The 72,089-nt window shown below is 40.5% G+C and overlaps 1 protein-coding gene across 2 annotated transcripts; it reads right to left on the bottom strand.

Moving 5' to 3' along the window:
* Positions 1–43,283: 43,283 nt before the first annotated feature.
* Positions 43,284–67,742, bottom strand: TNFSF4 (TNF superfamily member 4). 2 transcript variants are annotated; one of them, XM_055419621.2, is made up of 3 exons: positions 67,457–67,742; positions 48,196–48,244; positions 43,284–45,949 (listed from the first exon to the last, which is right to left on the bottom strand). In XM_055419621.2, exons 1-3 carry the CDS (start codon positions 67,604–67,606, stop codon positions 45,600–45,602), a joined length of 549 nt encoding a protein of 182 aa, XP_055275596.1. In that variant the 5' UTR covers positions 67,607–67,742; the 3' UTR covers positions 43,284–45,599. The 2 variants fall into 2 exon arrangements, with proteins under 2 accessions (XP_055275596.1, XP_055275598.1); XM_055419623.2 differs by lacking the exon at positions 67,457–67,742 and adding an exon at positions 65,675–65,954.
* Positions 67,743–72,089: the final 4,347 nt, after the last annotated feature.

Here is a 72,089-nt window from a genome sequence, read left to right as displayed (position 1 = left end):
TGGTGCTCAGCTTTCTTTATAGTCCAACTCTCATATCCATACATGACCACCGGGAAAACCATAGCCTTGACTAGACGGACCTTTGTTGACAAAGTAATGTCTCTGCTTTTTAATATACTGTCTAGGTTGGTCATAACTTTCCTTCCAAGGAGTAAGCGTCTTAATTTCATGGCTGCACTCACCACCTGCAGTGATTTTGGAGCCCAGAAAAATAAAGTCAGCCACTATTTCCACTGTTTCCCCATCTATCTGCAATGAAGTGATGGGACCGGAAGCCACATTAGGAAAACACTATTGAAAATCTTTCTAAATCAATTATTTTTGCCTCTTTGTTATAATTCTTATAAAATATCTTGATACAGAAGAAATTAAAAATTTATTGAACCATTAATAATATATGTCTTTCTGGTCAAATGAAATGACAAGTGTAAAGATATTTTGACAATTAAAATATCACCTGAGGGCCTTAGTTTAATAGTTTAAAATTAAAATAAAATTTTACACTGAAATAGAAAAATCTGGATAAATTCGGGCTTCTAAGTAGATATTCAGAGAAGGCAATGGCAAGCCACTCCAGTACTCTTGCCTAGAAAATCACATGGACAGAGGAGCCTGGTGGACTGCAGTCCATGGGGTTGCTACTAGTTGGACTCGACTGAGCGACTTCACTTTCACTTTTCACTTTCACACATTGGAGAAGGAAATGGCAACCCACTCCAGTGTTCTTGCCTGGAGAATCCCAGGGATGGCAGAGCCTTGTCGGCTGCCGTCTATGGGGTCGCACAGAGTCGGACACGACTGAAGCGACTTAGCAGCAGCAGCAGCAGCAAGTAGATACTAGCAAAGGAACTTACCTAGTCTATTAGTGATTTTTCAGAAACACCTGGTTAACAGAACCATGTTCTCTGAGATGATGAGCTTGGGATTTCATGACTCCCCCCCTACAACCTGTCACATTTTTGTGACACACCTATCTCTCTTTTTTAATAACTTTATTGATATATAATTCACATATCATAAAATCCACTCATTTAAAGTACGCAGCTTTGTGGTCTTTTGTATAGTACAGAACTGTGCAAACACCACCAAAATCTCATTTCATGCCATCTTCATCTTACTACACAATATACACAATACATACAATGGGATTCCCTTGTGGCTCAGGTGGTGAAGAATCCGCCTGCAATGTGGGAGACCTGGGTTTGACCCCTGGGTTGGGAAGATCCCCTGGAGAAGAGAAAGGCTACTCACTCCAGTAGCCTGGCCTGGAGAATTCAGGTCACAAAGTGTCAGACATGACTAGGCAACTTTCACTTTTGGAGAAGGAAATGGCAAACCATTCCAGTATTCTTGCCTGGAAAAATCCCATGGACAAAGGAGCCTAAGGGGCTATAGTCCACAGGGTCACAAGAGTTGGACATGACTTGGTGACTAAACCACACAATATAAGCAGAGCTATTTAAAATAGAGCTGGAGGAGCCATTCCAGAAGACCTGCATTGTACATCCTGTTTTCTGAAACTCTGAACTAGGCCAGAGCACCAATGTTCCAAGAATCAGCAAGAACAGGAATATCCTTGAAAGGACTGATAAAAATGAACTTTTACTTAGTGCCTTTCACCTGATCAATCAATAAAGTACAAATCTTCTTTTACCAAATAAGACTTCACTTTGATTAATTACCTCATCTTGTACCAGTTAACTTTTTTAAAACACCATAATTTTTTAAAAATAAATAAAATAAAAAATAAAATTTACAAACTTAAAAAACCTTATCTTCCTCTCTTTTCCCCATAAAAACTCTGATCCCCTATCCTGTAATCAGAATACCATTTGGGTTTTTATCTAAATCTATGTACCTCGAATTGCAATTCTTTGATCCCAAATAAATACTTTACCTCTTGAACTGTATTCTGGTTTTTTATAGGGAGACATCACATAAATGGTATCATACAGTATTTGGTCTTTTGTGATTAGCTCTTTTATTTAATGCTTATTCAAGATTCTTCCACTTTACAGCATATATCAATACTTCATTTCTTTTTCTGGCTAAATATATTACACTATGGATATACCACATTTGTTTATCCATTCATCAGTTGAAGAACATTTGAGTTGTTTCCACTTTTTGGCTGTTATGAGCATTCGTGAATGCATTTTTGTGAGGACACGTCTTCCTTCTTCATTTCTCTTGGGTATATATCTAAGAATAAAATGGCTGGGCTGTATTGTAACTCTGATTAATAATATGAGGAACGATCAAATTGTTTTCCAAAGTAGGTACACCATTTTACATTCCTGTTAGCAAAACATTTGCTATTATTTGTCTTTTTTAATTTCACCATCCTAGTGGGTATGGCTTCCCTGGTGGCTCAGACAGTAAAAGTGTCTGCTTACCATGTAGGAGACCCGGGTTCAATCCCTGGGCTCGGAAGATCTCTGGAGAAGGAAATGGCAACCCACTCTAGTATTCTTGCCTGGAATATCCCATGGATGGAGGAGCCTGGTAGGCTACGGTCCCTGGGGTCGCAAAGAGTCGGACATGACTGAGCAACTTCACAGTACAGTGAATATGAAGTGATTATATAGTTTTGATTGACATTTACCTAATGACTACTGATGTCAAGCATCTTTTCATATTTTTGTTGGTTATTAGTATATTATTATTGAAGAAATATCTATCCAAATCCTGTGCTCTTTTATAATTGGCTTCCCTTTTCATTAGGGAGTTTATTTCTCTTTTTATTATTGAGTTGTAAGCTTTATTAAAAATATATTCTGGATACAAATCCTTTAGCAGAGATATAATTTATATTTTCTTTCAGTCTGTGGGTTGTCCTCATTCTCTCAATCATATCCTTTGAAGTAAATGTTTTTAATTTTAACAAAATCCCATATATCCTCTTTTTCTTGTTATTTATGGTTTTTGGTGTCATATCTAAGAAAATGTTGTCTAACACAAGTTCACAAAATTACTCCTAAGTTTTCTTATACAAACTTTATAGTTTTAGCTCATATTTAAGTCTATGATCCATTCTGAGTTCATTTTTTATAACAATGTGAGGCAGAGATCAAGCTTTACACTATTCCATGTGAATATTCAGGTGTCCCAGAACCATTTGTTGAAAAGATTATATTTTCCCACTGAATTATTTTGGCACCCTTCTTAAAGAAAAAATCACCGATCACAAACATAAGAGTTAATATCTGACTCTCAATTATAATAAATCAATATTTCTATTCTTATGCCAGTACCATACCATCTTGATTACTGTAACTTTGAAGTAAGTTTTGAAGTAGTGAAGTATGACTTTTCCAATTTTGTTCTTTTTTAACAAGATTCTTTTGGCAATATCCTATCCCTTTCATTTCCGTAAAATGTTCACATCACCTTGCCAATTTCTACAATGAGGAATCTGGGATTTTGATAGGGATTGTAATGAATCTGTGGATCAACGCAAATGATCAATGCAAATGATGGTCTCCATTGTTATACTGCCATTGTAACACTATTAATTCTTCCAATATATAAACATAGGACGTCTTTCCATTTATCTAAATTTTTAGTTTTTTCAACAATGTTTTGTAGTTTTCAATGCACAGGTCTTGTACTTCTTGTTACATTTATTCCTGTGCTCCTTTTGGTACATTTATTCCTAAGTGTTTTACTCTATGTGATGTCTTCTTGATGGATTGATGATTTTACTCTAAAATGTCCTTTTTTCAGTAACAAATTTTGTCTTAAAATCTTGTTTGTCTGATATTGTATAGCCATCCCGGCTCTCTTTTAGTTTTTCTTTGCATATTATTTTCCATTTTTTAACTTTCAAACCTATTTGATTTGAATCTAAAACATATTTCTTATAGACAATACATAAATGAATTACGTTTTCTTAAATATTCTGTCAACCTATGCCTTTTGATTGAAGTGTTTAATCTACTTATCATAATTACTGATAAGGTAGGATTTATGTCTGCCATTTTGCTATCTATATTTTATATGTTTTATGTCTTTCTGTTCCTCTTTTCCTCTGTAACTGCCTTCTTTTGTGTTAAATACATACCTTCTACTATAGCAGTTTGAGTCTCCTATTGTTTCTGTGATTGTATTTTTAAGTTATTTTAATAGTGGGTGTCATAGGGATTAAAATTAGCATTCTAATTTAAAACAATCTGTGCTTGCTTCAGCAGCACATAAACTAATTTACGACAACCTAGATCAAGCTAATACTAACTTTATTTCACTGGTATTTTGCTCCAAAATACCTCTGCTCCTTTTCCCTTTCTTTATGCTTATTTATTTCCCTTTCTTTATTCTTTCTTTTATACAAATTATATATTTACACATTCCACACTTGATGTTAGCCAAAAGACCAAGAAGTGATATATTTACACATTACAAAAAAAATAGTTTTATACTTATTTCTTTATGTGGTTGTCTTTTAAATAAAAGAAAAAATTATAAAAACAAAAAATATGTTTATATAGTCTTTTATATTTAGCTATGTATTTACCTTTTCCAGTGCCCTTTATTTCTTTGTGTGGGTTTGAGTTACAATCTAGTGTTCTTTTATTTCTGCCTGAAGGGCTTCCCTTAGTATTTATTAAATAACTCTGCTAGTGACAAATTGTCTCAGAGTTTGTTTATCTGGGAATATCCTATTTCTCCTTCATTTTTGAAGAACAATTTTGCTGGATATAGAATTCTTCATTGACAGTCTATTTCTTCAGTACTTTGAATATATCATCTTACCTCATCTTCTGGTCTCCATGGCTTCTATTGAGGATTCCTTGTATGTTATGAGTCACTTCTCTTGCTGCTTTCAAGATTCTCTTTGTCTTTGGCTTTCTAAAGTTTCGTTATGATGTGTCTCTGTGTAGATCATTTAGAGTTTATCTTACAGTTCATTGAGCTTCTAAGATGTGTAGATTGATGATTTTCATCAAATTTGGGAAGTTTGGGGCCATTATTTCTTCAAATATTCTTTTGGTCCCTTTATCTCATCTCTCCTTCTGAGATATTCATTTTGCGTATGTTCATATGCTTGATTGTATCCCTGTGGATGTAGTCTCTCTGAGGTGCTGTTTATTTCTTCTTCATTCTTTTTGTTGTTGTTCCTAAGACTGGATAATTTCAACTCACCTATCTTCAAGTTGACTTATTCTTTCTTTGGTAAGTTCAAATTTATTTTTTTTAGCACCTCTAGTAAACACTTCTTATTTTGAGGACTGTACATCTCAACTCCAGAATGTCTACTGAGTTTTGTTTTCTTAGCTCTCACTTTATTGATATTCTCTAATTAGTAAGATGTTCCCTTGATATCTCTAATTTTCTTGAAAAGATCTCGTTTTTCCTATTCTGTTGTTTTCCTCTATTTCTTTGCATTGATCACTGAGGAAGGCTTTCTTATCTCTCCTTGCTATTCTTTGGAACTCTGCATTCAGATCCTTATATCTCTCCTTTTCTCCTTTGCTTTTCTCTTCTTTTCTTTTCACAGCTATTTGCAAGTCCTCCTCAGACAGCCATTTTGCTTTTTTGCATTTATTTTCCATGGGGATGGTCTTGGTCCCTTTTGAACTGTGGTGCTGGAGAAGACTCTTGAAAGAGTCCCTTGGACTGCAAAGAGATCCAACCAGTCCATTCTAAAGGAGACCAATCCTGGGTGTTCATTGGAAGGACTGATGCTAAAACTGAAACTGATGCTAAAGCTGAAACTCCAATACTATGGCCACCTCATTCCACCTCAATGGAAAAGAGTCTGATGCTAGGAGGGATTGGGGGTGGGAGGAGACGGGGTCGACAGAGAATGAGATGGCTGGATGGCATCACCGACGCGATGGACATGAGTTTGAGTGAACTCCGGGAGTTGGTGATTGACAGGGAGGCCTGGCGTGCTGTGATTCATGGGGTCGCAAAGAGTCGGACACGACTGAGCAACTGAACTGAATTAGTAAGATATCATTGTCATGCTTTCTTTTAATTATTTTGTTATTTTAACATGTTTATAATGGTTGATTTAAAGTCACTGGCTACCAAGTACACCAATACTTCCCTTTCAGGGACATGTTCCTTGGCTTCCTTTCTTTTCCTGTATACGTACCATATTTTATTGTTCTGTGCATGTCTCATAAATTCTGAAACTGGAGACTTTAGATAGTATATTGAATAATATAGCAACTATGGTATCAGATCACCCTCCCCAAAGTTTCTTATTGTTGCTAGTATTTTGAAATATGTGGCCAATGAGTTCTCTCCTAGGCTTTAAAATTTTTGTTTTTACTTTTAATCTGGATTCCTAGGAGTCACCCTTGAGTTAGCATTGTTTAGTGGCCAACCTATGATCTATCAGAGATTTTCTTAAATGCTTTGTCTACATGTCTTTCACCTTTGGCCAAAGGGATCTGTGTGTGAAGGCATGCCTTCAAAATTCAGACAGTTTATGAAGCAGTCTTAGATTTCACTTCCTGCTTGTGCAGAATGTAAATGTAAGACAAATATGAACTAGAATAGCAGGAGTCTTCTCCTTTCCCAGGCCAAGTCCTGCACACACACATTGTCCTCTAGATTCTCAGAAGTATGGAGCTTTTTGAATTCCTTAGTTCCAGTTACCTAGCTCCAGGACTTCCTGTAAGAATTTTGGTCATACTCTTTTCTTGTCTCCACTGAAATCATAGCCTTAGACCAACAGCTATGATGTTGCCAGCAAATTACTAGCAGGTAACATCCTGGGGATAGAGCTTATATTTGTTGCTGAGCTAGCTCTGAGCTAAAACAGCCCAACACCCTAGGAATGAAAATTTTCCAGGTAACTTCAAATACAGACAAAATATTGATGGTACTATATAGATGGGTCTTTTAATCAAATTCCAGAAATAGTCATTCCTCTCCATTGGCTGCAAGACTGGTGGCTTTTCATGACTATCCCTCTACCTGGTTGGAGAAGAAAGGGGAATAGGAATAGTTCATGTTAAAATGACATAGCTACTGCTTCCTTACAGAAGTTTAGTTTCTCTCCTGTGGACAATTTTCAGTTTGTTTTATGGTTTTGGTTAATTTCTAAAGTTATGAAATGATTTTAGTTGTTTTGCCAGGATCTTCTATTTTTGTGAGTAGAGAGTTTCACCAACTATCTCACTCTGCCATTCCAGAACGCTTTTCTATTTTGTTACTTTTTTATCCTGGTTGTGCCCTTGTATTTAGAATCATATGTGAGAGTGTTAAAACAGTGTCCCCTTGTGCTTTATCAAGAGACAGACCCGGCCAACTGAGAGTTTAGAGTTTCTTTGCAAATTATAGTTTCTCCCATATATGGAAATACTCCTTCTTCTATTAAGAAAGAAGAAGGATATTATATAAGAGAAATCTGTGCCAGGAAGTAGTAGATCAATTGCCCCTTCTGTCCTGGTAGATGATGGTAAAGAAAAGTGAGTTAAGTACTATAGAGAGATCTTTCATTTCTTCATTTCTCCCACTCAAGATAAACCCCAAGGAAAGGGCCCAGTGGAAAGATCCAGATGCATATGCCTGAAGATCCTGAAGAGTGCCCAGAAAGATTGTCTTAAAGAATCTTTCATTTTTTCCCCCAAGGCCTGTACTTGGTACTCAAACATGTGACTTGATATTAAGGTACTAATTGGAGCAGCATACTGGCTAAGACCCAGGGTCTGAATGAAGTGACTGCCACACCCAAAATATCATATAAATGCCCTAGACTGTGGATTCTAGTCACAGATGCTTGCATATCCTCCAAAAGATCAGACATAACAAGTTATACCTGAAAGACTGAGTGACTGCCCCTTGACAGGACCCAGAAGAGACCAGTAAGATTCTACAGAATTCTGTATGATTTCCAGTCATTTGTCTTCTGTGTTACCCTGAGGTTGCCCTTGGGGAGGGGGGGGCCAGTGGGGAAGGAAGGGAGGCAGGAGTAGAGATTAGGAGAGGAAATTTGAAAAGTATTTATCCAAAAGAGACTCAGTCGTTGAAAATACACTGTTCAAACTAGTATAGCCTATGATGCAAGAAATAGGAAGCTGAAAGTGTTTGCCTTCCCCTCCTGATGGAATGTGAGGAGACTATAAAGAAGATCAGTCATGTATTAGAAAATAAAGAAGCTAAGTTTCTTTATACATCTAAGAACTAGTACAAGTTCACTTGTGATCCGATTGCATCTCTTTACTTTTTCTCAGTCACACAGAAGTATGAGACTCTCTCTCCCTTACAGTTGAACACAGCTCAGCTATTCCCTCTTGTTCTCCTCTTCTTTCTCTCTTCCTCTCGGGGACACCCAATGGAAGTGCGACGGCTATGGTCAACTTGACAGAAGCAAATTTCTGTGCTTGTTCTCACCACTCGGAAAATCCATGTAAGGTCATATGACCATTAAGATGGAGAACTCCTATGCTTAGGTTCCTCTACCTTGAATGTCTTCTACATCCTCCCCTTCTCAGTATGACTGACTACCTGTCCTGAATAAATTAGCTTGAACATCTGTCTCCTACCCTCCCTCCTGAGTCACACAGCAGTTCTCTGGGCTCTCACAGCATCCTACCCATCTCCATCTCCCTCCTGCCAACAATATTGCATGTGTTCACTTACTTTTCTCCTTTCCCTACTGGACTATGAGCTCCTGAATGCCTGTTCTGTGTTTTTATTTGCCTTTTCTCAGAATCTAATCTAGTCACGGGAAAACAGAAGGTATTAACTCTGGCACTGAGCATTTATTACTTTTGATTTTCTGTCTCAAATTTTACTACTCTGTACTTTTTATTCAAATTATTAAATACCTACGATAGGTCTAGGACTAAATAAAACCCAACCCTTAAAGTTGAGGTGCTTATAATTCTGTGTGGCAGATAAATAAGTGAAATACAATGTGTTGAGTATTTTAAGGGGAAAAAACTGTTGTCAGGCAGAATAAACAAAGCCCTTAGATTTCTATATGAAGTCTACCTTGATCTCTCTAATTTTCATGAGAGAACAAGGCAGACTTCATATAGAAGAATATGTTTTATTTGCATCTCAAAGAATGAGTCAAATCCTGTAAGAAAATTACAAGTGACATGGCAGGGGTAGGAGGGGGATGGTCACTGACAGTATGTGCAAAGCAAGGAGATGCAAGTTCATATGTTTAACATTTATTATTCCATCTAAAAGTAGAAAAGATGGATATAGGTTGACTAAAGTATTACCTATATTTACTGAGTGGAATGTGGGAGATATCTGAATTACAACCCTATGTTCTAGACCTGAGCTTTCAGCACCAACTTAATTTCTAAGTAAAACCACAGATAATTAATCACTGCATTTAGATTGGCAATGGTTTTCATTTATCTATGCCATCATAAAGTAGGAAAGGATTTTCAGTGTCATCTCTTCTAGTTTTCCTGACAATGTGGAATCTTCCTGGAATATCCATGTCAGGAGTTCAACCAACAGTCTGGCTCATATTCTAGTGATGTTTCCTCTCAAGTAAAATGCTAAAGAGGACAGGTACGGCTTGATCCTAAATGTCTTCTTTACTCAAAACCTTAATCTGTATGAAGATTATATCAGAAGCATATTGGATTTCCTAACACCCGTGGTCATGTATGGATGTGACAGTTGGACTATGAAGAAAGCTGATCGCCGAAGAACTGATGCTTTTGAACTGTGGTGCTGGAGAAGACTCTTGTTGGAGAGTCCCTTGGACTGTAAGGAGATCCAACCAGTCCATTCTAAAGGAGATCACTCCTGGGTGTTCATTCGAAGGACTGATGCTAAAGCTGAAACTCCAATACTTTGGCCACCTCATGCGACGAGTTGACTCACTGGAAAAGAGTCTGATGCTAGGAGGGATTGGGGGTGGGAGGAGAAGGGGACGACAGAGAATGAGATGGCTGGATGGCATCACCGACTCGATGGACATGAGTTTGAGAACTCTGGGAGTTGGTGATAGACAGGGAGGCCTGGCGTGCCGTGATTCATGGGGTCGTAAAGAGTCGGACACGACTGAGTGACTGAACTGAACTGAACACTTGCTCTGTTTGAGGAAATGAATAATAAGGCATGGAGAAATTATGATTTTCAGTGTGTGAAACTCTTGAAGACTTATGTACACTACATCAGAACAATATCATGCTTTCTTTCTCTCTTTGACTGTTTATCAGGTTGAGTAAATCTCTCTTATAGGCTTTGATATCGGTCAATAAATATTCATTAAGCATCTATAATGAGATATTAACTATAAATTTAGAACATGCTGCTGCTGCTAAGTCACTTCAGTTGTGTCCGACTCTGTATGACCCCATAGACGGAAGTCCACCAGGCTCCCCCGTCCCTGGGATTCTCCAGGCAAGAACACTGGAGTGGGTTGCCATTTCCTTCTCCAATGTGTGAAAGTGAAAAGTGAAAGTGAAGTCACTCAGTTGTGTCCGACCCTTAGCGACCCCACGGACTGCAGCCTACCAGGCTCCTCCGTCCATGGGATTTTCCAGGCAAGAGTACTGGAGTGGCTTGCCATTGCCTTCTCCGATAAATTTAGAACATAGACAATAGCAATAGAGAGTACAGACATCAAAAAGTACCTGAACAGATAATGATATCTACAGTGAAAGCAAAATGATACAAACAATACAAGAAGAACACCATAAATGTAACTTTACAAAATACGTAATAGTTTATTTGAGATGCTTTAGGTGACTAGAGGGCTTCCCTTGTGGCTCAGATACTTTGGCCACCGGATGAGAAGAACTGACTCACTGGAAAAGGCCCTGATGCTGGGAAAGATTGAAGGCAGGAGGAGAAGGGGACAATAGAGAATGAGATGGTTAGATGGCATCACCTACACGATGGACATGAGTTTCAGTAGGCTCCGGGAGTTGGTGATGGACAGGGAGGCCTGGCGTGCTGTGATTCATGGGGTCGTAAAGAGTCGGACACGACTGAGCGACTGAAATGAACTGAGGTGACTAGATGCCAAATGAATGCTAAGAAAATAGGTGCTTTAAAGATCAGAGACAAAAGAAGTTCTCAGAGGTCTGTATGAGGTCAAGGGAATATCCCAGAAGTGAGGTGGGGTGTGGAGATTATGGCTTGAGCTGAGAACAGGTGAATAGGTGGGGTGAGTGGTTATCTTTGGGGAGAGGAAATGGATCATGATTAGGAAAGGGCGTGAAAAGGATTTCTGGTTAGCCAGCAAAGTTCTGGTTTTTTAATTAAGTGGTAAATTACATGGGTTTTCATTTGTTATATGAAGTTTTCTGTATGTGTTAGGTACCACAATAATATAGTTTAGAGAAGAGACTGATGTATGGGAAAGGCTCTACTAATTAAAAATAAAGTGCTCCCAAAGCCTCCACCATGACACTGGGAGGTCAAAGATGAGTAACACCTAGTCATGATTCTCAGGAAGCTCCCACCCCATCCCAGGAAGGAACAGTGGTGACTGGAGATGAGTCCAGAAAGGTAGTTTGGAAGAAATTCATGGACACTTTGTACAATGCTAAGGCACTTCAACTTTCTCCAATAAGTAACAAAGAACCAACAAATAGTTTAAAGCAGATTTATGTGATGAGATTTTCATTTTAGAAAGCAAATTCTGGTCATATCATAACATATGGGTTGGGGAAATGAGGTAAAACCCAGGGCCAGAATCTCTGATAAAGCCTTATACTGTTTTAACTTTCTCAGGTACATGTTTTCCTTCCCTAAGAGCTTTGAACTTCTGAACAGTTGTGACACAATCTTATGTTTTCCAAAATAGTATATACAATCCCAGCTGCTTTAATCCTTTTTGTTAGAGGAGAAAGATAGAAGTATTAGTTGAATAAATGAATGGACCAATGAATTATCTTGATATCTTAAGCCTCCTAAAACCTACTGAAAGTATAAAAGTGTTAGTTGCTCGGTCATCTCTGACTCTTTGTGACCCCCATGGACTGTAGCCCACCAGGCTCCTCTGTCCACGGAATTCTCCAGGCAAGAATACTGAAGTAGATAGCCATTCCCTTCTCCAGGGGATTGAACCCAGAGATTGAATCCAGGTCTCTCACACTGCAGGCAGATTCTTTATCATCTGAGCCACCAGGGAAGCCCAAATTGAGTTGTATCCAATTTTATCAACATCATCCAGCCAACCCCTAAATTTTCTCCTGATTGCACTTATCCCATCTCTACCTCCTTAAATCCCCTTCACCACACCAGGAAAATTTAAAGAGATACTTATAGCAAATAAGCCCCCAACTGGTATGTTGTTGTTCAGTCACTAAGTTGTGTCTGACTCTTTGCTCCTCTGTCTGTGGAATTCCAAAGCAAGAATACTGGAGTGGGTAGCCATTCCCTTCTCCAGGGGACCATCCTGACCCAGGGATCGAACCTGAGTCTCCTGCATGGCAGGCAGATTCTTTATCATCTGAGCCACCAGGGAAGCCCCCTACTTGGTATATATCTCTATAAAAATTTATATCATATGTATTAATCTATTTAAATATACACATATTTAATACATTTAAAATACATTTATACTTACAAATATATTTAAACCTAAGTTTAAAGGAGCCTATAGCTCTAAGATTTTCTTGTAAGCATTTGTGGGTGATTGTTTACAAGCTTGCATTTAAGAGTCACTGCCCAAAACGAAGATTTCAGGAAATATTTATGGGGAAAAATAAGGTCAAAGGACCCACAATCATACCACTGGGGTCAACAGTTCCTCAACTTAATAACACTTGCATCATGTCTGCAGGAGAATACAAGAATATGAGCTATTTTTAGAATTTTGTTTCTCATGTTCTGACAAAAACCCTTCCCTTTTCTCTCTTTTTTTCCAAGTCAATGGTTTTGAGTGGAAAACACCCTAGAGCAGTAAGAGGAGGAAGGAAGCTCCAGACACTGTCAGTGATGAGAATAAGAGTTCCAGTTTTTACAGGAATCTTGGGTGACTTTGTGCATGTGTATGCATGTGTTTTTTGATGATAGAATAGCAAAGAGAGAGGGTGGAGTGCAGAAGGCTTTACCCTTCTCTTTTAATTCTCAACACACCCAGGAGAGGGGAAAACTTCAGGGAGGATATAAGAAAACATGGGAGGTCAGATATAAGCTGAGGCCCAATACAAAAATCTATATAAGACCCCCTGGCCTTAAACCAACAAGAAAGTAAAGGTCAGCCAGTGGTCAGGTTTGAATGTCTCTATTCACCTCAGACAGTGGACTTTATGATGGAAATCACCAGGCCTTTATTCAGAAAGAAGAGAAGGATAGCCTATGGGGAGAAAATCTTTCTAAGCAGATGTCTACTCCTAATAGTCTCAAGTCCAGATGTGAAAAAATAAGTTGAGACTCACGAACCACATGCTACATACTTGAAAGTTCAGTCAAAGTAGAGGCTTTTACATTAAATATGTTTTATCATCTTAGGAGGATTAGAATAGTTTGGAAAACCAGTTCAAAATCCAGATTTTCAGACTCTGCTCAGTTTCACTCTTGAATGTGGTAGCATGACAAAGCTGGTCCCTGGACCCTCAGCCCACAGTCAGCTTCCCCATTTCACCTCTGGTTCTGTTCCACAATGTGATGAGCCATGAACATCTGTGAGGACTGCAACCTGTCCATCCAGCTCTCTCTGTACCCACTACGAATAACGATCCTGTGCCTAGCCCTTGGGCCTAGGCTTCAGTCATCCCTTGGGTGAATTTTATAGAGAGAAAGAGGGAGGAAGAGGATGAGCCACAGCACAAGGTACTGTGCCTGGGAAGAGAAATGACAGGGGAGAATGAGTGCCCAAGGAAAACTATGTTTTAATTAAATTTAGGGTGAGAATACTTTCTCTGATTCAGCCTTGGATTTTACACATGACCAGAGCAGGATAAAACAAGAGGAAAGGAGAAACAGTTGTTTTTAGTAACGATGAGTCAAGCTCCATGAGAGCTGAAAGAACTTTAACATAGAAACTCAGAATACTGAATTGTGGTCCCATATCTATCACTCATCACAGGTCCATTCCCCAGATTTGTGGGGTAATGGAAAAGACTAAAAATGGTGATCCTCACACTACACATCTAGTTATGTGAAACTTAAAATCAAGTAACAATTTAACTTAAATATGTCCTATCCTATCACTCTGACAAATATGCCTTCATAATTATCTGGAAGGCCAGGTACAAATTCAGAATTCTTGGCCTCTTCAAATTTGGTATGGAAAATGATGGTGCCCAGTGCTTCCCCCTGTCCTGTACCCTTACCCTTGCTCTTTCACCCCTAGGCGCCTTCCTACACATTGAGGGATCTCACACACAAGTGTATTGACACCTTAAATTACACATCTGAGATATGTCCACAGCCCCCAACACTCCTTACCTATTCCCATCCTTGATGCAAACTGCCGCCCTGATCACCGAGAGGCCTAAAAAGGGCACACCACCAGCATGGTTTACTCACTGGAGGACTAGTCCAGGGAAAAGCCCAAGCAAGTAAGCCTGGAAGCAGGTATAGTCCACAGGCTCTAAGTAGACATACCCACTTAGCCCTGCCAACTCCTCACCAGGAAAGGGTGCAGCCAAGGAAAGGTGAGCACGTGGCCCCTGACTTGTCAGTACACATGTACCTGGCTCCCAGGAACAACCTACCCTCTGTGGCCCGTGTCAGGCATCTGAACTATATCATTGACCCCAAGGAGCAGCATCTGAATGAAATGTTGCTTTTTGAGCCACTGTTATTCAGGCTTCATGACCTTCTCATACCCTGGAAATTCATCTAGTGGGACAGGAAACTGGAAGCTGTAAAGCTTGACCAATTCAGAACATCTGCTGAGGCAACAGCCATCAGCTATTGAGAAGACATGTCCATGTGAATATCAGGGCTGTAGTTCTTTATCTTGGGACAAGAGATTATAGCTGTGATATTTAATAGCAAGTAGTGAAGATGAAGGGCTTCCCTGGTGGCTCAGAGGTTAAAGCGTCTGCCTCCAATGCGGGAGACCCAGGTTCAATCCCTGGGTCGGGAAGATCCCCTGGAGAAGGAAATGGTAACCCACTCCAGTATTCTTGCCTGGAGAATCCCATGGATGGAGAAGCCTGGTAGGCTATAGTCCACGGGGTCACAAAGAGTCAGACACAACTGAGCGACTGAACGAACGGACGGACAGTGAAGATGAAAGAAATTTTTCCAGTTTCTATTAATAAAAAACAAAGTTTGTACTGGGATAAGAATAGATCAATGGCACATAATAGAGAGCCCAGAAACAGACCCACATAATACAGTCATCTGACCTCTGACAAAGGCAAAGGTAGTACAATGAAACAAAGGTGGTAGCTTCAACAAATGGTGCTGAAACAACTGGACGTCCACATGCCTCCACCCCCCAAAAAACAAAATAATATAAACACAGACATTACACTCTTCACAAAAATCAACTAAAAATGGACCACAGATCTAAATGTCAAAGGAACAACTGTTAAATTCCTAGACTATAACCGAAAACACAGGAGAAATGACCTCAGATTTGGTGATGACTTTTTAGGTACCACACCAAAGGCATGATCTAGGAAAGAACTGAAAAACTGGACTTCATTAAAACCAGAATTTTCTGTTTTGTGAAAAATACTGTCAACATAATGAAAAGACAGATCACAGACTGGGGAAAAAAATATTTGCAAAAGGAATGTCTGACAAAGGACTCATACCTGAAATATACGAAGAACTCAAAATTTAACAATAAGAAAACAAACCCAATTTTAAAATAGGCCATTTAACAGATACCTCACCAAATAAGATATACAGATGGCAAATAGGTACATGGAAAAATGTTTCACATTACAACAGGAAAACACAATTTTTTTAAATGAGTATGACAGACCTATGAGAAATGACCAAAATTCAGAAAAACTGACATCAAATGTTGGTGAGGATGTGAAGAAACAGGAACTCTCATTTACTGTGGCTGGAAATCCTAAATGGTACAGCCTCTCTGACACACAATTCGGCAGTTTCTTACAAAAGTAAACATACTCTTGCCATCAGTTCAGTTTAGTCACTCAGTCGTGTCCAACTCTTTGTGACTGCAGCAGGCCAGACCTCCCCGTCCATCACCAACTCCCAGAGTTTACTCAGACTCATGTCCATTGAGTCGGTGATGCCATCCAACAATCTCATCCTATGCTGTCCCCTCTCTTCTCACCTTCGATCTTTCCCAGCATCAGGACCTTTTCAAATGAGTCAGTTCTTTACATCAGGTGGTCAAAGTATTGGAGTTTCCGCTTCAGCATCAGTCCTTCCAATGAATATTCAGGACTGATTTCCTTTAGGATGGACTGGTTGGATCTCCTTGCTGTCCAGGGCAATTGCACTCCTTGATATTTTCTTGCCAAAAACTGAAAAGTTATATCCATACAAAAACCTACACGTGCATGCCTATAGCAGCTTTGCTCATGATTGCCAAAATGTGGAAGTAACCAAGATATGTTTCAGGAAGATGATGAATAAATCACTGTAGTACATTCAGACAATGGAATATTATTCAGTACTAAAAGACGTGCGGTATCAAGTCACGAAAAGACATGGAGGAAACTTAAATGTACATTACTAGGTGAGATAAGCAGTCTTACAAAGGTACATAATGTATGGTCTCAACATTTTGGAAAAATCAAAACTAAAGAGATAATCACCCCAAAATCATAGTATACATAAGACCGGGCTTCCCTTGTAACTCAGCTGGTAAAGAATCCGCCTGCAATGCGGGAGACCTGGGTTTGATCCCTGGGTTGGGAAGATCCCCTGGAGAAGGGAAAGGCTACCCACTCCAGTATTCTAGCCTAGAGAATTCCATGGGCCATATAGTCCATGGGGTTACAAAGAGTCGGACACGACTAAGAGACTTTCACTTCACTTCATTTCATAGAGATAACAAACAGGTCAGTGGTTTCTAGGGGTTAGTGGGGAACAAAGGAATTTAGGACAATGAAGCTACTTTTGTGTCTTTATTTATTTTTTTTTTTGGCCATGTCACATGGCATGCAGAATCTTGGCTACCCAACCAGGAACTAAACCATGCCCCCTGTAGTAGAAGCATAGAGTCTTAATCACTGGATCCCCAGGGAAGTCCTGAAACTACTCTGTACACTTCAGTTATTACAAAGGATTCATAAAATACACACCAAGAGCAAGCTCTTATGTTTACTATGACTTTGAGGTGATTATGATATTTCAGTGTAAGTTCATCAACTATAACAAATGTATCACTCTGGTAAGGGTTGTTAATAACGGTCGACACTATGCATATCTGGGGGTAGAGAGAATATAGGAATATGTAGAAATCTCCTTCCAAGTATGCTGTGAACCTAAGACTGCTCTAAAAAGTAAAGTCTATAAATAAAAAGTATCTAGACAAAAGCTATTTCAAATCCTGAAAGATGATGCTGTGAAAGTGCTGCACTCAATATGCCAGCAAATTTGGAAAACTCAGCAGTGGCCACAGGACTGGAAAAGGTCAGTCTTCATTCCAATCCCAAATAAAGGCAATGCCAAAGAATGCTCAAACTACCGCACAATTGCACTCATCTCACACGCTAGTAAAGTCATGCTCAAAATTCTCCAAGCCAGGCTTCAGCAATATGTGAACCACGAACTTCCAGATGTTCAAGCAGGTTTTAGAAAAGGCAGAGGCACCAGAGATCAAATTGCCAACATCCGCTGGATCATGGAGAAAGCAAGAGAATTCCAGAAAAACATCTATTTCTGCTTTATTGACTATGCAAAAGCCTTTGACTGTGTGGGTCACAATAAACTGTGGAAAATACTGAAAGAAATGGGAATACCAGACCACCTGACCTGCCTCTTGAGAAACCTGTATGCAGGTCAGGAAGCAACAGTTAGAACTGGACATGGAACAACAGACTGGTTCCAAATAGGAAAAGGAGTACATCAAGGTTGTATATTGTCACCCTGTTTATTGAACTTATATGCAGAGTACAACATGAGGAACGCTGGGCTGGAAGAAGCACAAGCTGGAATCAAGATTGCTGGGAGAAATATCAATAACCTCAGATATGCAGATGACACCACCCTTATGGCAGAAAGTGAAGAGGAACTCAAAGGCCTCTTGATGAAAGTGAAAGAGGAGAGTGAAAAGGTTGGCTTGAAGCTCAACATTCAGAAAACGAAGATCATGGCATCTGGTCCCATCACTTCATGGGAAATAGATAGGGAAACAGTGGAAACAGTGTCAGACTTTATTTTTTTGGGCTCCAAAATCACTGCAGATGCTGATTGCAGCCAGGAAATTAAAAGACGCTTACTCCTTGGAAGGAAAGTTATGACCAACCTAGATAGCATATTAAAAAGCAGGGACATTACTTTGCCAACAAAGGTCCATCTAGTCAAGGCTATGGTTTTTCCCGTGGTCATGTATGGATGTGAGAGTTGAACTGTGAAGAAAGCTGATCGCCAAAGAATTGATGCTTTTGAACTGTGGTGTTGGAGAAGACTCTTGAGAGTCCCTTGGACTGCAAGGAGATCCAACCAGTCCATTCAAAAGGAGATCAATCCTGGGTGTTCATTGGAAGGACTGATGCTGAAGCTGAAACTCCAATTGGCCACCTCATGCAACAAGTTGACTCACTGGAAAAGAGTCTGATGCTGGGAGGGATTGGGGGTGGGAGGAGAAGGGGACGACAGAGAATGAGATGGCTGGATGGCATCACCGACTCGATGGACATGAGTTTGAGTGAACTCCGGGAGTTGATGATGGACAGGGAGGCCTGGTGTGCTGTGATTCATGGGGTGGCAAAGAGTCGGACATGACTGAGCGACTGGACTGAACTGAGACAAAAGAGAAGCCAAGCTTTAAGACTATAGAAAACCTAGAGACATCAATGGTTTCAAGGATGGCGGAACTTACACATTTGAAGCAAAGTCTTGGAGCAACCTCCCCCAGCAACCAGCAGGACATGGTAGCAGGCTTCCCTCCTGAGAAGAAGGGAGACTGCCAGTTATAGCAGAATTGATGTCAGGTTGGCTCATCAGTTACCAGGGAAACTAGCAGAGGAGCAGGCCCCTCACTTGCCCCTTTGATAAGAACAATTATCAGCTGGGGTCTGAGGTAAGCATGTATCAACAGGAAGGTCTGTCATGTGAGTAGGATGTAAGTGAAGTAGGACTAGTCTGTGGGGGAATATACAGAGAGCAACCATCTTGAGTGGCTTGAACATACACCTTCCTTCCTTCTTTCTTTGGCTATTGGCTATTTTCTTTGACTGCTTTCTTTTAGCTGCCTGAATGTGCAATTCACAGAAATAATATTGACTTTCCTTTTGGCATTTTTACCAACCAAACATGTCTCTCTACCTGTCTTGTTTCTACTGTGATCATTTGGAGGTGAACATGGATGGCTCATTTTATTAGCTTTTGTAATTAATAGGTGAACAAAGATTTTTTTTTTTTCTAAGAGGGAAGAGAGGCAGGATGTGATTTATAAGTTAAGTAAATGAAAGTATGAGGCCCCATGGTCCATCGAAACTGTCATCACTACTGGAAATGATCTTGCCAAGTGCATGTCCTTTTGGCTGAAGTCAGCAGTTCTGTTTTGACACAGAAGGACAGAGACAGAGTAAGCCCCTGAGGAAGTCTGTTCTTCAGTTCCTGCACAAGCAGTTTAAGGGCTGGCATTTGCTTAGTCTGGGCTGTCTACTTTCTGTAACTATGAGCCTCTTGTGAGCTGCAGCATCCCTACTTTCCAGGTGGGTCACAAATCAGGCATGCGAAATAAAGGTGATGGCACAGATCCATAGGATCAATTTTCTTCCCTGAGAACAAGAGATTTTATCCTTTGCTTAAGGTGGTGAAGAAAAAAATCTTAAATAGAGGTGGGGGGGGGAAATCTACTCCTTAAAGTCAGAGGAGCAGAGTGATGGCAAACATGAATTCATAGCCTGCAGCTATGTCTCCATTCAGTGGGTGGATTCAAGAAAGCAAAAGTCTGAGTGCTTACTCCTCCCCTGGACAAGAATGCCACTTTTTTTTTTCCTAAACGAAAGATGGTTCCACCCACCAGAGATTCCTCGTGGGCTTGCCCGAGCTACTTGCATCACAGCTGCTCTGGCTCAGCCCCAATTGCATCATTGAAGCAGAAGCCCCGGAGGGATCTTATCTCCACCAGTTTCTCTAAGTTGTTATTATTTCGAAAAGTGAAACCAAATATCTGCTTCCTTCACTTAGCACATTCTAGAGGAGCTGCAGCTACTTGCTGGAAGAACCAGGGTGAGGCAGGAGCCTCGGGCTCAGAGCATGGCCAGACTCCTCCATTCATGCTTCATAGCTCCGTCCTATCTCAAACTTTCATTTACCTGCCTCTATCCCCTCAACTGCCAGGTTCTTCAGATGTCCCATAAGGTCCTGCCTCCTTAATACCTGAGTAAGGAGACTGAGGCTTGTTCCTGGAGAGACTGAGGGGCTGGAAGTAGACCCCAAGAGTTTGGTGTCAGGGTGATTCCAGCACCTTGAGGACTTGGAATAATGATCCTTGAAATCATGCAAAATAGGCCAGTGGAACACTGACTTGTGCCTAATTAAAGGAGGCTTTCCAGGTACTGAGTCTGCCCCCTTCCCTTTTTTTTGAGTTCTTCGTTATGTAAATCCTGAGGATTCTTTTTTGTTTTTAATGAAGAAAGGAACCCAGAGCCCAGCATGTTCTCCTTAACCTTTGATGTTCCAGTAGGTTGAGGGGGACTCCAGTCTGAAGAGTTGGCCCTAAACATCCTATGACATGGATCCAGCGCCCTGCCCCTCTCCTCTCATTCTGCCCACTTCTCTTTCGGGCTTGGTTCTACTGAACTAGTGGTTCCCCTCTCAGCTGCAGCCTGTGGAGCTACGTCACAGACTTCCTGCCTGGGTGTGCTGGCCCTGCACAGACTCCTCAGTCACCTCCTTCCCTGAGGTGGGGAGAGCAGAGTCGGGTTCTTATGAATGAAAAGAAAGGAATCATCACCAGGCACGCCTCTGCACCTTTTCTCAACTGGCTTCCCAGGTAATAACTTGTGCTGACAACGAAAGGGAAATTTCCTGGGTGTATGTTTCTACACTCCCACTTCAAACAGCACAAGCTTGCTTAATCCTGAAGCCTAACAGGCATGCTGTGTAGGTAATCAATGAGGTCTAATTTAATTCCTTAGATTCTTTCTTGCATTCCAAACATTGTTAGCCTGGATTTGTACCTAAGGAGCAGTTTTTTCTCTTGAATGCTCTAACATGTCACCTTTTCCAAATTCAAGTTATCAGGTATTTTCCTAAAGCCCAGGATTTTATCTTAATTGCTGAGAATAATTAGCCTCAATTTTTTTTTTTGCAAAGTAAATAAAAGTCTCAAGAAATTTAAAAAAATAACTTTCTTTGAGCACTTTTTTTTTTTTGTCAAGGACAAAGTTAAAAATAACAGGATGTCTTCATGTCCTTCAGTTCAGCTCAGTTCAGGTCATTTCAGTTGCTCAGTCGTGTCCGACTCTTTGCGACCCCATGAATCACAGCACTCCAGGCCTCCCTGTCCATCCCTAACTCCCGGAATTCACTCAAACTCATGTCCATCGAGTCGGTGATGCCATCCAGCCATCTCATTCTCTGTCATCCCCTTCTCCTCCTGTCCCCAATCCCTCCCAGCATCAGAGTCTTTTCCAGTGAGTCAACTCGTCGCATGAGGTGGCCAAAGTATTGGAGTTTCAGCTTTAGCATCAGTCCTTCCAATGAACACCCAGGATTGATCTCCTTTAGAATGGACTGGTTGGATCTCCTTGCAGTCCAAGGGACTCTCAAGAGTCTTCTCCAGCACCACAGTTCAAAAGCATCAATTCTTCAGCTATCAGCTTTCTTCACAGTCCAACTCTCACATCCATACATGACCACGGGAAAACCATAGCCTTGACTAGACGGACCTTTGTTGGCATCTATGTTGGTCATAACTTTCCTTCCAAGGAGTAAGCGTCTTTTAGTTTCATGGCTGCAATCAGCATCCGCAGTGATTTTGGAGCCCAAAAAAATTGTCTGACACTGTCTCCACTGTTTCTCCATTCATATGCTATTCCAAGCTGACCAAACTGAAGGGAGTGCTCCACATGGCATGCTTTTTATGACACCGTCACTGGAGATCAAAAACTCACATCCTTATTTCTGTGAAATGTCTCACATGCAACACTTAAGGATAAGAGTTAGCCAGTTCAACAATGTAATAAAACCCACCTGGAGCTGGGTACTCACTGTTGCCAAGAGTCCATGTGCAGAGAAATGTGACAGAGACTGAAAGAACCTCACTCTATCTCATTGATGAGTGGTTTTCTCCACATTTGGGTTGACTTCTTGAGTTTGACTTCTTGCAACCTCTTTTACCAGAGATGGTCTAATTGATCTCTCTCTTTCTCCTCTCAAGCCCAAAAGTCCTTGGGCAAAGAATTCACTGATTCAGCTTAGGAGACCAGAGCATGGTCTACTCTGAACAGACATTTGGAACAATGAAAGATGGTCACGGTCAACCAAAATGTTTTGAGTGGTTGCAATGGGGAAGTAAGCAGTGGTTAAGATCATCAATTGTCTTCTACAGCAGACCTGAGCTTTACTTTGAAGGTAACGAAGGAATCACTGAAGGATTTTAAACAGGGTAGTGGCAGGACAAGAGTATGTTTTAATGCGCACACTGTAATGGGGCAGAGCAAGCTAGGAAGGGATTGAGTCAACGCAGCCATGTGCCAGTGGATTTTGTCTCTCTTCTATTCGTCTGTGTCTCATGCAACATTCAGGCCCAGAGCAGCCATGACCCGGGCCCCAGCATTTGCCTTTGGCCAGATCAACTGCCAGGACACTTGCTGCTTTAACTGGATGGGCAGAATCTACTGAAGTACATATATCCCTGACCCAGGAGATAAGGAGAAACTGTGGGTTCTGAGCCCAAGGAGGCTCTGTCACCATGCCCTCTGCCCTCTGCCCTCTGCTAGCTGTGAGAGAATGCACATGAGGGGGTCAGGTCCTAGAGGGCGGCCTTCATATCTTTTGCTAGAATCAAGGCCCTGAAATGAGGGGGGAAATTATTTTTAATTGCATGTTTATGAACTACTGCAGGAGAGGGAAAAGTGTTCCTCCACCCTCTTAGGTTCCCTGGCTGGGTCTGGATAGTAAACTCACAAGGACATTATTAATAGGAGAAAAAACTATACAAATTTGTTGAATATAAGTTTTACATGACTCTGGAGTGAACCTTTTTATGAAAATGAAAACCTGGAGAAATAGTTAAGCCTGAGTCTTCCTATACTAGGTTTGATGAGGAGTGGAAAGTCATGGAAAAACATGACATTTTAAAGGGCCATGAGCTAAAGGTGGTAAACAGGGAAACTCAGCAAGACATATTCCTCCGGGCTCCTCTCAGCATCCCTCCATCTTTGGAAATAAGAATCCCTTTTTCTTCCAGGTAGAGAAAGGGCTGCTTTAGGGGAGAAGGGGGTATGCAGAGTTCTCCCTGAACCAGCCAGCTCTCAAATTCCTCCAGCTTCCAATATTTGATAAGCCAAGGCACCATGTTCAGAGTCATAAGTTCTGAATTCCACACAGTAACCTCTGTGGGAGGCTGTTTTGCACCTTTTCCCTAATGTGGCCTTTGAGGAATAACATCGTGTCATTTATATTGTCTAATTGCTGTAGGTCCGTTTGTTTGTTGTTTTCTTCTCAGAAATATTACTGTTATTTCTAATTAATGGTTCATGCCTAGCAACTTGAGGGTGAGAACAACTTGAATCGTCTGCGCCACTCTTGAACCACACCGCTGACAGAGTTAGAAAGTGCTGAACATAAACCTGCTTTCTCTCCTGTCACTGAGAATTGATATCCCAATTATCTGTTTTCCTCTTTAATGAGAAATAAACTCTGACATATGCCATGGATCAATTTGTCTAAGAAATCTGGCCTTACCTGAAGACTATTTGAATGCTTCCTTGCTGGACCTAAGTGTTAACCTCAGCCAGCAAGTATGGATCAGTCCTAGGCTTCTACAGAAGCCATGAAGACAGCCCCATGAGCCTCATGGTTCCTCAGCTCCTGGCCTTTAAAGAACTCTCATTGTTGAGGGGAGAGGAAACCAAGCCTGCGATGAAACACACATTAGATTTCACTTCAGGACCATTTTTATTACTTATATCACTCATTAGAGTCCAAATGAAAGGTTGAAAACAACCTAACATTTTGGGTAAATTAGTCCTCTCCTTTTTTTCCCAGTGAGTCAATGGAGAGAAAGTTATGATAAATCTTCAGAGGCCAAAACCAAGATAGTGGGAACCTAGAGAAGTCAGGCAATATGTGAGTGCATAATGCCTGAGATTTTCCCAGAATTGATAAAGCCATTTACTCTCAGATTCAGAAAGCCCCCAAACAAAGCTGATGAAAGGAAACCTACATCTGGATACAACTTAATATAATCATCAGTGCTTGACATTGGTTTCTAATCCCTTTCTGTGGTTTGGTTGGTCTCCTAAGTGGCGCTAGTAGTAAAGAATCCACCTGGCAATGCAGGAGAAGCAGGTTAGATCCCTGGGTCGGTAAGATCCCCTGGAGAAGGAAATGGCAACCCACTCCAGTATTCTTGCCTGGAAAATTCCATGGACAGAGGAGCCTGGTGGACTACAGTCCATGGGGCTGCAGAGAGTTGGACACAACTGAGTGCCTAAGTTCATGGACTGGTTGGTAATCTGAAAAACTATGGACTATACTTCCCAGACTGTTTCTCAGCTGAGGTCCTGCATGTGACTGAACTTCTGCCCATACCCTCCCGTGAAACTTGAAAGGCCGAAAGGAGGTGAGACTATCCTCCTGCTGCAGTTTTGTCTGTCAAGTGTAGTCTTGAGACATATGAGTATTTCAGGGCAGTGATGGTAACTGGACTCAGTGATCCAGCAGCCAGCAGCATTGTGAGGCTAGAAGCACTGAGGCCTCTGGGCTGATGGACACACCATTCCTCTGTCTGGTCACCCACCTCATGGAGCTTCCTGACTTCTTACTGTAGCTACAGAGGTGCTCCCTCATCCCAGGAGTGAGGACAGTCCTGCCTCCCACCATGTTAAAGGTGTTCAACTTCCCTGTGTTAAGTCTCACTCTGCGTACTCCTCTCTGAGGAGGACAGCATGGGCCTCCATGATCCAGACCATCAGCTACTGGAGAAGAAACGGAAAAAATACAGAAGATCATCACACCTAAACGTATGAGGTTCATTCTGGGGGCTGTTGCCCCTGCTTTTGTGTTTCTGCCTCTGTCTCGGGTGAAGCTCCCCAATCTGTGTGTCTGCCTGAGAACAGAGACTAATCAGCAAAAATGTCAGAAGCTCTGCTTTGGCCACTGCCATGTGATTACTTGCGTCATTTGCCCTGCAAGGCTGAGATTCTGCCACTGTTGCCTCTGGTGATTTCCTCTCTCTTGGTTTAGGGAATCCCAGCCTCTCCTACAATGTTTATTCTGCTTATCATTTTCATTTTCTTCTTCCTCTATAAAATCTACAATTTTGTAAGTGTAATTATAGCTCTTGGGTTTGTTGGTTCTACTTTAACATTTTTTGCTTAACAATTAATTTTTTTGGCTTTTGTTTTACTTCATGTCTGCTGATTTTCTTAGGACTTTTAATATGTGTTTCCCTCTGTATAATCATAACTATTTTTCCATTATTTTTTTTCACAGTGAAAGCATTTAAAACTATTAACTGACCTCAAAGTATTTCTTGACTCCATCCCTAGGATTTTCTGTATTACAAATTCTAATTATTGCTATTTACTTCAAGATCTTTTATTAAGTAATTGGCTTATGTCTTATTTTAGCAGTTACATTGGAGATTTATAAACATTTTCCATATGGGTTTCTTGTTATTCATTTGAATTCTTACCTCAATAAAAATAATAACAATAAAGTATTACTAATGTGTTTTCTTACCTTATTATACAGTGACCAGAGAATATAACCTGGAGAATTTCTTCTATTGCTAATTTATTCAGATCCAAGGAAAATAATTTTACTCATTAAGAAATTCCTGGTGCTTTTTATTTTCCCTTAGAAAATTTAAGAAGCAAAAGTCTGGTTAGTACTCCTGATGTTCTCAGTGAATGTTCTCAAATGTATGTAGACACCTCAAACTGAGCAAAGTATGCAGATATCTGAAGCCATGAGCCTCCCAGATGTCACCTGAAGTGGAAAATCTAAAACTTCTTTTCAGGAAATGAAAGGGAAACTCCCCCTTCAATGAGCCAAATTCCTAGCATAATCTCTCTCAAAGTTTCCATGTCATTCATACATCCAGACATTTTCCATTGAGTTTGTGTGGTATACTCTCTCTTTATGTCATTACTCATTTCTTAATTATCTATTCCTCTGACCAGATCATTCCAGCAGAGTGATTTACATACCAATCTCTCCTTGGTACATTCCATTTTGCAATTTGTTTGCAATTATAGATCTTCTACATGGGGAGGAAGTGACATGCTTTATTTACTTTTGCATCCCCAGGGTCTAACTCACCACCCACTGTACATATGCTTTCTGAATTTAGTTTATTTGATTTTCATCTTTAACAAAGCACATATCTGTCTTTTATTTCTCTAACAAGATGTTAGAGATTCCTGGCCCTTCATCTCACTGATAAGAGGGGTGTGGCCTTTCATGGGGCTACTGAAAGAGCTTAACATGTGACCACATGTTAAGGGTTTGTGGTCTAATGTCCACCCAGAGAATCTCAACTCAAAATACAAGTTAAGTGCTCTGGTGGCAAGGTCAGGGGAGGAACTTCTATACTGAGATTAGCCAACACTACTGGAGTTCATCAGGGCAAGCCATTTTGATGGGAACCAGGTGTGAGGGCTCATCTTGGGTGCTTGTCCTATACAGCATCCTAAAGAGGCAGCAGAACTCCAGCAACAAAAAGCTGGAGATGAAAGCCAGACTACTAGAAACCAGAGGATGTACAAGCAGCAATCCAGATTAGGGAAGTATCGTCTCAGAACAAGAGAACATGTAGTCTGAGAGACTTGATCTTGGCCACCAAAGTGCTTCATGAAAGACTCTGCTTTAAACAGCTGACATACTTTAACTGACTTTATTTATTTAGTTCAACTGATGCTTTTTCTATCCCTTTTATACTCTGTGACCAGCAAGTTGGGGAAGGATGAGAAGATATGCAGATGGAAATGCAGTCAACCACATTCCTCTTTCCCTCCAGAAGCTTCTAGGCTAAAACAGGCTGATTCAGGAGTAGGAGACGATAAGCCATTAAATCACACTTTGATATCTATTTAATATCTTCTCCTGGATATTCTAATTACTGACATCAGAATGGGTTTGTTACTTACTTACCTCCTGAACAAAAAAGCCTTGGGATCTACCAGTTTTCACTGGAGAATAGGAAAGAGTTCTTCTTCTGAATAAATATTAAATTTATTTTAATATTAATTTAATATAGTTAATACTAATTTAAATAAATTATTTAAAATAAACATTAAAAAGATGTCATTAAAAGACAATGAACTTGTACTCTGCTTATGTTGTGAGTTATACGTGGTCACTCTACTTCTTAGACTTCCTGTGATCCACTTGATAACCAGTGAGGTCCAAAGGGCAGTTCTAAAGCCAAGACCCACAAAGGTTATCTAGAGGCAACAGAATGTCAGATAGTTCTCTTAGTTACAAAAAGAGGATCTCTAGTAGCTAGTTTAAGCAGAAAGGGAATTTATTATGGGACACTGGGTAGCTCAAGGGGCCAGAGAAATAAACTTATGGCTGAGATTCCAAAAACTCCTCCCAGAACTTCACCACATAATAGCTCTTCCATCACGGGTCACAGAACCAAGCCACTACCACCTGTACCCAGCCCCGTTCCTCACATTATTTACTCCAAAGTTGCATGTCTGATTGGTGGAATCTAGATTACATGCCAGCAACATCCTATTCAACAAGGTGGTAATTGTAACAGAACCGTTGAAGTATAGGGTCTATACTTTGGACAGCCACAAATGACAGATGTCCTTATTCTGGTTTATTCTGGCTTCTCATCCTGTTTATCTGCACTGTGGAGTAAATCTTGACTCTTTTCCAGAAGCCTGAAGGAATGTCTAGGTTTTGTAACTTTTCTTGGCAATAGAAAAGTTCCTATTAGGCTTCATGAAGATTACAAGTTACAGGGCAAGCTGCCTAGCATTTTAATTTTTTCTACTACTTAATCTGAAATCTCAACATTCAACTATATCTTACCATATCCATGAAGACGTCTCAAGGAGCTCCAATTCACAATGACTTCTTTTGCCAATACAACAGTAGTCCATGTTCATCCCATTCACCGGCACTCATTGAATCTTCCACTATGCTATTATTTATTGTCTTATTTGTAAAAGTAGCTGGAGTGCAGGGAAGAGAACTCCACCTGGGTATATTTGCCACAGACATTCATACACGCACCTCACATGCTTGATACCTGATAAACATTCAGCAAATATTTGTATAATCATCACATTTAGAAGTTGGGACACCACTGTGTAGTAAGCTTCGGAAAAACAATCCAGTCATATGATCAGAGTTTCACCACTTTCCCAGCACGCACCCAGCCCTACCGAGTGGCTTACTGGGATCCTGCCCAAGGAATGTACCCAACTCAGTGCTTGCTGCCCGTCACCCCTGTCTCAGCATCTCTGTCCACTCCAGTGTCATCCCAGAAGCACTGCTGGCTTCCAAGCTGTTTTTTCACAATTCTCTGAAGAAAGTTTCTATGGTACCAAAGTATGAAAAATGAGGACATGTCATAAATAAGCTGTGTGACGTAAGTTGTAGGTCAGTGTCTCCTGAAGAGCTTCTAGGACCTACGCAAGCCCTCACCAACAGCTGGGTCTGCATTAGCATCAGATGTTCTCCTGCCTTCTTCCTCATATGAGTTTCTTCTAACACTGTGTTTCCTAACCAGAGGGAATAGCTCTGTTTGTTGGGTTCGGTGCCTCTTTTTCATGTTGTGGGATTTCCTTAGGTTTTTGTTCATCTTTGTGTTGGAGAACTTGGTTTGTTTTGCATAACAATTTTGTGTTAGTTATTTTAGACACAAGATTATTCAAAAGAATCATAAGCAGTGTAATTCACTCTTGGCTAACAAATACTCCCAGCCAGGTTTTAGTCTCTCCAAGACACAGATCCTAAGGAGGGCTAACATTTGGCAAATTATCTCTTCAGGAGGGAAACAAAGATCATGAAAGTGTGGGTAACAAAAACTGGGGTGAAAAGTCAATCTTACACAAACAGTCAATGGTATCTGTGCAGCACTGAACACATGGTGACATTTTCTTCTAAACCCATTACTTAATCTGAAAACAGCTAGACTGATTCCTTAGGTTATGTTTGATTTAAATTAGAGATGGTCTTTTCTCTGAAGAAATAGTTATCCTTGATTGAATTTTCCCCTAAACCATGCTATGTGGGAAGAGGAGGAGGAAGAGTAAAGAGTACATGTTGCTAAAGGCAAATCACAAACAAAAGTGGAAATCTGCTGTCTTCTCTTGCTCCTGGGGAACAAGAGGCAGTATCATGTGATATCAGAGGAACCAAAAAGGACCTCCCAGTTCTTACATAGAAGCTAAACTCTGATGTCCTTTTACAGTCAAAATAGCTCAAATAGAAGAAGTTCATTCAGATAAATCAAACATTTTCATTTTGGTATGAATTCATTCATTCACTAGTCACCACACATTTACTGACTGCCTCAAAGGTGCCAGGATTGCTGCTAGATTTTCGAAAGAGAACTGTAGACACGACATAACTCTTGCTTTCACTGACCCTCAAACCTAGTAAAGGAAGCAGATAAGCAGTGTATCAGTTCCAGTTGCCACCAGACAAGACAAAATGTACAGGATTTAATGGAAACAGGAAGGGTAACTGTCTAGACTTAGAATGAAGTTTCCTGGAATCAGCAAGTCAACATCTGGGCAAAGCAAGTCAACACTGCATGTAACTCAACTCTTTGGATGTCACTCTACAACTGAGGAAATTGGAGTGCTTATCCCATGATTTTTGAAATGCTATGAATCCATTCTTATTATATACACACATTCATTTACATAATTTTATATAAATTTGTAAACAGGACTTCACAAATCCTATTGTTTTTGATGAAGTATTTGATGCATGCAAAATAATATGTACATTTTAGAACACAGTGATAAAATACTCATTATTCCCTATCCAACTTAAGAATCAGAATGCTAGCCATACTTCCTTATGTTTAAAAGCCCTCACCCACAAACAGTCAAAATATCCATGCTTCTTGCTTGCCTATGACCAGTTCTTTATAGAAAGAGGTGACAGCAATAGGAGACCTCAAAGGCCTCAAATTTTCCCCAGTGCCATAAGTTACCCAAAAGCCATAAAAATAAAAACCATAACATTAGTTACCCTAATTCATAGTCAGTGCTTACTGTATGCCAGGCAATCTTCTAAATGTTTTATGTACATGAATTAACTTAATCCACTCAGTAACTCTGTGAAGTAAATATGACCACCCTCCTTCTTATTTTAGAGAACAAACTGAGGCATGGAATAGTCCAGTATTTTGCCCAAGATCACGCAGCTAGTGAAGAGTAAAACCAAGATTCAAATAGGTCATCTGATTTTTGAGTCTGTTCTAGCCACACTAGCCCACTGCTGCAGACAGGTGATAATGATGATGGTAATGGTGCTGAAGGCAGTGTTGGCGGTACCTTTTCCTCTTAAATATGGCTGGTCCTCTAGCAGAATGTTAGATTCAAAGTTTGAGGGAATATATCAACAGATTCACCCATCCCATAGATTTAGAATTTATTGACAATAAGAATTAGGATGAGAAATTATAGATCTAAGGCCCATGGTTGTGAAGTGAGTGGCAGACTTTGTTCTGGAACCTGAGGATCTCACCTTAAGTACATCACTCATTCTAGAACACCAGATTGGCCAGGTTTCACAGGAAACCTTAACTCTTGACTTGGAAATAAAGCACGAGTAATGAATTAAACCAGAAAAGTCAATGGTGAAGTTTTCGTCTCTCTGCTTGATCACTACTAGCAAAGGAATCTAGAGATATTATGTTTGTAAAAATTTCAAGTGAGTCATTTTAAATCTCTTTGGAGCAGAGATGTGGACTCTCAGATCTTTTTGGGGTAGTGGTGAATAAGGTTCTACTCCAGGCACCTAAAACAGTGCCTGCACGTATAAGTTCCATGAAAATCAATTGCTAACATCATAACCACTATTCTATGACTTCAAAGAAGGAAAAGGCCCTTGGAAAATAATTGACTTGAATATTTCACTGCTGTTTGTATTCAAGACTTTATTTTAATGTTGTATTAAATATTTAGACTTCTGAAGAATAATTTGTAGTACTGCCATATTGCATGAATTAATCTGTACAATGACATTAAAAAGTACACAAAACAATGCTGGAGAGGGTGTGGAGAGAAGGGAACCCTCTTACACTGTTGGTGGGAATGCAAACTAGTACAGCCACTATGGAGAACAGTGTGGAGATTCCTCAAAAAACTGGAAATACAACTGCCATATGATCCAGCAATCGCACTCCTGGGCATACACACTGAGGAAACCAGAATTGAAAGAGACACATGTACTCCAATGTTCATTGCAGCACTGTTTATAATAGCCAAGACATGGAAGCAACCTAGATGTCCATCTGCAGACGAACGGATAAGAAAGCTTTGGTACATATACACAATGGAGTATTACTCAGCCATTAAAAAGAATGCATTTGAACCAGTTCTAATGAGGTGGATGAAACTAGAGCCTATTATACAGAGTGAAGCCAGAAAGAAAAACACCAATACAATATACAATACGCATATATATGGAATTTAGAAAGATGCAAATGATAACCCTGTATACGAGACAGCAAAAGAGACACAGATGTATAAAACAGTCTTTGGGAGTCTGTGGGAGCGGGTGAGGGTGGGATGGTTTGGGAGAATGGCATTGAAACATGTATATTATCATATGTGAAACGAATCGCCAGTTCAGGGTCGATGCATGTTACAGGATGCTCGGGACTGGTATGCGGGGATGACCCAGAGGGAGGATAAGGGGAGGAGGGAGGTGGGAGGGGGGTTCACGAGAGGGAACTCATGTACACCCGGGGTGGATTCATGTCAATGTATGGCACAACCAACCAGTATAATATTGTAAAATAATTAGCCTCCAATAAAAATTTTAAAAAAATAAAATAAAATGAACTACAAAAAAAAAGTACACAAAACAAAGCATCACTAGATTACAAGAGTGATGGAAAGCTTACATTTGACCACTTGTATTTTTAAGACAAATATAAACATGATTACTCCCCACCAACATGCATTAACCTCAGCACAATTAGGAACCAGACCAAGTTTTACAAGTTTCAAGCTATGTCTAAAAATATAATAGGTGTAAAAATGATAAAGGTAGATTTGAGTTGATTCCTTGATGCTCTGTGAGTTGTTCTTTATACAGTCAATTTCTTATTCTCTCAAAATGTTTTAGCTAAGCAATCCTAGCTACTGTGGAAAAAAAAAAAAACAACCCAGACTCTCAATAACTTAAAGCAGTGGAAATTTCTTGTGTGTGTAGACCAAAAAGGTGTTTCTGATTGGTGATGAGAAAGGGGAAAGATATTCTATTGCATGCAGTTTACAGACCTAGGCTGAAAAGGCTTCAGAGTTGCCCTGGAGATCAATATCCAGTCCGTATACAGGAGAAGAACATGGATGATGCCAAGCAGGAAGGTCTATGACTCACATTCCATTGGTCAGAACTCAGTCACATGGCCACCTCCAACTGTGAGGGGGGCTGAGAGTACAGAGAGAAAAGAGGACAGTTTTGTTGATTAGTTAGTAGCCTCTGCTATTGTAAATCTTTATTTTCTCATGAGTAAAATGATTAATCTGTTTTTAAAAAACTTTCTTAAGCCTATACATGTGTGTTAGTTGCTCAGTTGTGTCCGACTCTTTCCAACCTCATGGACTGTAGCCCACCAGGTTCCTCTGTCCATGGAATTCGCCAGGCAAGAATACTGGAGTGGATAGCCATTTCCTTCTCCAGGGAATCTTCCCAACCCAGGGATCAAACATGGGTCTCCTGCATGGCAGGCAGATTCTTTACTGTCTGAGCTATCAGGAAAGCTTGACGTGAAAGTCACTCAGTCCTGCCTGACTCTCTGTGAACCCATGGACAGTCCATGGAATTCTCCAGGACAGAATACTGGAGTGGGTAGCCTTTCCCTTCTCCAGGGGGATCTTCCCAACCCAGGGATTGAACCCAGATCTCCCACATTTCAGGAGGGTTCTTTACCATCTGAGCCACAAGTAAAGCCTTCAGGAAAGCTTAAGCCTATATAATTTTCAATAATAAAAAGCTACAGGCCCACTGCTTCATCATAAAGTCTTTGCTATTTGCCAATGATGCAAAATATTCCATTTAGATATCTTATTCATCTTTCTTGAAATCCCACAAATTTTTCTCTCTCTCTGCTTATTTAAGAAGCTCTTATATCTCTGGTTTCTGTTACATAAGACACTACAGGTAGTGATTAAAGATTACTAAATATCTTGAAAATGTCATGAACTGAACTGTGCTTAGGGCTTCATTTCACCTGCACAACAGTCCAGTCAGATAGGTTTCATTATTCCTGTTTGTACAGTGGTAGAGCAGAGGAGGCAACGAGTAGGGGACCTACAACTAAATAATAGCCAAAGAACACAGCTAATCAGTAATGGTAAAATTTCAACTTTAAGTTAAGCCTCTGTTGATTCCAAATCTTGGGTTTATACCAATCAAATCACTCTGCTTCCTTTTTATATATCTCTCTCAGATTCTCCAGAACACCTACAAGTGTCAGGCACCTGGTGAAAGAAATTGAACAAACACCCATTCAAATAAACTGAATTGAAATAATAATAAACCTTTATTGTAAACCTCAAGTTTAATAAGCCTCTATTATAAACCTATGCTCTTAAAGGACATTTATACTGTCCCTTCCTAGATTTTTTTGTCTTCTTTATATTTGCTTTTACTTCATTGCATTCCCTCAGTCCCTTTCTCAGTGCCCCCAAGGGCCATCTTAAGCCTTCCTAAGAAAGAAGCTTTTATTTAAGAAATTATATCATACATTGTGCTGATTGCCACTTAGCCACTCGAGAATTTCTGGCAAAAGTCTTATGAAGAGCATGATTTATAATAATTTGAGAAAGTTTCCTATCTTATTTAACTTTATGGGAAAAACTAATTCAATGGAATGTGGATTTAGACTCAACTGTCTGCTTGTCTAGACTTAGCTTGGGTCATTCGTTTTCTTGTCTCCTTAGCTAGACATTTATTCCTCTTCCAGCAATATTCCCGTTGCATGCTAAATGAGTTATATTTTCAGTTGACACGAAATTAATAGGGAAGTCAGCCAAGCCAGAGGAAAGTCTTTTTTTTTTCCTTTCCTAGTCTAAGAGCAGCCAGCAGAAGCTTCCTGTTACAACTGTCTTCTGCGTGTAAGCACGTGACCAGGCTACAGACTTAGAATGAATTCTATTGCTACTTTACAGTCTGTACAAGGTAACCTGTTCTATGCTCAAAGAAACTGTGGGCAGGTGATTAATAATGGTATGATTTTGTGTGGGGGTGAGTAGCTAATTATGGTTTATGAGACTTGTCTAACAAATTATATCCATAGGAACTAACTACCTTCAGAAAACAATAAAAGTATGGGTCCTTAGGGACCTATTTCCATACTACCAATGTAAATTTAAAAAAATCACTTGGAGGCAGGATTCAGGCTTATATAAGGAACATTTCATTATTTCATAAACTGACAATATTATCGTTCATACATTGCAACATTTTGGAAAGCAAGAAACGTGGACCCATTTTATTAGCAATGTCAGTGTATTATCTCTGTATATGCTGTTTCTTCCAGGTAAATCATTTATGTATTCACAAAAAATTATGCACTGGTCAACCTTATATATTCAGCACTGTTCCAGGTATAGAAACTCATCATTGTGTTGCCTGAGAAAAAAACTTGCTTCCAACCACTGTAGTAAAATATGTAAAATAATGTGTCATAAAAATAATTGTATAATGGGAATTTAAAGAAAGGAAAAGAGCGCTTCTTCCTAGTAGAATTAAAGGAGGACTTAACAGAGGAGCTTTCTTTAATCCTTAAATGATGATTGTACCTTTATTTCATTCCACATTTCCACAACAGTTTCAAAATAGCAATACTAATATAACTACCATCAATACAGTTAATAAGATCAGTTTAAAATATATCTTTAATATATCTTCCCCTTCCCATTTTAAAGTTATGGTGTCAGAGGATATAGCCATTGTATACTATAACCTCTTCAAGTCTTATCTTTATTAAAACTTGGTTTCTCAGATCACAAGTCCCTAGGTCAAAGTCTATCTAGTTATTATAGTTCATTTTCTAATAGATTCTTTAGGAAGGGTTCATGGAAACAATATTTCCTGAGTTGTTAAAGTTGAAAGCAATTTTTCTATGCCCATTGTACTTGAACGTTATTTTTGCTGTATATAAAATTTTTGTCTTGTATTTTCTTGAGTATTTTAAATGTTTTCCATTTTCTTCTGGCTGTGCGTTTTTAGTAGACTGTATAATGCCTCTCCCCACTCAAAAATCTCCATGTCCTAATATCTGCAACCTGTGTATATGTCAACTTATATGGCAAAGGGGATGTGGCACATGTGATTAAGAGTCTTGACATGGGGAGGTTATCCTACATTTCCCAGATGGACCTAAATGTAATCACAGGTATCCTTATGAGAGGGAGGCAGAGGCAGATTTGATTACAAAAAAAGAGAGAAGGCAATGGGATGACTGAAGCAAGGGGAGAAAATGTGAGGTGACCCAGGGTTACTGAGCAACAAATGAGAACAGCCTCTAGTAGCTGGAAAAAGCAAATGAAAGCCTCTAGAAGAGTCAGCCCTTCTGCCATCTTGATCTTAGCCCTATGGGGTTCATGTCAGACTTCTGGCCTCTAGAACTGTAAGAGAATAGATTTCCATTGTTTTAAGCCCACTAGTTTCTGGTAATCTTTTATAGCAGAAAAAGAAAACTAATAAAGTGTTAGTCTCAAAGAGTCTGGTGAAAACATTTTTGCCGTTTTTCTTTTTTTTAAGTTCAGTAATTTTACTATGTCTTGGTATTGGTCCTTCAGGGTCAGTATTCCCATGCGTGTAATACATGGTTTCAAATTTTATCATTTCACAAGAGATTTTTTTAAACTATAGTTTTTGAAACATTTTTCTGTTTTTAAAATTGGTTTCTTCCTCAAGGACTCCTATTATCTTACATATTGGAACTTCCTTGCCTTTTCTCCATGCTGTCACTTTCTCTTGAATACTGGACCCAGGAAGATGACAGTTTTATACCTTTGAGTATAAAAATAGCTGCTCCTTCACTTCCACCTTCTAAATTTCATGCAGTTTTCTCCCTGCAAGCACACAGGAAAAAGAAAGCTAGGAATTAAACTTCAAGGTAGCTAACTTGTACTAGTACAAACCCACCACAGTTCACCCCTTGTCAACACAGCATCTTTTAATCATACTAACTTCCAAACAAAAATAATACCAAAATGATGCTTACACCCAATGATAGAGCTATTCCTTATATAACCAAAAACATGTTAACTCTCCCCCACAAATAAGATACAAAGTTCACTTATTCATTTTTGGATGATGTTCCATTGCTCTTCCAGCTGAGTCACACTAACATATAAAGTTAACGCTGTGAACACAGTTACAGTGTTCACAGTGGAAGGAATGGGAAAGTGGAAGGAAAAGAGTGATTAATATATGTGTGTGCTGTGCTATACTTAATCACTCAGTCATATCCGACTCTTTGCAACCTTGTGGACTGTAGCATACCAGGCTCCTCTGTCCATGGGGATTCTCCAGGACAAAATGCTGCAGTGGGTTGCCAAGTCCTTCTCCAGTAATATATACATAAACATGGTCATATCAAAATCAGGAAAACACTCATAATTATTATAGTTCTTATTTACGAAGTTGGTCACATGGTCATGGAAGTGACCAATTTTTTAACTTCCTTTTTCATAATCCACCCCCACCTCATCGGCCCCTAACAAAATGCTTTGCTTCAAACAGCTAGTTTCTTCAGACTTTCAGATCTTGAGTTAAATGGCATCTCCTCAACAAGGTCTCTTCCCCATTTAAAGTCAATGACCTCACATTTTTTTCTCATAGCATTAACATTTTTATTTCCTTTGTTTTCACTTGTTGTTTCTTATTTCTTCATGACTCTCAAAATATTAGTTTTAATGAATGAATAAATGAATTCCTCACCACAAAATCTACCACTCACATCACACCAATCAACAGGTCCTATTAGTTTTCATTCCTGCTGCTGCTGCTGCTGCTAAGTCGCTTCAGTCGTGTCAGACTCCGTGTGATCCCATAGACGGCAGCCCACCAGGCTCCCCTGTCCCCGGGATTCTCCAGGCAAGAACACTGGAGTGGGGTGCCATTGCCTTCTCCAATGCATGAAAGTGACAAGTGAAAATGAAGTCAGTCAGTCATGATATCTTTCAAATCGATTCCTTTCTTCATAGTTATCAACACCAGTTTTTATCTGACATCCTGATATCAGATATCTAGCTTCTCCTCACTCCACTTAGCGTTACATACTATACTCAATACTTACTGTAAAGAACTGATTCTGTATTTTTCTTTATATTTTGACTACTTAGCATAGTAGGCACACCATAATTCAAAGTAGGAATTCAACAATTATCTGTAGATGAATAAATAAAATGTTATCAACGATATGCTGCTGCTGCTAAGTCGCTTCAGTCGTGTCCGACTCTGTGCGATCCCATAGACGATAGCCCACCAGGCTCCCCCGTCCCTGGGATTCTCCAGGCAAGAACATTAAGGAATGCTATATAAGAAATCAGGCTTCCCAGGTGCCTCACTGGGGAAAAAAAATCCATTGCAGTGCAGGAGATGCAGGTTCAATCCCTGGATCAGGAAAATCCCCTGGAGGGCATGGCAACCCACTCCAGTATTCTTGCCTGGAGGCTCCCATGGACAGAGGAGCCTGGCAGGCTACAGTCCATAGGGTCACAAAGAGTCAGACACAACTGAAGCAACTGAGCACGCATGCATGCATATAAGAAATGCATTAACTCAGCCTCTGGTCTCTTTATCTTATGAATTCAACATTCTAAAAATGCAAATTCATAGACAAAGTTATTTTGAACTTTCAGATGTCTGCTCTTTCAAAAATGCTATGTATTTGACCTCTAATAAAGTGAGATTTAATCGTAAATGGAATGAGAATTGTTTATTGCCTAAAAGAGTGCGTTTGAATAGATTTTCAAGAGTTTAAAATAGTATCAACAGAGATAAATAGTATAAACGGAAAATATACAAATAATGTACATTTTATCGATGTTTTTATTGACTGAATAATATTCTATAGTGCATCTGGATAATACATGAGTACTGCTGCTGCTGCTGCTAAGTCACTTCAGTCGTGTCCGACTCTGTGTGACCCCATAAACGGAAGCCCACCAGGCTCCCCTGTCCCCGGGATTCTCCAGGCAAGAACACTGGAGTGGGTTGCCATTTCCTTCTCCAATGCATGAAAGTGAAAAGTGAAAGTGAAGTCGCTCAGTCACGTCTGACTCGTAGCGACCCCATGGACTGCAGCCTACCAGGCTCCTCCATCCATGGGATCTTCTAGGCAAGAGTACTGGAGTGACTTGCCATTGCCTTCTCCAACATGAGTGCTAGGAGAGGCATAAACAATAGACAGAACAGCAGCAAGTATTTGGGGTTTGAGTAAAAGATCAAAAATAATGGCTTATTTTCTTTTCCTATGAAGAAGAAAGGCATCAGTTCAGTTCAGTTCAGTTCAGTCTCAGTCGTGTCCGACTCTCCGCGACCCCATGAATCACAGCACGCCAGGCCTCCCTGTCCATCACCAACTCCCGGAGTTCACTCAGACTCATGTCCACAGAGTCGGTGATGCCATCCAGCCATCTCATTCTCGGTCGTCCCCTTCTCCTCCCGCCCCCAACCTTTCCCAGCATCAGAGTCTTTTCCAGTGAGTCAACTCGTCGCATGAAGTGGCCAAAGTATTGGAGTTTCAGCTTTAGCATCAGTGCCTCCAATGAACATCCAGGACTGATCTCCTTTAGAATGGACTGGCTGGATCTCCTTGCAGTATAAGGGACTCTCAAGAGTCTTCTCCAACACCACAGTTCAAAAGCATCGATTCTTCGGCATCACTATATGCTAAGTACAATACCTGGTACATGGTAGTAGTAGAGCACATTTATACTGACTGCCTATTGCTTAATCTATAATAGTGAATGAGATTTTTATAAATTGAAACTTTCAAGTTGCCTTACTTAAAGAACAATCAAAGGATAACAGGATGTTAACTCTTAAAACTGATTACAGGGGGTGGATATAGATTGTCGTATCTTAAAAATCACTAAGATGATAAGCGCCCTTACTAATAAATAGTACACCCTAAATAAAAGAGCTGGGCTGAAATGACCTTTAGAAATTATTTCCTGCTTGTATTTCTACAAACAGATTACTTTGTTACTGTTCTACTTTTAACCTCAAACCTCAAAAACTAAAGGTCAAGACTGAATAAATCAGGAGAAAAATAAAAGGTCTTTTATATCTGGAAAATCGCATGGATGGAGGAGCGTAGTAGGCTACAGTCCATGGAATCACAAAGAGTCGGATACGACTGAGCGACTTCACTTCACTTCACATCTATCATCAATAAAGAGAATGTATGTGAATATAAAAGTATTTTTTCAGCCTTGGCATGACTCCAAGAAAACCCAAATGCTGAGGTCTGTTTCAGTCCTACCATTCCTCTGTTCCTCTCGCAGACAGACCATAGAAAGATGAACAAAGTCAACAAGTTCCATTAACCAAAAGGCTGGTCAAGGTCCATGTTTAAACACACCCTTAGGCACCGTGGCTCCAGATTTCTGAAAGGCTGTGTCAGAATGATAGGATACCCTGGAAGTTCAACATTCACTTCCTAAGGCAACTCCTGACTGCTTCTGGATTCAGTGCTACCCTAGTTATCCTCCAGACATCAGTCAGAGCTAAAAGGTCCTTACATCCCACACCCTCAAGACTGGAATGAATCATGTGACCAGCTTTTGGTTGGGGGGGGAAGTGGTGGCTATAAAGCATTAACAGGCTCACATGTCAGCTCTCCTAAGTAATATTTACATTTAAATTTTAACAAATCCTTCCATGTCTTGATCCCATGGATTATGGATTGAATGAGTGGCCATAACAGCCACAATGACTAATTACTAATGATGCTCTTGGGGAAGGTTCCAAGCTACCCACACACTCTATGAGACAGGCTATTTCAGGGGAAAAGTACAACAGTTAGATGACTGATGACTGATAAATGGATAGGTAGACAGATGGTAAGCAATTCCAAAGCACTGCCGACAACTAAATAGTTTAAGTTATAAACAAATAAATGTTCATGGGGCTTGAAATCTTCAGTGATTATTTTTTAGTGCTCATAATATCTCAAGTTGATATCTTAATATATGACTTTAAAAATATTTAATTAATATTTTAAAAACCACTATGGTCTTTATTAAACAATAATTTGAATAAGAAACTCTCTATATCCCTTTTGCCAAAAGCATTAAAATCTTGGGTTTTATGACATTTATTTTTCTTATTTTTTGCCTAGAAGTAATTCAAAGCTTTTGTTCAATTGACAGAGAATAAGGTATTCATATAAATTGGGTCAAAATGAAAAGTGATATTGACAAGAACTTAGGTTCTGTCCCCAAATCATGATAAATTCTCTTTATTCAAAAACACTGAGTGTCTCCCTTTATAGGACATGATCCTATAACATTAGCTATGTCTTTAATGCCTCCAATATTTGATCCTCAAATTACTCATTAATCTTTACCTTCAACCATGACTAATCACAAATTTCTACCCTGGAAAATAGAATACACTCAAATTAAAAAATGAGAGAATGAATGTCATAAGCACAGTGGAAGCTCCCTGTCCCCAGAAAGTACCATGAGAATTCCCACCTCAGAGACATTCACATACACTGTTCTCCTCTATCTTCTCCTTTCCTCTTTTCCAATCTAAACTCTGCAAAGCTCTTCCATTTGCTTGCATGATCTCTCCATCTCTAAACCAGATAAATTTCATTATTCATTTGGCACTCACTTTCTGTCTTGTGGATGTGACTTTGGTAAATTAATAATTATTGAGACCAACTATATTCCAGGCAATATACTACATACTCTAATACTCAAAATAACTCAAGAGGTATGTGTTAACATCCTCTCTTTATTGATAAAGTGAAGATTCAAAGAGGTTTAAAAAACACTTGCCAAAGTCAGCCAGCTAGTGAATGGCAGACTGAGGATTTAAAACTAGGCTCCAAACATCACAAGCTTTCCACCATGGCATTCTGCTTCATTTTGTCCATTGATTTCATTCATTTATTGAAACAGAGGATATCATTATCTTAATCCAATGAGAACTCACTGAGACATGTAGGGCTGGTGAGAGGTCACTGCAAAAGGAGAAGCCAAAGACCACAAGCTTGTGGTTGGGGGCTGGGAAAAAGAGGAAAATAGGATGACACTGGGGCTTCTGGCTTCAGTATTGATTACGATGCCTTTAAACAACACCATGAATCAGGAAGAGGAGGGGGTTTGGTGAAGGAGAGGACATTCTTTTGTGAGCATCCTGAGTAAAGTGCCCATTATTTCCACATGGAGTGGCCCAGAGGCAGGGAAGCAGTGGTTAAAAGCATGGTCTTTGGTGTCAACTAGCCTCGGTCTTGAATCTGAGCTTCACCACTTCTTAGCTGCATGTCTTGGGACAAATTACTTTACCTCTGAGGGTTTGTGTCTCACTGGTAAAACAGGAGTAATACCTACCACAACGAGCTGTTAGAAAGATAGAATTAAATCCATATAATTAGCAGGAAGCTGATGTATAGCACAGGGAGGCCAGTCTGGTGCTCTGTGATGACCTGGAGGGTTGGGATGGGGGAGAGGAAGGCTCAAGAGGGAGGGATACATATATTGTTATAACTGATATACGCTGAGGGACAGCAGAGACCATCACAATATTGGAAAACAATTATCCTCCAATAAAAAAAACAATTCATATGTCTGGCATATAAGTACTCATTATATGTTATTACAATTATACATGTTATTACAATTATACAGATGATTAAAGTAAGTGTGACCCTGGAGTGGGAGACATCTGAGCTGGAGAATGAATTTAGGTGTCATTGGTGTAGGAGCAGTGGTTAAAGGCATAAGAATCAATGACACAGTCAAGTGTATGAAGCAGAGATCACAACTCGAATGCCCCATGGCCAGCAAGTGAGTGAAGTGAGTTGGTGTAAGCACATTTGCACACAGTAGGAACTGGGGGGACTCTAGAGAAATGGAGAGTGCATAGTTTCTCTAAAGAGGGAGGCTGCTACCCAGACTGAGATGATTTCTGTTGTGTCAAAATTGGGCCCAGTGTCACTAAATCTTCTCTTTATTTCCCAGTGTTTAAGTGTTGGCGACTAAATTCAAGCTTAATAAGTAAACTGAACACATACGTAGGCTAGATTGTGGCTTGTCAGCTGCCAGATTGTGATCTCGCCAATATAGAGAAAGAGGGCTGAGGATGGAGCTCTATAGAGCATTATCACAAAAGAGATAGGCAGAGAAAGAGGAGGGGTAAAAGGAGATCAGACCAGTGGAGAACAGAGATGGAAAGAGTGGCCCAGAAAGAGCTGAATTCAAAGAAAGTCAAGGAAGAGAAGCATTCAGGAAAGAGAAGGTTTCACACCATCCACAGGTGGCACAGGGATCACTGTGACCGGACTGTGCACACAAACTCTACTTTGAAGGAGAGGGGATGTGATACTCAAGGAGATCATCCCAGACTTAGAAACAAGACAAGTAGTACTGAGGGAAAGCATAACAGTGAATAGAATTCTATTTGAATCCACCAAGAGGAGCCCTGAGAACTTATGTTGAATACATTTTCAAAAGCAAGGGTAGAGTCTGGCAGCTCAACCATCCCTTGGATATAGTTCCAATGGCTGGAATTGGAGGCAGATAGGAAACCAGAAAGTTTGCCCTGTCCTCCCCTATTCGGGGAATTAGCTGATCAGAACATGGAAAGGAAGAGAAAGATAAATAAAAACTCTCAACACTCTAACCAGTAGTGAATTCTAAGATCTTTTATTTGTTTCCATGTAAACATCAATATTATTATTAGCTATAAATATTAACACTCTCTGAGAGCCAGGAGAGCACTAAATACAAAACTACGATTTAAAATAGGGGACCTGCCCGATATGCTTAAGAACAAATTACGATTTGAATCAAGACTGGAATCCTTTCAGTCATTCCCTAAACAGAAAGTCACTAAGTAACAACTGGCAACTGTTCTCAAAGGAATCAGGGTCTCCCCGATGACTCAGCAGGCAAAGAATCCACCTGCAATGCAGGAGACACAGGAGACATCGGTTCGATCCTGGGTTGGGAAGATTCCCTGGAGAATGAAATGGCAACCCATTTCAGTATTCTTGCCTTGAATATTCCATGGACAGAAGAGCCTGGTGGGCTACAGCCCATGAGGTTGCAAACAGTCAGACATGACAGCATGCACACATGCTCACAGAAATCACCAAAAACGCTGAGGGAAAATACTAGGTTGTCCAGAAAAAATTACTCCACACATTAAAAGAGATTATACATCTTGACTCACAGCGACCAGTACATAAGCATTTACTATGAACATTCACATTTAGCTTTATGAGCGTAAGATTCTAAAATGATCATTCATTTTAGAGACAAGAGAAAAGAGCCGGATCCCAAAATAGGAAATTAGTTGTCCACGGTCCTGTGGCCAGTTAGCGACTGAGTCAAAATTAGAATTCCAATCTCCTGACTTTTCCTCTACACAAAACTCCACTGTTTTCAGAGAAAGGTTAATTATCCCTTTGATTGAATGATTTAAATGGGACACACATACTTTGATGGGTAGAAGCTGGCAGAAGGGTCCCTGTGTCGCTGAAGGAGGCCAGCATGGGAGGAACAGACCATGTGTACCTAAAAGGAGGTGGCACCTGTGAGGAGAGGCCATAACACAAAAGACAACCAACTCACAAAACAATTAAGCTTTGGCCTGGAATGCATATGCCCAGAAGAAATACAGTCAGAAATTATAAACTTAAAAAACATGTATTTTCTTAAATATTATCTACAGTGATAAACATGTACTTATTAGCAACCACTCTGAATAACTTTGACTTTGCAGAACACAGTCAATAACAAACAAGTACACACACACACACACACACACACACACATTTAAATCCTCTAAGTAGTTAAGACACATATCATAGAATATCTTGCTCAGAACAATTCATGTTGGGGACTTCCCTGGCAGTCCAATGGTTAGGACTTGGCACTTTCACTGCTGTGGGCCTGTGTTCAGTCCCTGATTGGGGAACTAAGATCCTGTAAGCCACACAGCACAGCCCAAGGGTGGGGGGACAATTCACCTAAAGCAATTTTTTTAAACTAGCAAGGTGGTACCTGAGCACAAGATGTGGGGCTGAGTATGCATCTCAGCATTAGGCATGCGTTGCACTGCCTCTCTGTGGCAAACAATGTGATTTCCTCCCCAGACTATTCAAATTTCCACTGACTTATCCTGAGAGGTCCAGTTTCACTGCACTCCTGTGTGATAAAGATAACCCTCACAATAAATTATCTCATTCTCCCAGCTTAGAAAAGTCTCATCAGCTTTCCTTAAATCACTGACTAGGTTTTTCAAGCATCACACCCCCGAGATGGTTCTTTGAAGGGAAATTTCTATCAAGAACATTTGGAGGCTGGGAGAACAAAATGGAGAAAACAAGGGGTTAAAAAAAAAAGCTCAGAGCAGAGTATCCCTTAGCCAGCTATCTTCATCAAGTCCTGACAGCTGTTCATGAGGTGATTTTCCTTTTGAATTCCTCCACATGTGACAGAGATTGGGGCACTATGCAGACTACAACAAATTTCACCTTGGAGAGGCCCCTCTGCTTGCGAGGAGTCAGTCCACCAGCTTTGGCAGATTCAAAACGCCTCTCCTTGGTCTTCTTCATTTTGACAGTGTCACATGACAATGGTAGTCAAGTGTCTTTTTCAATAATGAAAGTTTATTACGATAATTTCCTGACCAACAGGAACAACATCTTGAGGAAGAGGCACCTTTTTTCTCACTCTGGCGGAGGTGCCTAACAGGCTTGAGGCAATCTTGATGGATGAGGAGGGCTAGGTGATTTAGAAGATATAGGATAAATACATAAAGTTAATTGGTATGTAAAAATAAGTTTTAAATATCTCTGAGTTGGGGTGGGAGTGATCTGCTTCTGGTCACATCTCACGTGGCCAAATATGAGGGCTGAGCTGGGATAACGCCTCCACTTCCAAGGAAGAATCAGTGTCCTGTCCACCCCCAGTGTGGCCTTCATGCTGGTTGCAGGCTTGAGTGCAGCCATCAGATCCTCAGTAGACACAGAATCCACCAGGATTTTGATGAATGAGAATCAACTCCCCACCATTCACCTGGATGTCTTCACAGGAGGCATTCTGAGTGGTCACATTCAGGTAGACTTTGTCCTTGAAACGCAGATAGGCCACTGTGACAGAGTCAACAAATTTGACCATGTTCAGGGAGAAGAGAGGTTCCCGACCTTTCCGGTACAGAAGCCTGAGGCTGAGCTGCTGGGAGAAGTATCCCTTCAGAGAGATGAGATAAAATCCATCACAGGTGATGATGATTGAGTTGTTCTGCACCTTCATGGTTCCATCCGTGTCTGGGGATGTAATGATGAAACCGTTCTCATTTTCACACTCTAAGGAGGGTAGGGTAAAAGAAAAAGAAAAAACAAGAATGACTCCTTAGCTCAGTATTAGGCAACAATCTTCCAGTATATGTAGAAACGTATGAAGAGAAAGTGATACGGACAGATTTTGAAAAGAATAAAAGTAAGAGAAGATTATGTTTCTACATGAGGGTTGGAATCCGCTTTCCCTGTGGAATGGAAGAGGCAAAGCTAATACTAGTAGACAAGAGAGTTTCAGAGGGGGCTGGGATTCAAGAGTGGAGAGATTACAGCAACTGGCAGTTGTCACAACACACCTGTAGCAGGAAATGGAATCTCAAGGTTTCCCTGATTTTTCAAAATCAGGAGGGATTGGCAACTTCAGTGCTGCCTTCTTTGTTCAATGGATTGATTAGGGCAAAGGGTGGTGGAAGTGCCTCTTGCCTGGGTCCTGCACACCCTGTCCATACAAAGTAATTGCTTTTAACTCTTCTCTATTCTCTCTCCAGGTTTCCCTGACGGCTCAGATGGTACAGAATCTGCCTGCAACACAGGAGACCCAGGTTTGATCCCTCAGTTGGGAAGCTCCTCTGGAGAAGGGAATGGCTATCCACTCCAGTATTCTTGCCGGGAGAATTCCATGGACAAAGGAGCCTGGTGGGCTACAATCCATGGGGTTGCAAAGAGTTGGACACAATGGAGAGAATAACACTTTCACTTTTCTTTTATTCTCCTCTCCATGTCACCATGAAACGAAAATTCTTCACATGCCCTGATAACTAGACTTCCCAACAACATGTATTACTGGCCTTTGTCAACAATCACTTAAGCTTAGTTATGCTTCAATACTAAGTAAAGCTTAGTCTGTGGGTTCAGTTTCTGATATAAGAGCTCAAGAACATAGACTTATTTCTCCCTTCTCCCTTTTTATTGTCAATTTTTACTGGAAGGTGCCTTGGGCATAGTGGTTACCACAGGAAAAAGAAAAGGAAAAGTAGCAGAACACAGAATGATAACTTTAATAGCTTTGTGTGGGGCCATTTCAAGCATAAATCAAAAACTAAATGTCTTCTATTTCCATGGCAGCCTCAGTAACACCCTGAATGGTCAAGTAACGACACTTCAAACTCTCCACTCTGGCCCATGTCCCTCAGTGATAGGAAAGAATAAGTTCCCACTGCTGGGCACAATTCCGTAATTTTTGCTTTGAATCAAGTCCATGGGAAATACTTCGAATTGAAAACGAGGATCACTTATAGAAGGTGAGATATACTTTCCTTTGGCTCAAGAGGACTTAATAAATGAATATCCATACAGAAACCACTGGTGGTTGTCCTAATATTACTCTTGGATCCAAATAATGCTCTTTTGTTAAAGATATCATACTGCCTTTAAGTCCCCCAATTCTCATTAAGGTAAAATTTTGTCCTGTAATACTCTCAAGAGTCTTCTCCAGCACCACAGTTCAAAAGCAACAATTCTTCGGCGATCAGCTTTCTTCACAGTCCAACTCTCACATCCATACATGACCACTGGAAAAACCATAGCCTTGACTAGACAGACCTTTGTTGGCAAAGTAATGTCTCTGCTTTTTAAAATACTATCAAGGACTGCAAGGAGATCCAACCAGTCCATTCTAAAGGAGATCAGTCCTGAGTGTTCATTGGTAGGACTGACGCTAAAGCTGAAACTCCAATACTTTGGCCACCTCATGCCACGAGTTGACTCACTGGAAAAGAGTCTGATGGTAGGAGGGATTGGGGGTGGGAGGAGAAGGGGACGACAGAGAATGAGATGGCTGGATGGCATCACCGATGCGATGGACATGAGTTTGAGTGAACTCCGGGAGTTGGTGATGGACAGGGAGGCCTGGCGTGCTGTGATTCATGGGGTCGCAAAGAGTCAGACATGACTGAGCGACTGAACTGAAATGAATAGAATTATTGGGGAATGATATATCTTACAGCCAGACAACCTTGTAAGAAGCCTTCATTTTCTTACCTAAAAAGTGAGAGTAATCTCTACTCAAAGGGTTCCTGGGAGGATTAAGTGAGGAATATAATGTAATCAGTATAGTGACAAGCACTTATCTGTTAACTAATTACTCCCCTTTTCTTCTTTGACCTTAATGAAAATAATATGCAGGCTCCAACAATTTCAGGATTTAATGTTTCCCTGAGAAAATGGAGAGATCTTAATGTTCTAGGGGAAATTAAGAAGCTGGAGAGAAGATTCTTTTAAAACTATGAACCAATTAAACTTTTGACAATACTTACTGGTAAACCGTACTCTGATACTCTGGATTGGAGGGTACTGAGATGGCACCTAAAGGAAGAAAAAGGATATATTTTTAGGGAAAAAAATAAACAAGTAGAATTGACAAGTCATATCCATCCTATGAAGCAGAAATGCAGCAGGTAAAGGGACTGACTTGAGAAAAGACTTGCCTTTTTCTATGTGAGTTAGACACAGCCTTCCTGCCTGCTCCCATTGCTTTTCTGTAACATCTCATAATGTAAGTTAGGAGTCTTCTGCTCTTTCATGCAAGCATCTAAGTAAGATCTGTCCTCACTTGCCGAACTCTTCCTTGGTATATTATTTTGGCTCCCTGAGCCCCAATTTCCCATTTTAGATAATAGAGCATTTAAAAGTTATCTTGTTAAGAAATCCATTCAGTCATAGAGATTCTTCACGGACAAGGTTGTGACCAGTCAATCCTTCATGGCCACAGACTCCTAGAATGGACTGGGAGTGAAGTCTGGGAGCCTCCTGGCTGCTTGCTTTTTCACTGTAAAACAGGATTAAGAGTGTCCTACCTTCAGGGCCCACAGGCAATAAAAACTCTTCAAACCCTTCAGAGATGAGTAGATCTATGCATAAATTTTTTAAAATGTTGGGTCTTTCTCTACTCTTTGAAAGTGAAGTTGCTCAGTCGTGTCCAACTCTTTGAGACCCCATGGACTGTGCCTACCACTCTCTTCTGTCCATGGGATTTTCCCGGCAAGAGTACTGGAGTGGGCTGCCATTTCCTTCTCTAGGGGATCTTCCTGACCCAGGGATCGAACCCGGGTCTACTGCCTTACAGGCAGACGCTTTACCGTCTGAGCCACCAAGGAAGCCCTTTAGTCGTGTGTAAAACCTAACTTGAACTCAAAAGCAAGAAAGAAGTAAAGCAACAAAGAAAGAAAAGTTAATAGATAAAACATCTATGGAAATTTGGTGGTTAAAAGAACAAAGAAGTTCAATATGGGGCAAACTCCAAAATATATTAAGTGAAAAAAGCCAAAGCAAAGGGGAGAATCACGTATAAAGTACATTTCCATTTGTGTTTAAAAAAAAAAAAAATTTTGTGTGGGCACAGAATTTATCTGGAAGAATAAAGCGCTGCCTCTGGAGAAAGGAACTAGAAGCCTGAGGACAAGAGTAGGAGGCACATTTATTTTCCATGGCTTACTTTCTTGTATTTTTAAAATTTTACATTACCTACTGTAGAACCTAATATGGAACTTAATGCTCCTGCAATGCATTTTTGCTTCTGTACTTTGCTTACCGCTTGCTGCTTGTAGAACCAAAGTTAAGGTTGTTTTAAGTAAAGATCCCTAGAATTGTTTGCTGAGTAAGGATGAGAGAGGATTCCTAGGAAGACAGCAACCTAAAGAACAAGTTAATCTTAAACACCAGAATGTGGGCAATTGTGACACAGAGATCAGGCAGATAGGTCAAAAGGCCAGGGTGGGCTTATATCGTTAAACCACCAGGAGGTGAGATATACATCTGTGTGTAGAGTGTGGAAAATTACTGTGTGTAAAAAGATTACTATGTGTGGATGTTTTAAAACTAATATGGTTTGAAAATGCTATATAAACCCTTGGCTTAGAGGGCTCGGGGTCCTTGTTGAAACCTGCTGCGTCGGGCAGACACTTGGACCCCAGCTAGCTGGAAATAAACCTCACTGTGTGTCTTGCATTATCGTGAGTGTCCTCTGTTCCTTTGAGAGAAGGGCAACTCCGGACCCTAACACTACTAAGAAGGGAAATAGAAACTAACAAACAGAAAAACCTACCACCTATTGTGCCTGCAGAGAACAGCTCCTCCCACCAGGTTATTTTTGGCAAGATGTCCGGATCAAAGGTCTGGGGAGGAATTTGTTTTCATACTCTGGGGTGTGGAGTCCCTGCTTCCCACTTTTCTGGCATACTCATAGCAGCAGTCAAATGGACTCCACTGGGGCCTGCCCACGCAGATGAAGAATCCCCTACTTCCCTTGTACGTAAAGTCACAAGCCTCACCAAGCTGAAACCAACAGGCGGTGTAGGAAGAAGGGAGAGCCTTGCTGAGCCCTGCCAGTGGCAGGGCCCCTAGAGCGATATTAGTCAGTGGTGAGCACACATAGAGGTGCTGACTCGGAACAACCTGACAGTCTTTGGCTCTCTCCCCTTTGTGGACTGTTTGTGAGGCTGGACTAGTGTCCTTCATGCTTAAAGAGATGTTCTACAAGAAGGCCTCTCAAAAGGTACATTACCCAAACACCATAATTCCCTGGGTAAATGAATGCCCCCACTGCTCTCCGGGCAGGCTGGTCCCTTGGCCACCATGTTGAAGTCAGAAGCAGCCTGTGCAGCTTCACAAGAGCACAGGGTCAGCAAGCAGCAACCTGGTCCTAACGCCAGCCAGGCAAGTACTTAGGCAAGTTTCATAACTTCTCTGGGTGTCAGTTTTTTCCATCTTTAGAAATTCCTCAAAGATCAGAGACATCCCTTTCAGCACTAACTATTTATGATTTAAATTTTAAAAATTGCAACCCTACGCCAATTTCAATGAAAGAGAGAAACAGGAAGCCTCTTCATCCCAAATTTACGTCAAACTCTCTGACTTAAAAGTCCTCATGATCTGATTATTTAACTGACTGTGCAAACTTTCCATAAAGTTCCTGCAAAACAATGACATTTCCCAATGTTCTGAAATACTGTGATGAAGAAGTCAGAGCGGTAATGATCAAGAAGACATTCTGAGACCAAGATGCTGAGAGGCAGCAAGGAAAGCACACAGGACTTCCTCTTTTAGGTAGATTCACTTCGACTCCAGGCTTCCTTTCTTCCTGAAGTTTATCCAGCATTAGAAATTTGCATTTTCTCATCTTCCTAGCGTCAACACCACCAGGCCTTGGTCATTTTGTGAAATAAGATGGTTCTTTCTCTTGCTCCATGATCTTCCATAACCTCACCCTTCATCCTCCAAACCTGATTACTTCATGCTGACTACCTCACTGCCCAAAAATACCCCCACAGTGCCCAATTCAAGCCTTCTATGGCCTGGTGTGCTGTGATTCATGGGGTCACAAAGAGTAGGACACGACTGAGAGACTGAACTGAACTGAACTGATGGCCTGGTACCAACCTCCTTGTCAAGCATTACTGCTACCCATATCCTTTCTGTGCTTTATGCTCAAATCAACTATTTCCTCTAATCCTTTAAATAAAGCTTGGTAGGACAAAACTAGAGGGTGCAGGCTTGGGAATAAGATTTTGTTCAAATTGTGACTTCTCTAGTTCTGTTGAATTCGGATGTTATATACCACTTCTGAGCTTTAGCTTTCATGTCTGTGAAAATAAAGGCATACTATTATTGGAATGCTCAAGGAGATGACTGTAAAGCTCAAATAAGTTAACATATGTGAAAATACTCAGGAGTTTGCCTGGCACGTGGTAAGCATTCAAAAAATACTTGCTTCCTTTGTTCTCTCCACCAAGAATGTCCCTTCATCTATGTCTACCCATCAAAATATCAACTTCAAGGCCTAAATCAAATCCTGGTTTCTGGTCTCCCATAGAAAGTACTTAAAAATTACTCTATTCACACGGATGTTTATAATAGCTTTGTTTCTTCTTGTTAAAACTTGTCAAGGAAAAGCAACCAAGATATCCCTCTGTAGGTTGAATGGATAAATAAACTGTGATACAACCAAACAATGGAGTAACACTCAGTGTTAAAAAGAAATGAGCTTTCAAGCCATGGAAAGACATGGACACACTTTAAATGTATATTACTAAGTAAAAGAAGACAATCTGAAAAGACTACATTATGTATGGTTTCAAATGTGTGCCGTTTTGGAAAAGGCAAAACTATAGAGACAGTTAAGAGCAGTGGTTGCCAGGGGTGAGGGAGGATGGAGAGATGAATAGGTGAAGTGTAGAAGATTTTTAGAGTAGTGAAACTATTCTGCACTATACTCTAATGGTGGGCACATGTTATTGTTCATTCGTTCAAATCCATAAAATATATGATACCAAGAGTGAACCCTGATGTAAGAAAAAAAATTAAAATCACTCTACTGATTTTCATTCTACCACCACTGGATACATGTCTCCTCTCTGCTACAAGACTACCTAGATGTGTGCTCTTGGGAAAATGTCACTACCTTGCTGACTTTTAGCTCCTTCATCTATAAAATGGAAAGAGTAAACCCTGTATCTTAGAAGGTTGTTGTGAATGAGATCACGTAGGTAAATTTTTAGCACCTGACCTGGAACACTGTTAAATGTCAGCTATTATTCTTGGATGCTCATGGGAGACAAGATCCATGTCATGTTCTTAATTTATCCTATATAACGCTAATTTAGCTTTATATATGACTACAGAATGAGAGAATTAATAAAAAAAAAAAAGGAAGTCCAACCAAATCCCTAAAATATCAGCTCTCTATAGCCCAGAAGAACACTACAAAATGATTCTGGCGTAAAGCCAGAATAAGAATAATAATAAGAAGAAAAACTACCAGAAAAAATCAGATAATATTAATTTTACCCACAGGCATAGTTTATATATACATATATATATAAAGAAAATATAAATCCTCATATCTTCTCCAGATAATAGAAAAAAGTGGACTATATCAAAGATCCCAAAGGACTTTCATGTAAGGACAAGCTACAGAACAAAGCGTCTTCAATCTGCAAAGTCTGAAGAGCTCATACTATCCTCAAAGGGGACTAGAAATTCCTGTAAGTCAGTACACCAGGATCAAAGTACAGTCCTGAAGTTTCAGTGAGATGGCCTCAGAAGCATGAGTATAAAAGAAGTCATCTTCTAACTGAACACTGTATTCTGCAGATGAAGAAAATGAGACCCACAGAAGTAAAGGGATTCTACTCCACCCCCCTGGAATCCAGAACAATTTTCATTGTTTCACACAACAACAGTTTTTCTTCTCCTCATTCAAATTTAAAGTGGAGAGAAATTTCTCTGAAGATTCTACTAATAGTTCATTCCTTGTGTCCACTCTAGTGCTGAGTTGGAGGAAGGAAGATGTGCACAACAGATTGGCAGGGCGATGGTCTCATGATGACGTCACCATGGGAATGCAAAGGGAGAGCCAAAAGTTTAGCCTCCCCTCCTGGGCTTGCGGGCTGTCATAAATAGAACCAAGACCACAGAGTACTCAGAGGCAGCTGATACATGGCCTATCTGACCAAATGACAGAATAATGGGTACGCCCTGTCTAGGAGCAGCTGATGATGCAACTAAAGGTCAGCTGGCCCAGTGTTATCACCTACATTAGAGTCACTGGGAAATCTGTAAAAATGTGTATATGGCCAGTTTATTCATAAAGATTCAGATTCAAAAGGTCTAGATGGACGCAGTAATCTCATTTTTATAAGCTTCAAGGTTTTTTCCAAGGTTCAAGATTTGAGAATTACTACACTCTACCGTGAACTCCTGAAGGTCCAAATCCAGAAAATGTATCTTCAACCATTCCCTTGGCAAAAATCATGCCTGTCCCAAAGCTGTTGCTCAACTATCAGTATTATTTAATAGTTGATTGAATAGATTATATGATTGTCATATTATTGGTGATTTGAAACAGCATTGACAATTATTGAGTACCTACTATTTGCCAGGTATTACATTCAACTCTAAGAACACAAAGGGAAAGAATACACAGTCCTTAGTTTTGACACACTTGTATGTCAACTGGGGAGATAATTCCTCTACATAAAACCACTGGTAAAGAGCAATAGGCAATTTATGCCACAAGGTTCCAGAGAACAGAAAAAACCACTGCAGGCTTTGGCAGCTCAAGGAGGAAAGATGTGGGCTTCGGCCTTGAAAGAGAAAGAGGACCCAGAGAATCCAAAGGCTCTGCCTAGAGGAAGGGTCTAGAAATGAGACCATTTTTGGTGTATTCAAGAAAAACAGTAAAAACTTATTTAGAACTTAAAACATGCCATGCACTGCATTATTCTTTCTGAAATGCATTACCTGTTTGCCTTCAAAATAATACTATTAAGTAGAAATAATAATTACTCATGTCTTAATAGACAGAAAGAAATGAGAATCAGTGCTGTTAAGAACTTGCTAAGGAATAAAAACTTGAGTTTGATTGAACCTCAAGTTCATGATAACATCCTTTCTCTTTATCCTATTCTATCTTAAGAGTAAAAAACCCCTATGAAAACATTTGTCTGAGGGTTCAAGATTAATTTATTTTTAATTTTCAATACTAAACAAGATTAAAAGATTAGGTTTTTGATAGTTGTCAAAATACTCAGATATATCTCAAAATATCTAAGCATTCTCCAGAAAAGAGCTCTTCAGTCAACTCTCCAAGTTTGTGTGTATAGTTCAGGTTGGCAAAGCCATTAGCTGGACTCTAATTAGATGCAACTGTCCTGGCAAGGGGCAGCAGGACAAATAAAGTAGGCAGCAAGTAGGTGATGCAAAGAAGAGTCAGAATAATGTCCTTTCCTGACCTCTCTCAGTACCTGAAACACTGAACTATCTGAGAACAAAGATGGAAAACGTCTGATATACGGCATTTATCCAGCAGCCTGTACCATGTTCCCCAAAAGGTGCTGCTTGCTTCGTGAGCTCATCTCTAGAATGTGTGAATTTCTTATTCTGACTCACTGGGATGTGGCATAAGGCTGCCAACCTTATACTCATGTGGCATTTGTCCTGGAGGGGGTGTATCTGTGGCAGGAGAGAATGATACTCATCAAACGTGAAACCAGGAAGTGGGCTCTGCATTCACGTTGTGGGCCTTGCCCTTCCTCACTTGCTATCAGTCAAGATCCCAGGTCAGAGTGGGATGAGATGTGAATCAGTGGAGGACAGTGCAGAAACAGGTACACGATGGGAATCGTGGTTCAGCATGCAACCTTCACAGGGATGTGAATGTCTCCTCCCCCAGCAATGGGCTTCACGTCAATCAGAGAAGACCTGAGAGATTATGAAAGCAAAATCTTATAGGCTCTGAGACTGTTTCTGAACGAGCCTCTGAAGAGGAAGATGGAATTTTCCATATTTACCCATACAGTGGGTTGGGAAGGCAGACTCTTCTCCTGGTGGATTTAGTGTATACTCAATGGAAACTCCCTTACAAAGCGAAGGGCCCTGACTTCTGATCAGGAAAGTTCAGAATCCAACTTAGAGAAAGGAATAGGAAGAATGAACAAAAACTGATTATTTGGCCAGTCTTCCATAATCAGGAAAGTTTATCCTCAAAGTTGTATTTCTTAGACATGAAGATGTGTGACTTTGAAAATCATGTTGAATAAAGAGTCTATTAAGATGAAAGAACACAAAGAAAAGCCATTTTAACTGTCATTCTAGCCTTTCTTTTCTCTATCACCACCCTTCACCATGGCTGCCAGAACCTTTTTGCTGTAATCCCTCTTTTTAAACTCTTACTATTCTCTCTACTACACAGCCCATGTGATATTCTAATATAGCCCCCTCTCTCTAACCACTTCCACTTTCCTTGTCAAATTTATTTAGTAATGGCTAGCCTAGAAAATCCCATGGACGGAGGAGCCTGGTGGGCTGCAGTCCATGGGGTCGCTAAGGGTCGGACACGACTGAGCGACTTCACTTTCACTTTTCACTTTCACACATTGGAGAAGGAAATGGCAACCCACTCCAGTGTTCTTGCCTGGAGAATCCCAGGGACGGGGGAGCCTGGTGGGCTTCCATCTGTGGGGTCACACAGAGTCGGACACGACTGAAGTGACTCAGCAGCAAGAGGAGTAGGCCGTCTATTGGGTCACACTGAGTCAGACACGACTGAAGTGACTTAGCAGCAGCAGCAGCAAGAGAAGTATCAGGTATTCAGATAAACAACCAAATGAACCAAAAGCATCCATGTGACAAGAACGCACCTTCAAAATTTTGTGATTTGCAATTCTTTATATCCTCAAGGGGAAGATTTTCTTTTATCTGGATTTCCCTTTCCAAATTTGCTGGTGAATTCCTTAAGTACACTAACAGAGGGGTCTGCCAAAAACATTTCTAAGAACTCCCATAAAATAGTGAATATAACAAAGAAAGAAACAGACTCACAAATATAGAGAACAAAATAGCGGTTACCAGTGAGAGGAGAGGGAAGTGGGAACTGTAAAGTACAAACTACCATGAGTAAAATAAGCTGTGTGAACATGTACTGTACAATACAAGGAATAAGAGCAATATTTTATAATAACAATTAATGAAATACAACTTTTAAAAATTGTGAATCACTATTATACACCTGAAAAAATTTACATAATCTTGTATATCAACCATACCTCAATTTAAAAATATCAAATTGAAAAAAAGAAACAACTCCCTTCCTCACCTTAGGAATCAGGTAATTTTCAAAATATCCTAGTCTTTACCTTGGTGGCTCAGCGGTAAAGAATCCGCCTGCAATGCAGGAGACCTAGGTTCGATCCCTGGGTCGAGAAGAAGGCATGGAGGAAGGCATGGCAACCCACTCTAATACTCTCGCCTAGAGAATCCCATGGACAGAGGAGCCTGGCAGGCTGCAGTCCATAGGGCTGCACAGAGTCAGACACAACTGAAGCGACTCAGCAGCAGCAGCAGCAAAGCAACTGGAAAAGGTGGCTTACAAAGTACCCACTGCATTATCATAAATCTTACAATGCCTTAAACATAATGGCATTTATAAATAAATGGCTACTGAGTCCCTTAGACTGTGCCCTGACACTTGATCTGTGCTGGGCATAGTCACGCAGTCATGTCCAACTCTTTGTGACCCCATGAACTGTACCCCACCAGGCTCCTCTGTCCATGGAGATTCTCCAGGCAAGAATACTGGAGTGGGTTGCCATGCCCTCCTCCAGGGGACACTGCTGCTGCTACTGCTGCTAAGTCACTTCAGTCGTGTCAGACTCTGTGTGACCCCACAGACGGAAGCCCACCAGGCTCCCCCCGTCCCTGGGATTCTCCAGGCAAGAACACTGGAGTGGGTTGCCATGCCCTCCTCCAGGGGACACTAGGGAACACCATATGTGGCTCAAGGTTTTTTTTAAACTGCCCCATTTATCCTTGAGTACAAAGAGGGGAGCGCAATTATTATGATCAGTATCTTTCTATCTGAAGTTACTCATTCCCCATCTCATTGGCCATATAGAAGAGTAGGCACTATTGCCTTGGAAAGGCAACCTAGTAGAAATGGACCAGGCATTGGGCTGGGAATAGGAACACTCAGGTCTGGTCGTAAGCCAGAACAAGTCCTTTCCTTTCTCAGTTTTGAATTTCCTCATTTTTATGTCCTCATTTTTTAACTCTCAATGAACATGGTTGAATAAGCAGAGTGGAATGAGGACTGTCTAAGGACTTTTTCAATACCAGAGATTAGGAAAATCATAACATTCAAAAAAGAAAACCCAAGTTATTGGTGGATAAGAAGATCCTTTGAACGGAAGATCTTTTCAGCACAATAATCAATTCAGTTCAGTTCAGTCGCTCAGTCGTGTCCAACTCTCCGTGACCCCATGAATCACAGCACGCCAGGCCTCCCTGTCCATCACCAACTCCCGGAGTTCACTCAAACTCATGTCCACAGAGTCGGTGATGCCATCCAGCCATCTCATTCTCCGTCGTCCCCTTCTCCTCCCACCCCCAACCTTTCCCAGCATCAGAGTCTTTTCCAGTGAGTCAACTCGTCACATGAGGTGGCCAAAGTATTGCAGTTTCAGCTTTAGCATCAGTCCTTCCAATGAACACCCAGGATTGATCTCCTTTAGAATATACACGATAATAAATCCCTCAGCCATAACAAAAGAACAGGTTTTCTCCCCAAGTGGCTCCCTCTGATGGTTAATGAAGAATCATGAGTATCTTTAGTGTTGTTTATGCAATGAAACTCTTAGCCTCATCTGTGGTAAGGTTAAATAATCCTCAAGCTACATTATGGTGTGAACTAAGACTGGTGACTGGTGAAAATCATCACAGAACAGCAGTGGAATGATGATAGTGATGGTGGTAACAATAATGATAAAGACATTTTAAACTAAATGATAAAGACATTTTAAACTAAAGCCTTCCTGGAAGAGAAATGAAGCACCTGATGCAAAAATTAAAGCATGCTTGCTTTATAATCCCAATCGAGAAACTAGCTATTGAAGCTAGCCCTCTGTGAAATTCTTACTGAAGAGCTGTATTCAACTAGGTTACCCAGTACTATCAAGCCAGGGAACGCTAAGGATTACTGGGAGCCCTCAGAAGCTAGAAAGAGCCACGGAAGGATCCTGGAGGGTTCTTTCCTACAGCCTTCAGACGGACCAGGGTACCGCTGACATGCTGACTTTGAATACCTATCCGCCAAAACTATGAAAGGTTAAATTTCTCTTAAGCTACCAAATTTGCAGTGCCACCCTGGTTGAAAAGATATTTGCATACAGGGTGAAATCACACTTACAACATTAAAATAATTCTTCGAATCAGTCTGACAGAACTAGAAAGGCCCATGGAGATTATACAGTCTAATCTCCTTACTGTTTAAAAAAAAAAGTACAGCTTGGAGTGAATAAATGACTCAGCCAATGCCCCAATCCAAGTCCCCTTTCTCTTCTATGAATGAATCACACATGGCAATGATTTATCAAAATAACCTATAAGGTAATACACATTTGTTAAAGCTTCACTGATTGTGTTATCTGAATTTGTGGCAGGAGATTCAGATATCTTTTTTAAAAGAATCTTTCTTCCCTTTATTTCAGGTTATAAATCTTCCCCCAGTTTTTCCACATAACCAATTAATGTCAGGAAAGGAAAAAATTTTAAAACAGCCAGGTAAAATGCTTACAGCTTAGAGCTATGGGTTGTTGGCCAGGTGTAATGCAAAGAGACAGGACTAGAATTTAAACCTAGTCCTGATTTATAACCAGACCTTCCTATATTGACCTAGACAAGTCTCTATGCCTCAGATTTCCTCACTGTAAAACTGCCTATGAATATCTACCACCATCCAAGATCATAGTGAAGAAGTAAGGACAATGTAGGGACAAGATTGCAAAACCAGAGATGGTATCGCAAGCAGTACCAGGAGTGACGCCCGTCAACCTCTCCCAAAAAAGAGCTGTGTTTCCGGTCTTCATCACACCACATACAGGGCCAGATGAAGACTGTTACGGGCCCTGGAAATTAAAAACATTAACCACCCAACACACCGCTAACTCAAAATATATTTTACATTACTGAGCAGTAAAACGTGTTTTTTACAACTTCTTTTATGACCCAGTAAAGATTTTATCATTTCCCTTGGTGACTATTTTGATGCTTACAATTTTTTGCAATCTTAATTGTCATGTTCATTTTGATCTTAGGTTCTGTAGGCTCGTGCTACGTGACCTACAGGACAGCCCGGCCTGAGGGTATATCATTTACACTCATTCCCCCAGATCCCCACCTATATAACATCCTGGGAGTGAAGCTTTCTATCCATAGCCCTTATTCAATTAGTACTGGAAGAAATAAAGTTTGGGTCTACTTGCTGCTCTGTCAGAGTGTGTTCTTAACTAGCATTTTCAATGTTATCCAAGCAAGATAAATTTATACAAATTAATAACACATCAAACTTGCATTTCAGAACGAAAGGTTTGCTGAAAAGAAAAACAATACATAATTATGCGCCTCTTAGCTCCAACATTTCTAGTATTGTGAACCAGACTACTCTTCTAAGTTTCTGCCTTATTTGGCAACCAAGTTATTAGAGAACTGGATGAACTACATTAATGTAAGGGGAGATGGAACCCATCTGGGTCGTGTGTTCTAAGAGTGTCATTTTAGATTTCTGAACCACTCTGACACTAACCTGATAATACTTTATATGCTCATAAATTCTCCCCTTCATTTTTCCTTTGCTAAGGAAATGGCAACCCACTCCAGTGTTCTTGCCTGGAGAATCCCAGGGACGGCGGAGCCTGGTGGGCTGCCGTCTATGGGGTCGCACAGAGTCAGACACGACTGAAGTGACTCAGCAGCAGCAGGAATACAACCATGGCATCTTAATTAGACATCTAAATTCAAATAAGCTAGAATGACTTCAAGGGGTTTTTCTTAATCTTAAAAATTACAATAGGAAAGCCAAATTCATGAAGTTGAGGTTGACCTTACCTATGATTTGCTTTCTGAGATTTGAGTTATGGAGCTGCATATGTGCTACAAGGTAAACATTTTAGTGGGTGGTAAGACTCTGATGCTGGGACGGATTGGGGGCAGGAGGAGAAGGGGACAACAGAGAATGAGATGGCTGGATGGCATCACCGACTCAATGGAGGTGAGTTTGAGTGAACTCCAGGAGTTGGTGATGGACAGGGAGGCCTGGCGTGCTGTGATTCATGGGGTTGCAAAGAGTCGGACACGACTGAGCGACTGAACTGACTAACACTTATAAATAATAATAATTTTAACATTTACAAAGCTCTGTAACAGATCTGTTCCTCACAATAATCAAATTCCAGTTTTTGAGATGATTAAACTTATACTTGGGGAATTTCAGGGAATTTACCCAGAGTCACAAAGCTAAAACACTGGACTGAACTAGAATCTTCTAGCTCCTGATCCAGTGTACTCTCTCCTATACCTCAATGACTTCTCTAAAATTTTTAGAAGATATGCTGCATTTTTGTATAAAAAGTGTTTTAATTCCTTCATTTAGCTACAAACAAAATACACAAGCCATGGTATATTGGGGAATCCAATTCCATCCCAACACTACCATATATTTTATCTGTGACTATGAGAAATAACCTTTCTACTTTGCTATTCAGCTGCTATCCTTTCATTTCCTAAATAGGTTTAACAACACTGTACCTGCCTCCTGAGAAATCTGTATGCAGGTCAAAAAGCAACAGTTAGAACTAGATGTGGAACAACAGACTGGTTCCAAATCAGGAAAGGAGTACGTCAAGGCTGTATATTGTCACCCTGCTTATTTAATTTATATCAGAGTACATCATCCAGAGTAATGGATGAAGTACAAGCTGGAATCAAGACTTCTGGGAGAAATATCAATAACCTCAGATATGCAGACGATGCCACACTTACGGCAGAAAGTGAAGAACTAAAGAGCCTCTTGATGAAAGTGAAAGAGAAGAGTGAAAAAGTTGGCTTAAAACTCAACATTCAGAAAACGAAGATCATGGTACCTGTTTCCATCACTTCATGGCAAATAGAAGGGAAAACAATGGAAACAGTGACAGATTTTATCTTTTGGGGCTCCAAAATCACTGCAGATGGTGACTGCATCCATGAAATTAAGACACTTACTCCTTGGAAGAAAAGTTATGACCAACTTAGATAGCATATTAAAAAGCAGAGACATTACTTTGCCAACAAAGGCCCACCTAGTCAAAGCTATGGTTTTTCCAGTAGTCATGTATGGATGTGAGAGTTGGACTATAAAGAAAGCTGAGCACCAAAGAATTGATGCTTTTGAACTGTGGTGTTGGAGGAGATCCCTGAGAGTCCCGTGGACTGCAAAGAGATCCAACCAGTCCATCCTAAAGGAAATCAGTCCTGAATATTCACTGGTAGGACTGATGCTAAAGCTGAAACTCCCAATAGTTTGGCCACCTGATGCGAAGAACTGACTCATTTGAAAAGACCCTGATCCTGGGAAAGATTGAAGGCAGGAGGAGAAGGTGATGACAGAGGATGAGATGGTTGGATGGCATCACCGACTTAATGAACATGAGTTTGAGTAAACCCCGGGAGTTGGTGATGGACAGAGAGGCCTGGCATGCTGTAGTCCATGGGGTCACAAAGATTTGGACATGAGCAACTGAACTGAACTGAACACTGTACATGGCTCCCTCAACCTAAATGGTCCCAGAAGATTAACATTTATTAGCCATGAATGAAAAATTCCTGAAGTGGGTGGGAACCTACGGTTTCTTTGAGAGTGAGGGATACAGAAGTAATTTCTATTAAAAGAAACAGAATTGGAAGGACAGGGTGGTGAGCCATTAGGTAAGGCTAGGTCTACTCAGGGCTAGCAGCCAGGAGCTGAAGTCAGAGAAAAGGAATAGGGAGGTTATATTCCAAGGTCTATACCAAGAGCCTCTCTGCTCACTTAACATCTTTCCTCTGAGTGTGTACATTTGTTTCTATTAATGTGTATATCACCAAAGAATTGATGCTTTTGAACTGTGGTGCTGGAGAAGACTCTTGCGAGTCCCTTGGACTGCAAGGAGATCCAACCATTCCATTCTAAAGGAGATCAGTCCTGAGTGTTCATTCGAAGGACTGATGCTAAAGCTGAAACTCCAATACTTTGGCCACCTCATGCGACGAGTTGACTCACTGGAAAAGACTCTGATGCTGGGAGGGACTGGGGACAGGAGAAGACGGGGACGACAGAGAATGAGATGGCTGGATGGCATCACTGACTCGATAGACATGAGTCTGAGTGAACTCCGGGAGTTGGTGATGGAGAGGGAAGCCTGGCGTGCTGTGGTTCATAGGGCTGCAAAGAGTCGGACACGACTGAGTGACTGAACTGAACTGAACATGACATTTTCCAGCATGATTCCTGTCCAAACAATCTCTGTCCTATTTTGAGTACCTGGATCAGAACCTATATCTAAATTTTTCTTGTAGAAAACATCATCACTGCACAAACAGTGAACAATATTAGGTGCTCCTGATATTGTTCATCCTCTTACACATGGATGAGCACTTGGCTTTTTGAGAAAAGTGTTCCAATCTTAACTCCGCAGGAAAAAAAAAAGAGTGGGTCCTCTTTAAAAGCTATTTGAGAACTGTTAGTTTTACTGTGGTGCCCCCTAGCGCTACGTGAGATGAGACATATTTTCTGTATTTGTCAGCAAGCAGACCATGTAAAAGAAGTGAAATCTGGAGAAGCAACAATTTGGTTAATTTTTCCTGCATTTTCTTAGCACACATCACAGTCCTGTCCCCACCTAGATTTTCAACTTCATCTTCGTCCACTTTCTCCAATGAACACTCACCTCCAACCATTCTGAACAACTTGCCTTTTTACCTAGAAAGCCTTCTGCCCTACCCAGCCACCATCATTCCTCTTGTCTATTTAAAGAATTTCTACTATTTTTTAAAGACTCTTTGATGTGGATCATTTTTTGTCTCTACTGAATTTATTACAAGATTGCTTTTGCTTTATGTTTTGGTTTTTTGACCCCAAGATATGTGGGATCCTAGCTCCCCGACCAGGGATCAAACCTGCACCCCCTATACTGGGAGGCAAAGTCTTAACCACCGGACCACCAGGGAAGTCCTTCTACTCCTAATATCAGCTGAAGCATCACCTCCTTCTCCGGCTCTACCCTCCCTGAATTTCTGTTTTCCTGTCTGCAAGTGGACTGTGTCTAATGTCTGTTCAACCTAACAAGTCTATACATTTTCAGTATCTCCTTTAAGAGCCTCAAAACACTTAATGACAAATCAGTTTAATACTTCAGGTGTTTCTTTTTAAGTCCCATAAAATTGCCATTGCCTCCTCCAGGGGGATTTTCCCAACCCAGGGATCAAACCCGGATCTCTGGTATTGTAGGCAAATTCTTTACCATCTCAACCATCAGGGAAGCCCATAAAATTGCTTCAGTTCAGTTCAGTCACTCAGTCATGTCTGACTCTTTGCAACCCTGTAGATATATTGTGTCAGGCTTCTGAGGCCCAAGAATACTGGAGTAGGTAGCCTATCTCTTCTCCGGGGGATCTTCCCAACCCAGGAATTGAACCGGGGTCTCCCGCATTGCAGGCAGACAACTGAGCTATCAGGGAAGCCCATAAAATTGCTTATAAAATGCAAATTCAATTGCACTGAAAATTATTTATTTCCATGTCTATCATTAAAAATGTCTTTAAAAACTTGTTAAAATCACATAGGGACACATCTAATTTGACCTAAAATCTGAGACAAAAAATTTTGAGCAAAAATGCTTCTTATTCTTCCTAAAAGATATAAAGTCCAAGTTATAGTCTGAAACTTCACCAAGAAACTGAATTCTAACTCTGGCCATTGTTGATACAGAACTGGTCAGCTCAATGACCTCCCCTTCTGTCTTCTCCAGGAATAAAAGCGGTAAGAATATAAACCTTTAACTGTGGGTGGGATTTGCTGATAATCACTAAAAGGACATCTTTCAAGTGCTCTGATACAGATCTTGGAAGAGCCCAGCTTCAATAGCTCTGAGATACATGGGTATAATTTACAAAAGCTTCTCACCTTATACATCAGCTTTTTTCTGCCATCATTCCCAGCTGAAGTTACAGGGAATCCTAGAAGCCTGATACTTTAAGCGACAGCTCCAATAATTGTATTGATTTTTGTGACTCAATTTTGTAACTTGCATCATGGATATTATTCTACAGTGTCCATTTCTTTCCCCTTTCTAAATAAGGTATTTTGCTAATCCAGAATAAGTTATTTAGAAATGTGCATAGTATATTAATATATACAGATTACACGTATATGTACAAATCTGATTTCCCCCAGTCCCTCCTTAAGAACCAGGGTATCCATAAGCTTAGGCACAAAAATCGGTTCACTTAGATTTGTATTTCTCAGATCCTCATACCCATTTTATGAGTATAAACTACATAATCACAGGATATTGACCTGGAAGAGATATTTCTGACCATTTGATCCAACTGCCTCATGTTTCAGATGAGAAAATCAAGGTCCAAAGAGGGAAGTGAATTATATAAGGAATGGGTAAAGTCTTTTTATCTGCCATCTCAAAAACAAAAACTTCTGCTTTTCACATAGTAAAACTTAAACAAGTGGTAAGAAAACAAATATTACTAAATAAACTTGATTAAAAGGAAGGCTGACTGCCAAATGGAGTTTAACAGTTACATATCTAGTTTTTTTCACAGAGTCATCCACACAGGAAAAAATTTATGAAGTTAAAAATTAAATCTAAGAAATAAGGAAAAATCATGATCATTCCCCAAATAGCTTTCTCCTACAATAAAAGAGATCCAATTTAACAAGGTAAATGATGAGTATTTCAGCTCTATTTCACCTCCTCTATAGATCACTGTAATATAATGTCTTATAAAAGTAGAGCTTTGATAGGCATCCCCACCTACCTATCCTTCAACCAAAATCCCAAACGATCTTACCCGTGAATTTAGAAAAGCTCCTAGTCTATGTTCCTTCTTCTGTAGTTACTTTATACCCTTTTCTCTCAGTCTCTCTCCTCGACACACTGCTGCCACTATGACTGATCAAGTTCTGGGAAAAACACACACGACCTCTCTAAGCTATCCTTTCCCTTAACAAAGTGTATGAGATTACAATTAAGGACGCATCGTGCTGCCTTGGGTCCCATTTATAGTATAAGAAATTGTGTTAGCTAAAACAGTCTAGTGAGAAATAAGAAAATAATTAATGTCAAGTGAACAATTTCAAATACCTGAGCTGCAGAAAATTTTCTATCTAGAGTATATAAGAACACATTTTTTGAGCAAACAGCTCTAACGTACCTCCTCCATCTTTGCTTCCATTTCTGTGCCAGGACCAGAGAAAGCTAATTCTCTCCCAAAGATGAGCTCACCGTGAATTCCAGTATCCTGGAAGCCAGCATTCAGCTGCCCTTCCATGCTCTAGCACAGAATTGCTGAGTGACTTGCTAGAAAGAACATCTCTCCTCTGCCTCCCCTGGGTATTGATATTCCAGGGTGGTCCCCTGCCACCAGCTAACTACACATTTGTGTCTGTTTCATGTTTTGCTCTCTCCCATCCTCTGAGCCCTAGTGCAATTAATTGCTGAGGCTTGACTGGGGCCATCTGTTCTTTTTTTTTTTTTAATCATCCCACAGTGCAAGGAAATATGTAACATTGCGGTTGTTTCAAAAGCAGTCTCAGGGCTCCCGGACCTTGTGAATAAACTCAGCTGTTCTATTTTGGGTTACTCTCTTTGTTTTCTTCTCGGAAGAGCCTAATTCCGGTCTTTGTCTTGGGCATCCTGCCATGGACACTTTGCTCCTCCCCCCACACCTTCTCCCCAAAGTCACCTACTCTAATTCTACCCAGAGGGTTCTGCGCAGAGAAGGAAATGTGTGGCGTGATGAAGACAGTATGGGTGTGCTGCGGTGCTCACTGGTCTGCAGACTTGAGCATGACACTAGTACCCTTCGGGATTTTGGAGACACGAGCACCCTCTGCGGGACAGTGATCACGACCGCACCCCCATTAGACTGCAGGCACCAAAAACCTGTTTCCTGTAGTCAGAGACAAGCCCAGGCATCGTCTACGACTCTGCTCATCTTATCCTGATCCAATTTGAGGTACCCAGTCTCTGACCAGGCCATCAAAAATGAAAGTTCTCATTGTCTGACCTTTACCAGTGAGAGACTTTTCTAACCAAGAGCAACCACCAGGCAAACAAAAATTATCAAACTAGCACCAACAAGGGAACACGGGGCCACTACACATTTATTTTCTTTTTCAGTGGAATCTCCTGCAGTCAAGAACATCCTTAAAGATCTATTAATGTTTTTATATATGAACAACTATGAAAAAAATAATAATGTAAACGGGACTAGAATAAAGAGATGGAAAAATGGAAAGAATTTCTTCATCAAGGCGGGGGGAATACTAAAATGATGATCTTCCACTACATAATGTATTGGACAACGTGATGTCAGTAAGTTGTGATTGGTAGAGAAAGACTGTGAAAAACAATATCTGATTAAGTTGTTGGGATAAACGTTCAACCATGTGCACATACAGACATGAACACATATATCTCTGCTCTTAAATGTATATAGGTTAGCTATTTAAAAGAACTTAATATTGATACCTTCAGCATTCTTCAGAAAGCATATCTCCTTGAGTCTATGGGGTTTATGAATACAATGAGAAAGTTTAATAATGTAAAAAGGAAATAAAAAGTTTATTATTTCCTTTTTACATTAATTCCCTGATCAGTTGCTTGCTAGCAGAACAGATAAACCAAGTAGATATGTCAGGAATTCAAAGCTTCAAAGTGACAGTTCACAAAAGAACACCAGGACTTCTGTGTTGTAAAGAAAAAGATTAATAAAGAAGCAGTGCCCCTGCCCTATCGCCACTGTGCCTCATCACTGCCACTGCTGAAAAAAAGGAAGGAAAAGAGAGACACGAGGGTGCTTGACCACATTTTACAATTGCTGAGCAGAAAAGGGAAAACAATTTTGGTGTCAGACTATTTCCAAGTGACCATTTATTTGCAGCTGCCATCAGCCTGAGCTGGAGGAAAGGACACGTTGGTTGGTGCATCTTACCTGAGCATAGAAGTGCAGACAGATGTAGGTGAGACACAGGAGAAGCCCCAGCCCCTGAATTATGGAGGCCACCAGCAATAGCTTGTTCCTCAAGAATCTCCGTCCTGCCGCGTTTCCCACATTCTCATCCAGGGGTTGGACCCCTTCCATCTTCACAATCTGGATACAGAGATGATGAAAACTGTGACAGAGGGAAACCTGAGGGAGAACTGACTTCTCCCCCACAAAGAAGGAGATGAAGCCAACACAAGGTGTATCAATTAGAAGATACACAGAGGTCCCAGGACCAGAGATAAGACGCGATTGAAAGAGCAGAGAGGACTCTCTCAGTTTTAATGCTTCAGCTTTTGCAGGCAGGCGGGGGAACTTCTTTGTGACTAATCTGAATTTCCCCTTTACTTTCTTTCTTTTTTTTTCTCTGGGCTAACAGGGAGTTGTTTTTGTGGCATTCCAGTTCTGATTTGAGTGACTGTGAAAAGACAGTCATAAAAGTGTGCTATTTTCTTAATTTCTCATTGCACCAGTAACCAAATTGTGGGTCACTTGATAAAGATAAAAATCATCATCCGTTGATGTAGAAGCTCACCTATCTCTTCCCCAAGGTGTCTTAAATCATAGAAGACATTTAAGGAAAATGCGAGCTTAAGCTCTTGCCTGCACTTCGTTGGTTAACTAAGCACTGAACCCATTCCACAGATTCAGGAAAAAAGAGGCACACAAAGACCGTCCTTGAAGGGAAAAAAAGAAAAAGAAAAGATGAAGACAGGACGGCAAATTATGCAGAATAAAGGAGTGCGATCCTCTAGTTTTAGTCCAATGCGTTATAATAAACTAGTATATACTGAGCTTATTCAATGTGTCAGGCACTGTGCTAAACAGTCTTACTATCTTTTTCTCATTTAATCTTTGAGGTAAACTCATTAAATACTTATATGACTAATTTTAAGCAGAGCAGGAAAGAAGCAGAAGAGTATCCTGACTTTTTCCCCTCTTCTCTACTTCACATTTTCTCCATACATAATTTTTGCATGAATGAATAAATGAATAGCTTCAAATAAGCTCTGAAGGTTGTACCTTTCTTTGAGGTCAGGGATAGACTTAGAATTTGGAAAGTAACAGTATCCTACCAGTAGGCACTACTTACCCTTTATCACTGAAATGAATGATGAAATAAATGATAAAATTATTGATAATGGCAAGTTCAAATTAATAAATATTTACTGAGTACCCAGTAAGTGCTATGCTATACTGGACAGCACAGGTACACCGGAAGGGGCTGTTTAACATACAACTCTTCCATGGGCCAGTATGTCTCTCTGGGCTCCCCAACAGCTGCTCAACAGATATTTAAAGAAGGGAAGGGGGAGGAATTTTTTAGTATCAACAAAATAAATGAGCTGTCATATGCAACCTATTTTTATAGAAAACTGGTATGAGGCACACTCAAAAGGGAAACAGCTTATAGGAAATGGAAAGTATGTTTATTAATACAATAACAGTTTAAATCAATTAGTATATGAATTGATACCCTCATTATGATCATCTTACCTTGCATTTGCAGAACATACTGGTCTTTAAGTTTTTGTCTGAAATATACAGTGACTGAGACATTACACTACATACTTCAAGCCAAAACTGGAAATCAAGTTCCATCTAAACTTAATTCTAAATAGTTATCCCTATGAGAGTCTAATTCTTGAGTAATAGCTAATCAGTTCAGTTCAGTTCAGTTCAGTCGCTCAGTCGTGTCCGACTCTTTGCGACCCCATGAATCACAGCACACCAGGCCTCCCTGTCCATCACCAACTCCCAGAGTTCACCCAAACTCATGTCCATAAAGTCGGTGATGCTAGTTCTAAATAAATAAACATTAAAATCGGTAACTGTTTCAAAAACTGTCTAGAAGAGCCACAGCAATAAGAACAACAAAAAAGCCTAATATAACTATCGGAAACAACAGAGACCAGCTGAAAAATAAATAGTGAAAACTATTAAGGCTGAAAATAACAAAATATTTTTAAATTAAAAAATAAACATTTACAGAGTTCACCCTTGTGGCCTAAGCAGCATGTTTTCTCATTGTTAACAGCTTGGCTTCTATGAAGCAAAATGGACAATTACTGATATACAAATTACTGTCTTTACAGACCAATGAGAACTCTGCAACAGAATGAATTTCCAGTTTGGTGATGGCCCAGGAAAGGTAAACCAACTATACCAACACTTGGGCCTGCACATCTGAGGCACACCTCTCATCTCCTACCTGCCATGTTTTACCTACTTACAATTTTTTATTGACACTTAAATGATGTTTTACAATTAACTGCTTCTTTTCAAACTGAATACATTCTCACAACTTTTTCACATTCTTTGTGGAAAGAGGAGAAACACACATGGAAAGATAAATAGCAACTGGGTTGGAGGTTTTGGGCAAGAACTTTTGGCAAGATCATGAAAGCATTTCAGAAGTTCATCATTGGGCTGGTCTAAGCATTTGGAACAAATGAAGCCATCAATCAGAGATCAGTGTTGGGCAGATGGACACAGTCCTCTATCTCCAAAGTTGACATGTTTTTTAGAGGTCAAGTACGTCACCTGAATCTGTGTGCAATTTTTTAAAAGCATTTCACAAAGATCCAATACACAGACCCGCCAGAGCAAATCAGCCTTGGAATGGCAGCCTCAGATTTCATTCAAAGCAATTATCTTCTCACAGATCTTCAATCTCCAAATAAACAGCCACTTCAAGACTACAGAAAAGTATAGCCGAAGGGGTTAAGAAAAAGCTTTGACAGAATACCTCATGTTTGCTGCTACTGCTAAGTCACTTCAGTCGTGTCCGACTCTGTGTGACCCCATAGACAGAAGCCCACCAGGCTCCCCCGTCCCTGGGATTCTCCAGGCAAGAACACTGGAGTGGGTTGCCATTTCCTTCTCCAATGTGTGAAAGTGAAAAGTGAAAGTGAAGTCGCTCAGTCGTGTCCGACCTTTAGCGACCCCACGGACTGCAGGCTACCAGGCTCCTCCATCCATGGGATTTTCCAGGCAAGAGTACTGGAGTGGCTTGCCATTGCCTTCTCTGACCTCATGTTTAGGAAGCAGCAAAACTTTTTTGTGTAGGAGGGTGGTGTCTGTCTTTTTTGTTGGTTTGGGGGGAAACTTTTTTGTTGATTTGGGGGGTTTGGGTGGTAAAATCCACATTTTTCACTTGTTCCTTAAGTCATCAATCTATTCAACAAGCATGAGCCAGGTGCCTATACTGTGGTGCTGGGGGAAAAGAAATGAACAAACAGGAGGTCACAGACAGGAAGGGAGAACCAGCAAAGTCAGGAAAGGACTGAGTCTGAGGTGGTTATATGGGGCTGGGTTATAAGAACTTTGAACTGTATCCTGAAGGCACTGGGGAAATACAGAAAGCAGGGCATAACAGTATTACATTTTAGGAAAAAATCACTGAATGAAACAGAAATGGCAGGGTGGGATCCAGGAGATCAACTGGGGGACTTTTCCAGGGTGTTCTGTGCCAGTTGAGAGGATGGGTAAGCCTAAAAGCCCCCCTCTGCACTCGGCTCTCCATGCCTGCCAACCTAGAACAGGAGGTTTCATTCTATGAAGGGGGGACTTTATCTTCCCACAAAGGTGTGCTCTGCTTCCCAAGTCCTGAACAAAGGGTTGCCTCCACCCATATAACTGTACCTTTCTCTATTTCATAAACTCAGACAGGGCTCTTTGTTCTAATTCACCCAAAGAATGGGATCCGGGGTAAGAGCAGGGGTGGTCCTCAAGCCTGTAATTATTCAAGAGAAATATTACAAGGTCCTAGTCTAGAGCAGAGAGGTTAAGAGAGAAGATATTCACAATAGATATACAAATTCATCAAACATTTTGAGCGCTTACTTTGTGCTACCTGAAAGGGTACAAAGAGAGTCATAACTAAGCTCTGATCTGGGACAGGTGACAGAGTAAGATGGGAGGTAATAGAAACAAATGCATTTCAAATATCAAAAACACCTGATTTGCCACCTGCTGTCACAATCTTCTCTTGATCTTAATGTTCCCATTCTAGTTAACTTACGTTAACTTAGCACTCCAAAATCTCAAAACCCCAGAATCAGCTTTCATTCCTCCTTGCCTCAATCAGTCAGACTTCTAGGCCTAATCCTTGCAATACAGCTCATGTTTACTGCACTAAGCTTTGCTTCTGTTCCAAGTCCTTATTACATCTCATTTGAATCTCTGAATTAAACCTCCAGCTGTTCTCCCTACTTCCATTCTCCTTGATGTCTAATCCACACTGCTTTGGCAGGATCAGTATCCATCTCACAGAGGATTAAGTTGAAATTCTTTAGCACAACACTCAAGTCACTCTATGAAACCCCAGGTCTCCTCTCCAAATTTATCTCCATTTTCTGTTTATTTCTGATGATCATTTTGCCTCAAATATCTTTATTCTCCATCTCTGATGATCAAAATCCTACACCCTACACACTTTTCATGAAGGATTTGCTGCCTTGTAGGTAGTGAGCTTATGGTACTCCAAAGTGCCTAAACAAAAATCCTGAAGGAGTGAGTACTATTCACAGAATTCTGGCACTGACTAGGGGATTTGTAGGATCAGAAGTTCGCAAAGCCT

Source organism: Moschus berezovskii, chromosome 17 (assembly GCF_049115385.1).
Source record: "Moschus berezovskii isolate FMDL1 chromosome 17, NW_MosBer_1.0, whole genome shotgun sequence".
In the NCBI taxonomy this organism is placed as follows: Eukaryota; Metazoa; Chordata; class Mammalia; order Artiodactyla; family Moschidae; genus Moschus; species Moschus berezovskii.
This window is presented reverse-complemented; position numbering and strand designations above follow the sequence as displayed.

What these genes read in the sequence shown, in the direction of transcription:
- TNFSF4 (XM_055419621.2), bottom strand. Translation starts at nt 67,606, where the DNA reads ATGGAAGGGGTCCAACCCCTGGATGAGAATGTGGGAAACGCGGCAGGA. An exon ending in GTCTGCACTTCTATGCTCAG is followed by an intron (nt 48,245 to 67,456) that starts GTAAGATGCACC and finishes TTCTTCCTTTAG; the next exon opens with GTGCCATCTCAGTACCCTCC. An exon ending in TATCAGAGTACGGTTTACCA is followed by an intron (nt 45,950 to 48,195) that starts GTAAGTATTGTC and finishes TACCCTCCTTAG; the next exon opens with AGTGTGAAAATGAGAACGGT.